At 43.1% G+C, this 72,089-nt stretch overlaps 1 long non-coding RNA gene across 1 annotated transcript; it reads left to right on the forward strand.

The window, feature by feature from the left end:
* The first annotated feature begins 6,825 nt into the window (after positions 1-6,825).
* Positions 6,826-15,447, forward strand: LOC125129026 (uncharacterized). Its single transcript, XR_007135398.1, has 5 exons — positions 6,826-6,906; positions 7,834-7,996; positions 8,592-10,014; positions 11,905-12,089; positions 14,761-15,447. It is a non-coding gene; the product is annotated as an uncharacterized LOC125129026 (long non-coding RNA).
* Positions 15,448-72,089: the final 56,642 nt, after the last annotated feature.

Raw genomic sequence — 72,089 nt, forward strand, 5'->3', positions numbered from 1 at the left:
TAAAAAAAAATGTAAAAACATCTTAGAACAAGAGCCATAAAACAAAACAAAAACAGGTTGATGGCCCATGGCTGGAGTTTGCAGCCTCTGCACTATACTGTATTATCCCCTCTAATACTGGGACTATTTAGGACCAAGATGATAATACTCGGGCATCATCTTAATCAGGTATCCAAGTCTCATATAAAGCTCTGCAATAACCCAAATAGACTCTCTTCAGCGGTACCATAGTTTAACTTTTTTTTTTTCTCTGTATAAAGGTGGCCTGTATCTAATCCAGCAATTTTATTTCTCCCAAGACACTATTTCTTGTTCCATTTTGCTTAGCTATATAGCTGGTAAAGAAATGGAGCACGAAAGTGAGCACAGAATTTGCATGAGCGTATTTGTCATAGACTGTAGCCTCTAAAGTGGGTTTTTAGCCTGACAGCGTAATAGGAAAAAGGGTACTTCCCTTCCTCTTGTTTGCTCTCTGAATGTCAAAAGAGACTGCGGAGACCTCAGTGAGGCACAGATATTTTCCCTGGGGTCACACCAAGGGTGTCATTATGATGTATGACTCCAGTATCTGAACTCTGCCCAGAGAAGCGCTGTTCTCAGGAAGATAAAGTTCAAACTTGGTAACACTGCTTTCTATTTTTCTTAACTTTCTTTCTCCCCTATATTAGTTCAATGACCTAAAATCATTATTGCATTTCCTTTCCTCTTTTGCAGGGCTTCTATCTATGCTCTTTACATATCCCCAATATCCTAGAACCACGGAGATTCATGGATGGCGCTTCCTAGATCCCCCAGCTACTCGTGTTTCCTCAACACTACTCTCCCCTAACTGGTGGTGCAAGGACACATCAGCTCATTGGGAAAAAGCGGCAACACACATTTCTCCTTCACCACTCAGGACAGGTGTATTTGCAGATATTTCCAATCAATCATGATGTGACTGCTACCAGAAATTCTCCCAGAGGTCAACTGGCCTTCTTGAAATTAATACTCTTTAAAAAGCCAGTGTAATTATCATGATCAAGCACCTTTGTTGAGTGGCCTCTGAATTCAGAGGGTGATCAAGGGCCTTCAACTCCTGGGCTGAAGTGACAGGCCAGCCCCTGTCCACTTAGATCCTGGGTCTCTCTACAGCTTTTACATTTAGTCTTACCTTGGCATTGGGAATGAGTTGTTCTTTCTCTCCTCCCTCTCCTGTTGTTGGCTGGCAGATGGGGCAAGGTCTGGAAGTGATAAATACTGAACAACGTTTTTTTCCAACAATCAGTCACTATTTTCTTTAAGAAAACCATTTTTCTTTCTTTCTTTTTGCTTCCAGAAGGTTTCTTGTGTACAGATTCCTGAATGCCAATTCAACTGAGATTTATTCTTTGTCCTGAAACTTTGGTGACTTAAGTAAACTATGAGAAAAATTTGTAATTTTTCTTCCTCAGGACCCAGAACAGTGCTTAGAACAAGGTAAATAATCAGAGAATGTGTGTCTTAAGTTACACTAAAGAGGTGGCTTATTGATTTGACTTGTTTATAGGTTTGAAAGGGAAAAGAAAGAGGAGGGAAGGCTAATTTAAAGCCAATAATAATAATAATAATAATAATAATAATAATGATGATGATGATGATGACGATGATGAACTCCCTGCAGGCAGGGGACACATGTTTTCTGACCCTATACATGACATCTATGAGCTTGGCTTGGTGCGGTGGTGATGGGAGTGAAGTAGGAAGAGACACCTCGAGAAGTACAGTGGGGAAAGAATGGAGCAAGATTACAGAAGGATCGAAGCGAACCAGGTTATTGACCTAAAGACCAGCAATCAAACCGAGAGTCAAAAGACTGATGTTCTAGGTCTGCTTCCTTCTCTTCTGTGATGCTGCTGGGTCAGCCACTTAATCCTCGTGGCCTCAGCTCCCCCATATGCAAATAGATATAACGATACTCTGCAGAGTTACTGCAAGAATTATTATTACTATTGTTATTTTAGTTTTGCTGTGTGTGTGTGTGTGTGTGTGTGTGTGTGTGCTTTTTAGGGCTGCACTCGTGGCATATGGAAATTCTCAGGCAAGGGGTCAAATTGGAGCTGCAGCTGCCAGCCTACCCCACAGCCACAGCAACACAGAAACCAGCCGCATCTGTGGCCTACACCACAGCTCATGGCAATGCTGGATCCTTAACCCACTGAGAGAGGCCAGGGATCCAACCCACATCCTCGAGGGTACCAGTCAGGTTTGTTATCTCTGAGCCACGAAGGGAACTCCACTATTGTTCTTCTGAATAATTAACTAACTCCCCTTAGTGCACAACTCAAGGACTAACACCAAAGGAAATTGCTTGCAAAAAGGCAAACTGAGAGGTTAAGTTCATTTTGATAGGAGAGGAGAAGGGCCATTCTTAGAATTCTGAATCCACCAAGTGTGTGCAAGGCTTGTCCCAGGAGGCCCTGAGGGCTGGTAACATGTACAAAAGAACACTGTCTTCTCAGAGTCTGCTTGTAATCTTGCCTAGGCTCATGTGTCATTTTAAAGGGTTAACAGGAAACTAGATATCATCTTGTCAGCCTTCCTGATCTCTTCCAGCTGGAAGTAATCCTGCTGGGCTGCGAACCCCCAGCCCTCCATCTGTTCTTTTCTTGCAGCACCTTCTCATTGCATAGCCTGGATGTTAATGCACATGGCTTATCTCCTCCCTAGAAGGTAAGCCCCTTGGAAGCAGGACCCAGGGCTTTGTTCTGGATGATAAATCTGCAGAGTCCAGCCCACACATCGACTGTCACATTTCTACATGTAATAGTAGGAATTCATTCAATGCTGGCCGAGTAGATGGGTGGATGCATAGACCAATAGAGGGAGAGATGTACCATCAGTCTTGTTCAGTCCTGAATCCTGAGGCCTCACAAACAGCCTTGGTAGGTGACAGACAATCAACTCACATCTACTCATGGGACGGACAGAAAGATGCCCAGTCAGTCTTGTTCTCACTGATTCTCTAGGGCCCAGGACAGGGCCTGCCACTTAGCAGACACTTAAGAAATAGATCCTGACTGGCTTATTGTGTTTCCGAACTGCCAGAAACCAACTCGCATAGAAAGAAATGATCACAAGGTGGTTTTACTTAATGCATTCTTCTCCTAAAGAGAATGACCCTAGGATCAGTATGCGTCACTGGCTCTTACCTGAGCTTCCAGTCTGTGGTCTAGAGCAGGGGTTGAGAGCCCACAGGCCAAGTCCAGTCCACTGCCACCTGCCTTTGTAAATAAGGATTTATTGGAACACAGTCATGCCTATGTATTTGCATACTGTCTACAACTGTTTTCATACAATGAGAGTTGTGAAGGAGACTGCATGCCCTGCAAGGCAGAAAATGTTTACTCTCTTGCTCCTATAGAAAAAGTTTGCCCACCTCCGTTATAGAAAGCTGGTATCACAACCCAGACAGCCGTCCTTTCATGAGCTGCCGTTTGCCCCAATCTCATCATGAGTGGCCAGTATTTTCGAGCCTTTACTGTGAAAGGAAGGGCCCTAGTGTGTCGCTTTCTTGGGAGCAGTGGTGGTTTCCACGTGCTGCTCCCCTTTTTCTTCCCAAGGGCATCTCAGTTCTCCTCACCTCAGTCAGGTGTTCATCTCTGAAAACCATCATGTCTTTCCTATGTAGATTTTCCCAGGAGGAAAAAGAAAAAAAGAACTTTAGCCCAAACCAAGTATAATTTGCAGAGAATCCAGAGAAAGGGCATATGAGGTTATGAAATGTGACTTGGGATAAAACTGGCCTCTTAGGTAACATAGACGGAGAAGACATGGTCCCTGAATTTAAGGTCATAGTTTCTGGGGAACCAGGCATGACAACCACAACTGTCATCCAGGCCAGATTGACAGCACAGCTTCTGGAGCTTAGGATTCAGGACCCCTCGCACATGTGGACCCTTTCCGGGGCACCTACTAACAGGTTCACATGACCCATATGTTCTTGTAAAACTTGCAAGAGGAAGATATCTTAAGCCAAGTAAGTTGTGTCCCATTTTGTAGTTCTAAATTTCTGTTCTTTTCTCCTTAAAGAGGAGCCTCTAAAATTGCATAAAGCTTCATGTCCCATATCTCCTGGCTCTTCCCCCAATTCTATCACAATGGGACATTGCTCTAAGGGGGTATACCCAAAGTCTGAGACAAAAAGCCCCCAAGGGTAACTGGAGGAATTTGAGAAAGGTGACATGTGGCCTAAGGTTGGCAGGATTTCTCGAGGCAAAGAGTGACACTGATGGAGGAAAGGAGTGAGGCGGGGAAGGAGCTTTCTTTGCTCCAGGCAGGAGGAACAGCATTTGGGGTGAGAGTGCCTGACATGTTTGGGGGCAGAAAGGTTCAGGACATGGCATGGGAATGGCGAAAGAAAAAATGCTTCAAGATAAAATCGATAGAAAGGTAAGTTTAAATTTTTTTTTTTTTTTTAGCAGAAAATGAAAATGGGGAAGAAGTAGTGTCTACATCAGGGGTCTGTATTTTGCTTTTCTGGTGATAGGGAGCTGCTGAAGAATACTGAGTGGGGGGTGGCATGATTGCACCTTATCCTTAGAAAGATCCTTTCAGCAATCCTGGGAAATCCCCAGTGACCTTGGCAACAGAAGACCCACTTAGAAGAAAGATGACATATTGCTGCCTTCACGACTACAGCAGGTGGAAGGGCCAGGCAGCGGGACTCCCAGATCTTCTCTAAGTTTTCAGCTTAGCTATCTGGGCACAAGAGGGGAAGAAAAGACAGATGCCTCTTCTCTTTGCTTTCCTTCCTCTGACCTCATCATTGGCAGTTCTTTCCAAGAAAGCCTTCCAATGCTGTAGCTTCTCTCAAATTATGAAGCCAGCTTTCCTAGGGCTCCCCTGCCGTTTAGCCACAAGGAATGAAGAGCCTCACGACCAAGAGCACCGCCACAGCATCACCCTGTGGCCAGAAGGGTGGGTGGGGCCCGTGAAAAAGCCAGACAGCCACGGCAATGCAGATACAATGTGTACTCAAAAACCTCAAAGAGAAAAAGGCTTTTTAAGTCATATTTTTGAGCCTAGAGAAGTTCAGGATGTGATTCTTCCATTAACACGAGTCCTTGTTTCCAGTTCTGTCCCCTCAAAATCATTGGGAAAGGTCACTTTGTCCTTGTCCCTCTCCCCACTGGCCCTTCAGAGCACCTGCTCCACATCTCCCTATAATGGTCCCACATCTCTGCCCTCACTAGCCCAGCTTCATAAAACTTCGATGAGAATATTACATAAAACAGCTTACCTTTCATCTCATCCTCTGGGTCCCTATCACCTCTCTGACCTAGCCGATTCTCCTCCTTCAGGAATACATTTCATCCTGCTCCTTTACCTGGCTCAGGTGTGGCTCTTTCAGGAAAGCTTGGACTCTGGTGGCTTCCTCCGTGTTCCCATCAATGCCCCGCTCAGTCCTCTTCTCTGAGGTCTCTTTACTTCCGCTGCCTCTAGTTTCTGGGAAGGGCCTGTCTTCTTCCAAGGCTATTTCCCCTGCCTAGAACACCTGCCCTCCTGACTTTGCTTCCCTAGCCACTCTTACCCCTTAAGCCTCATCTGCAATACCATGACCTCAGAAAAGCCCTTCTTGAACCTCCAACCTATACTGTAAACCCCCAACCCATGTCCCATGTCCCCAGTCTATGTTCCTTATAGTCCTTTTCCAAGGCACTTATCTCAATGCAATTTAGGGATGCAATTCAGTGTGAGCATTAACGTCTTCTTATCCGTCAGGCTAATGGTTTTAAAAGAGCAAGAAAGACATCTGTCCTGTTGACCACGGTATCTGACTAAAGTGGTCACGCTAGGAAATCAATATCTGTCAATGAGCAGAGTTGACTTCACTCTTTAACTTAAAATAATCACGTTGGGGGTGGATCCGTTTTCTAAGACAGAAACCAACCTCTTCACCAGTTCGCAGCACAGAAGATGCACGTGTGTATTAATTAGGCTTTCCTCTGGGAATAGGACGTTATCCTATTCAAGACAAAAGAGCAGCACCAAAGAAGAGGGAGTTTATCTGGGTGAAAGTTAAAGTATCGGTTTGTTTAATCAAGAGAAAGTCATTTGTCCCCACTTCTCCCCCAAACAACAAAAAGGAACCCAGGGTATTTATTGTGACCCAGCTTAGAGCCCAAATCCCAGCCCTGGAACCGTGCCATTCCCTAATAGACAAAATTAGGTTAAAAGAGCAGGGGTGGTCACATGGTTTCAGATAATGGTCCTATATCTAGGACTTTTGTTCCAAATATAATCAGATTCCAAAGACCTATGAGAGTTTATTTATTTATGAAAATGAGGACCCAGCGCCTTCTGAAGCCAGTGTGTTAGCGCAGTGGCCCGTGTGCAGAGCAGTGTTACTCTGAAAAAATAACAACGAGGCTTCTTTGACCCGGGAAAGTCACAGCCTGAGAGGCTTATTTTTGAAGCAGCATTTATTTTCTGCTGCTTTAAAACATGCTCCCCTCAGGAATAACCTTCTGGCTGCCCCAGAAATGCTGATCCGCTGATTGTGTAATGTCGGCCCTCCTGTGCACCAATGGGGAGCTCAGCCCCCACAGCAGGGGGGCAGCCAGCCCCCCTTCTCATTCCCCATCTTGTTCTTTTCTGAGAAATGAAAATTCTTCCTGAGAAGAGAGGAATGAAAGAGATATAGAACACGCGCTCGAGTCGACAGGTCTATTTCCAAAATGGAGCAGGGAGGAAATCTAGCAAAAACATTTACACTTTTTTAAATAATTTTTTTTTCCCAGCCCCCACTTCAAGCCCCTTCCTGCTCAAGTTCATGTTTGCTGAGGCCTCTTTTAGTCAGCCCTACTTCCTGGGCTGCTTTCAGAAACAGAGAGAGGGGAGCTTAACAAATGTTTCCATGTTTGCTTTTGAATGAAGCAAGGACAGGTAAGAAGGGACCATTCACAGGAGCACTGAGGAGCCAAAATAGCAGGTGGTGGCTGGGCGGGAAGAAATGAAACCCCAGAACATTCTGTCTTCGGGATCCTGTTATCTCCCCTTCTGATCAGAAGGTGACTCCTGATTGATTTTGAGGAAAGTTCCAAAACCCCAGGCTATTTGCATCCTTCCGTTTTCTCACAGTGATCGCTCGAGTGTGTCTGGTCATATGGCTTCTGACTTACTCAGATTCCTAGTTCCTCTTTCTCAGGTGGAGACCTTCCTAAGCTCTCGAAATAATTTCTCCTTCTGGGGAGTCCTTGGAATCAACCCGCTCGTCCCATGCAAGCATCTTACATGTGTTCGCCCAGGGTGGGGATCGGGCCATTCCCTTCATCCTAACTACATGTGTATATGTAGCAGCGCAGCACAGGCCAAGTCCAAAGATGCATGTCCAAGGCCTCTGCAACTTGGGCATGTACCTTACCTCTCTGGGACACAGTTTTCCTGTCTGCAAAATGGGATAGCCGTCTCTCACTTGCTACTTTATCAGGCAGATGTGGGGACCCAGCGAGATGATGGGTGGGGTGGTATTCTGTAAACTCCACATCTCTCTAATGCAGACCAAGTGCGTGTGTGATGAGACGAAGGCGCTCATCTCGACCCTGGCTGTGCGGCAGAATGATGTGGGAGGCCGTGAAAAATGCTGATGCTCTGGCATTATTTTCACAGACGGGGGAGGGGATGTTAGGGGCCATTTCTTAGAATGCCCCCCCTTTTTTGCTTATGCTATAAACATTTGTGAAAAGCTTCACTTTGGGTTCCAGTATATGTTTTCATGTCTCCGTTTCCCCTCTGGTACCTACACATTATGAACTCAAGTATTGGTGTCACTGATTCCTTATCACCTTTCCTTATGTCTTTGCATCCTTTCAGATGACATGCCGTGAAGAATGACAGTTACACAGCAAAATATCAGCCCAGAACATGAAATCCTTCCTTAATGAAGTTATTAGCTCATTGATAATTAAGGATCTTCTTCCATGTCATCGGGATTGGGAACCATAATGAAGTGCTTTGGATATACAAGGTTGTGTGGGTATGTATGTATTTCCTTTTTAAAAAATATGTGGTCAGGTTTGGGAACTGCTAGGAAAAAAAAAAAAGTTGTGGAGGTTGAGAGAAAGGAGAACCCACGGATCGGGATATGTAGAAAGGAAAAACCTTGAAGGCAAACACCGGAATCCAAGTGGCTGAAGGGACCTTTTCCAAGGAGAAATGGCATGAGGGTGGGGTGAAGAAAAGTGACAGGAGGGAGCTGGTAAGGTCATTTAATCACCAAGCACAGGGATTCTGGAAGGCAGCACCTCCTCTAGGAAGCCTGAGGGCTCTAAGTGTCTCTCCTTGGGGACTTCACAATACCTTGCGGTCTCTATGTCATTGTGCTGCCACATCGTATTATAACTGTCTGGGTGTGTGTGTGACCTGGTGCACCATGAGTTTTTCGAGGACACAACTGATACCTATCCTCTCTGAATCCCGGGCACAGAGCAAGGCGACTGGTACAGACTTGATGCATGATGGTTGACTAAATGACAGGTATTAGGCTTTTGCTAAGGATGTATTTTAGGTTTGACTCTGCCGCTATTGAATGGGATGCCTAAAACCAGCTTTTTTGCCTCTTTGGGTTTCAGGATGCTCCTGTTGTATGATTTGATGGATCTCAGAATTCAGGTATTTGTGTAGCACTGGGTCTAGAGAGAGGCTGACATTCAGTGAAGTACCAGGTTCAAATAATTAGAAGACTTTAATTCAGGTCAGTGCTTTTCAAACTTTAGTGTGTATACTAAAATACCTGGGGATTTTGTGAAAATGCACATACTACTTCACTAGCCATGGGGCAGGAGGTGCTGCGATGCTGCATTGTTAATAAGCTCCCTGGTGATGTCAATGAGCTCAGCCAGTGGACCACACTGGAATCGTACGTACTCCCAGGTGAGGAGGATGCTGCTGGCCCACGAACCACACTTGGGAGTAACAGGTCCTTGGGCTATATCTGCATGATTCTGAAATGACCTTCTGAAAAATTTCACTCCACAGCCTTAAACAAGGGATTAAAGACAATTCTTTGTGGGCTAAAAAAATAAGATGCCGAGCATCAAACATGGTCTCTAATCCCATCTCTATTCCTTCCTAACCATGTTACCTCAAAATTTTTCATCTTAGCGTTCCGATCTATAAAGTGGAATAATAACCTTTATCTCAATTAGGAAGGCTCACGGGGCACGAGAATTCAATAGGCGATGCTGGCACTGCGATAGCACGCAGGTAGTGCTTAACACGGGCTAACTCGCCTTCTACTGACACAGCAGCTCCGGAAGTCAAGACGTCTCAGGAATTGTAGGTTTCTTTTCCTCTTCACACAGAGGAAGAAGTTAAGCTGTATAGGAAATACAGTACCTTTCACTTCCTTTCTTCAGGGCCATGAAACCCCCAGGTGTGTCTGGGTACAGACTCAGTGGGAAGAAAAGAGTAAAAGCGAGAAGCTCTCGGAGGGCGCTGACTCACACTCCTCAGGGAAAAGCAGTCGAACTGTGAAGCTTTGCAGGGAAGATGCTAAGGCCAGTTTGGGGGAAACGTGAAGTGAAAAAGACAAGAGAAAGACACAGGAACTTCCCCTACTATTTACCACCTTACAATGCAAGCCTTCTCTCTTCATTCTCTGCTTTCAGTACTGAGCGTCGAGTCCTGCTAGTCTAATATTTAGACACATTTTGCTTTGATAATTAGGATGAAGGGAATAGGACAACTTCATATTTGGGGCTCCTGGAAGATCAGATGTGAATACAGATATTAGATCTGGATCCGTGTGTACCGTGGGTCCCATGGAGCAACCTCCATAGTCATTTCTCAGGCTCCTAAATCAGGAGCTTCAAAGGTAACTCCTGGGGTGATTTTTAGTGACTTTCCATCAGTGTGGGTGTAGTTGGCATTGTCAATTTTCCACTGGCTTCTTTGTATAGTCTTCTGGTTTCCAGGTATCCACTGGACTTGAGCTGACCCTAGACTGATCACATGGCATCTTTGGGGGACCTGAATCAACAGCTTCCAGCTCAGGTGTGTGCATGCTCCATATTTAGCTCTTCTATAGGCTACCCTGGCTAATCCTAATCAGGAGTTAGGAAAACAATCTGATTAGGGATATAATCCTGTGACCATCTGCTTGATTTTTCACTCCCAGCAGGAATTTGCATTTTAAAAGAGGAGCTTCCTAACATAAATGAGCCTTTCATTTTGTGAGTTACTACAATGACTGCTCGCTGTACAAAGTCAGGGAATTGGAAAGCATACAAATGCACAAGCCTAAATTTTGCCTTCTGAAGATCTACATTAGACCTTGGGCATCTCTAGTTTAGAAAGGTTTCCAGGTGATGCAGACGCCCAGTCAGAGTTGTAAATTCCTGTCTATTGGTGAGTAATTGCGGGATATTAGAAGTTACTCCTTTGTCCATGCCTGACTGAAATATCCATTCAGTTATCCATGGCTGTGTAATAAAAAACCCAAGACTTAATGAATTATGCAAAAATGACTGAATAGTTCTCAGGATTCTATACACCGCCTGGGCTCAGCTGAGTGGTTCTTCTGCTCCACAGAGTATCAGCTGGGTCGCTCATTTGGCTGTACTCAGCTGATGTCTGGACCAGGCTGGGAGATCTGAGAGGTCCTCCCTCAGGTCTGGAGGGTCTATTCTCTTCCACGCAGCCTCTGCACGTGAATGGTTTTTCTTAAAGCATGGTGGTTTCAGGACAATGACAGGTCTTACACTGTTACTAGCTTCAAGAAGGAAAGCAGGGAGTTCCCGTCGTGGCTCAGTGGTTAACGAATCTGACTAGGAACGATGAGGTTGCGGGTTCAATCCCTGGCCTTTCTCAGTGGGTTAAGGATCCGGCGTTGCCGTGAGCTGTGGTGTCAGTTGCAGACGTGGCTCGGATGCTGCGTTGCCGTGGCTCTGGCGTAGGCTGGTGGCTATAGCTCCGATTAGACCCCTAGCCTGGGAACCTCCATATGCCATGGAAGCAGCCCTCCCCCCACCCCAAAAAAAAAGGAGAAGCAGAAGCTTCCGTGATTAGAAGTGGTACAGCATCACATCCACTATATGCCTCCCCGGGGCTTAGGTGGATACAACACAGATGGCACGTTTTGATGGACAGAATGACAAGTGCATACTGGGAGGGAAGGAATAGGTGGTATCATCTTTGGATACTGCTGACCACAGCATCTTCCTGCCTAAAGAACAGGAATCTGAAACATAGCACCTACCTCCGAAGACACTAAAAAAAATGCACAAAATGTCTATTTGGACCAGAATGAGCATTTGAGACTGTCAGTGGCTGTCTTAAAGGGTTCAGAGAACTGATGTGATTCCCTCCTCTGCTATATTTCTGGAAAAGCAGTTCATCGACCAACTCTAACTAGAGGAAACTTGGGCTGACACTGAACATTCACTTTGTGCTCTCCCAAAGCCTAAGGGAGCTTTGTGGAAGGGAGGCGTGATCAAATGGAAAGAACATGGCTCTGAGCCTAACAAAGGGTTTAGACTCCTCCGCCTGCCAGGTGAGACTTTGGGTGGGTTACTTTCCTGAGCCTCCGCCTTGTCCTCAGAATAGTGCCCATGGGACCTTTTCTCAGGCCTTTTGTGACAACTACACGGTGATGATATATGCAGGTGTCAACTGAAGTGTTTAACAAATGTTATATCTATTGCACTCAGCAACATTTCTCATTCTTTAAAGACCTCACTTTGCGAAAATACTGAAAATCACAGGGAAAAGAAAACATTCTGTCAGATACTTAGGAGAGAAGGAGAGGCAAGAGAGCAAGGAGCTAGGTAGATATTTAATGAGTAAGGGCATATAATTTACAAGGTAGAGGTTCATTTGTTGGGTGAGTCACCCGAAAGAATGTGTCTGATATTGATAAGCATCTTGTGTACTTTCATTTTCCAGAACAGTGATTCCACCTCCCTTGGAACAGTCATATCTGCTGAGAAGTTTAAGGAAGGAACCTTGAGAAAGCATCAGAGGTGGCTTTGGAGGTGGAATCTGAAGAAACTAGAGGAGAGAAGAAAGGAAGAATGGATTACAAAAGATGAGCAAGATGCCTGGAATTTCACACGTGCATCATCTCTTTGGTAATGAAGGGGAAATCCCAGGATGCATCACTGCCCCAGACAGGCCAGTACATCCCTGACCTATTGAAACGAGATAGTGGAAAACAAGGACCGAATTATTTCCCAAAACACCCTTTGATTCAGTGTAGAACCCCAGTTTTCCACACTTCTGTCTAGACTGATGCAATTATACTCTGCTTCCTAATGCACAGCTCTGCAGGTAATAGGAAAGAAGAATACCCATGATCTGGTCTCTAAGGGTCCCTAAATAGAAATCAGGAGGACTTTTTCCCTATCTAATACGTAATTCTTGGGATGAAAAAGATAACTTACAGGGCAAGAAGGAAGAGGGCTAGGATGAATTAATGTGCATCCTGTATGGCGGCTGCTAAGCTGGGTACTTCACCACGTTTCTCTCATTATGTATATTTATACCTGCACTGAGAAATAAAATATTGCCTGCCATATCAGTAAACAAAAGATGTCACAGTCATCAAAGAGTGCAGCCACCTCCAAGGGTCAGCAGGTGAGCCCTGAGAGAGCTCAGGAAGGAAAGAATACCTCCTATCTAGCAGCCAGCAGACTGCAGCTACTCCCAAGGTGAGGCCTGAAGAAATTCAGGAGAAACTAGGGATCCTGGCCCCAGAGAGCTGAGGTGCATATCGAAGGAGTGATTTCAGTGAGCCCAGACCCAGCATCTCTCCATACCTGGAAAAGCGCTAAATTTTTTGACTTGAGACATCTCGTTTTCTGTTATTGGTAACGCTCTTTTGTTCCTACTACCTGCCCTTGGTTTCAAAACTCCTATCTAGCTTCCCCTTCGCCTCCTCAGAGCAGCTTTCTCAGGATTACTTGAAATGCTGCCACTGAGCTGAAGTCCTCATTTTTCCCTGAATAAAACTTAGCCCTCAACTTTTAGGTTGTGCATATATATTTTTTTAGTCGACGGCACTATTAGCCATATTTTATGAGGCATAAACTGAGGTTTAGAGAGAAGGTCAGTCAGGTAAAGATGAATTTAGGAGTTCCCGTCGTGGCTCAGGGGTTAACAAAACTGACTAGGAACCAAGAGGTTGCGGGTTCAATCCCTAGCCTTGCTCAGTGGGTTAAGGATCTGGCGTTGCCATGAGCTGTGGTCCTGCATTCGCAGACGCAGCTCGGGTCCTGCATTGCTGCGCCTCTGGCGTAGGCCGGCGGCTACAGCTCCAATGAGACCCCTAGCCTGGGAACCTCCATATTCCGTGGGTGCAACCCTAGAAAAGACAAAAAAAAAAAAGATGAGTTCAAAGTCCAAAGTGTTCATTCAATCAGAACCTTTGTTACGTAAAAGTAAGATAAAAAAATCCAAGATGTGTCATAAGTCTTTTTGCCTCAAAGAGAAAAACCTAGTAGAAATATAACCTGAGAAAGTTGACTCTTTCAGAATGTGTGGCAGAAAATTTTGACAAAATTTTAGAAAGACAAAGGTAATCTGAAGGATTCAATTAGGTTTGATTTAATATATGCAAGGAGCCTACCAATAAATAATACTAACCACTCTCTTCACCCAATTGTCAACTGCAAAACCCCAGTACATATTTGGTCACAATAAAAAATGCTACTTTAAAAATTCCCAGAGGAGTTCCCGTCGTGGCGCAGTGGTTAACGAATCTGACTAGGAATGATGAGGTTGCCGGTTCCGTCCCTGCCCTTGCTCAGTGGGTTAACGATCCGGCACTGCCGTGAGCTGTGGCGTAGGTTGCAGACGCGGCTCGGATCCCGCATTGCTGTGGCTCTGGCGTAGGCCGGTGGCTACAGCTCCGATTCAACCCCTAGCCTGGGAACCTCCATATGCCGCGGGAGCGGCCCAAGAAATAGCAACAACAACAACAGCAACAACAACAACAACAACAACAAAAAAGACAAAAGACAAAAAAGACAAAAAAAAAATTCCCAGAAAGAGGGATTTTTAAAATTACAATTTTCTTTTTTTATGTTGCAATTTTCTTTCCATAATTTAGGAAACCTAGGAATCAAAGACCGAATTCATAGAATTTGCCCAACAAACAGAAAAATAAAGCAAATAGTTTTATAAAGCTCAACCACTGGAAAAGTATAGGATACTCTTTGACATAAACCAAGGAGCAAAGAAGTAAAATAAAAATTAAATCTTATCTAGGAACCCGTGAAAAGATGATTACTTGTTATCAAACCTATGGGATATCAACCTATAATTAGAGGGGAATGTATAGCCTAACACGTTTTCGTTATTTCATTGAAAAGGAATGAATACTTTCAATTAAGACTCCGGGAAAAAAAGACACGTAAACCATAAGGGAATATGTGGGAACAGACAAATGCAAGAGGTGAAATTCATGACATAGAAAACAGTACAGTAGAAAAGAGAGAGAAGCAGATTCTGGTTCTAGGAAAAGACCAAGGCAGGAGATTAATCACGGTGAACTTGATGAAGGGGAAAAAAGGGGTTCACTTCATTTGCTCTGGGGCACAGAGTGGAAAATCTATAATTAAAGTCTTGCCTGTTTGCATCCAGAGCCCTGTCTAAATACAATATTCACAATGAAAAGGATCAAGACAAGTAGGATGTTAATAAACTGACTTGAAGATGGTGATCAAGGTTGTTCAACATTTCCAAGGTACACGGGCTGTAAGAAGTTCAGATGACCCACATCCTTCTTCTTTTCCCTCGCAGGGTCACAGAGAAAGCCATGCTTGATTAACACTGGGGATTTGCGTGTGGCCTATGGCTGGTGTCCAATGACTTCTCCCATTTTCAGAACACTTCTGTAATGTTTCCGTCAGTGGTGAATATATGACATCCAAGGAAAGGTGAGGCCCTGACACTAAGAGGAATACAATGACCAGTCCAAGAGGACAACCCAGAACTGGACTTCTGGGGCCTGACTGAACCGGATTGAGGTATCGGACACGCTTTTACAGAGGCTATTTAGGAGGTAGATTTTATGAGCCTCATTTTGCCAATGATAACACTAGGGCACAGAGAGGTTCAGCAACCCGCCCAAGGCCACACAGCCAGGAAGGAGCAGGATCTGACCCCAGGCTGCCTGACTCCGGAGCCCATGCTTGCAAACATTCCACTGAACCAGGTCGTAATCCCTGCTGAATGATTTCAGCTCTCCTGCTGTCTTCCCCCACCTCACTGTCTCGCGATGGACGTTCACATTTCCCGGCTGGCCCAGAAGCTGCGATAGGGTGTTATGAGCTGTTAGGTTAAGAGGGGTGAAGCCCTGTGAAAAGAAAACATACTTGCTCCCCTTCCTCAGCTGCACTGGTCTTTCCTCCAGCTGATCTTTCTCCTGTTATATAAATGGAATGTTATACAAATGTTTCCACCATGAGTTTCCTTTCAAAAGATGAATAAAAGAATGAGGCGTTTTGTTTTCCTTTGTTCCCTGGTAGCACCTATGTTAAGAATTTGTGCTTAAAACATGACTCACTAATTCTTGGAGCAAAGCACAAGGAAGTGAAGGGATCTGATGTTTCTCTGAGATGTAGGCTGGAGCTTGTGTGGGAAAGAAGCAACTGGAACGGCTTAGGCACAGTTTCATTCAAGAAAACAATGCTCCTGCTCTTACCTCTTCCCCAACAGCTCCTAACATGACTGTTGTGTTCACGTAGCCCCGTTTGCTTTCTTGTATCATTGTCAAATATTTCAGGCAAGTGATATCTAGTTCCCTTGCGTGTGGGCGTGTGCCGAACTGTTTGAGTTTATAATTATTAACTGAATCATTGGTTTGTTGTTTGATAGGCAGTTTGGTTTGGGAACAGTTATTTACAGAACAAAAGCAGGAGGGAGGTGGTTTAAATATGGTGCATGGTAAATAAGCTTGAGAAGTACCTAATTTTTGTGGACTTAAGTATAATAAGCTTTCAACTAAGCCTGAAGCATTTTAATTCCCTGAGCCTATGCATGCTATGGGCAGGCTTTATCCCGTTGGAGGAGTGAGATCTGAATCTTAGCACACAGAAAGACATTCTCAGAACCTGCTTTCTAGAAAGTGAGCCATGTGGGCCACCTCCACTTCCTCAGCCCCTCCAGCCCCAGTCATTTGATTGCCTGGAATGTTGGTTTGATAATTCGCTGGCTCCAGGTTGCTGCCTGAATGTCCGTGAGTCAGCTTGCTGGCTACTGGGGGAGCCAAAGCAGGCTGCCTGGGTGCACAGAATGTTTTCTTTGGAAGGAACCCTCTTCCTTGAATTCCTTTTCTTTGCAGGAGACAATGAGGAGTGGGAAGTCACTTTGGGTGTGACTGTTTGTCTCTCTTCTTTCCCATTCATTGCTCAATACCTTCAAAAACATCGGTCCTCGGGCAAAGAAGCATTTGGAGAATCAGCTAGAAGGACATCCCAGAGGCCATCCTTTCTGTTCGTTGACAAAATTTCTCCCAATAGCCTCTGCTTCTCTATCCATAGATCCCGAAGTGTGTCAGGGAACATCCACTGTTTCCTCCAGACAACTGTGGCACAGACTGAAAATCAGGGTTGTCATCAAGTTTTCCCTTGTTATCAAAATTATACCCCTCTTTGATACTTTAGCATCCCTCCCTCTGAACCAGGCTCAACAGTCACCTGGATTATCACGATTGCTGTGTGTGCTGCTACAACCACCATTACGGAACCCTCTCCCCTCCACCATCACTGGCACTACCCCTGGCATCACCACAATTTTCCACACCATCAGCACCATCACCCTCCAGAACTCAACCACCAAAAACTACCACTTTAGCTGCACCAGCGCCACATTCACCATGACCACGAATAATGGTGCCATCACCACTACCTTCATTTAATTCAGTGGTTATTTACTGAGCAGTTATACACCGATGGTAGCCCGACACTCTAGTAGGCCCCAGAGATATCAAAAATAATATGCCATGATTCTTGCCCTGGAAGACAACCGTCTGTTAGCGGAACTTAGAGAATTGTACGAATGGCAGTTATGCAAACTACAAGGAAATATATGCTGTAGGAGAGATATAAATAAGATGCTGGAGGATCAGCTTAAATGTCACATTTTCTGGTAAGCTGGAAGCTGAGGATGGTTTCAGCTCCAAGTAACGTAAGAGTCAAGCTAGAATAATGAGGATATAATTATTGCACGTGGCAAGATGTCTAATGCTGGCTCAGTGGCTCAAGAATAGCAAGGCTCTAGGCCACCACTGATGTAATTCTCCTTCCTTTTCATTCATGGCTACAAAACAGTGATCTCCTATGGCCAATTGAGGTCAAAGTCAGCTAACAGGGGTGGCAGAGTGGAGTGAGACCTCCCTTGTTGAGCCTATCAGCTGTGACAAGGTAGAGAAAACATCTCTCATAAGACCAGCAAAGGCCCTTTCATGTGTCTTTGGCTAGAACTGAGTCACACAGCCACCCTTCACCGCAGGGAGAGAGGCCCGGACGGATGGCCTGGCATTTGCAGCCTGTCTAGTGAAGGCAGAAAGGGAAAAGGAAGAAAAGGGAAAAGGAAATTGTTGGTTGTTATGAAGGCCAATCACTTGCCAGTTACAGAAAAGAACCCTATCGTTCTGCCCAAGGAAGCTTTCTATGATCCTCTGGAAGGTTCTGGGGTTCTTACAACAGCCTGCACCACCGGCTGACAATTTCTTTGCTAAATCACACCCAAATAATGACAAAAATTCTAATAAGCAAAAATGTGCTTAAATATTTGTTGAACGCCTGTCTACTCATTAGAGTTGAAGATTGAGGAGAGCAGGGTCAATGTCTATCTTGCCCATCATTGTAATTCAGCACCTGGCACAGGGCTTGGCAGGCAGCCGACAACTGACATCACTAAATGAACACACGTAAGAGTGAATGAACAAACATGGTCCCTGAGATCTGCTGACATTGATGAAGAAGGGAGGATTTCAACAGCGGTAACTCTTGAGATGGATGTGTACGTATGTGTGCCAGAACGGGCCCGTGTATGTATAGAGAGGAATGTGTGTGTGTATCAGATTCTGGTATCTTATTTCTACGATAGTATTCAAAGCATATTTTTTTTGTTTTGTTTTGTACTCAGTCTTTATGCTAAAAAAGACCTTTGCACGTATTGTATTTTATTTCCATAGTATTTCACTTATCATAATGGGGACTGAAAAAGTTAAAGTGCTTCAAGGTTAATTTTCTGAATAAGGGTTTGAAAAACTGCAGAGAATCACGCAGTATTATTTGCAAGCAAGCAGTAAGCATTTCCACTTTGAATAACCATCCTCTTCCTCTTCCATCTTTTTCTTCTTTTGATTAATTATTGATAATAGTAAGGGAAACAGATAAGAGAGCCTTGGGCCTCTTTCAGATATGGCAAAACTGTTGCGTATTTTAAAATGTAAATCTCCACAATCAGTTGCAAACTATAAGCAGCAGCAGCCAGAGTTTGGTTAAAGAGAAAAGCTTAGAAAAATAGATAAGAACCTATCTTGCTTTTTTAGGACTGTCTGAGAGAGAGAGAGGTCATTTTTATTCTGCAATGTAGTTAAAATGTTTATGATGAAGAATGAGCAATAATGATTCTCTCTACATTTTCTGAAACAAGCTGTTAGATGTGGAGTCATTTGAAGGCTTCTCTGTTCCGGGCACAATCGTGCACACTTTCAATCCCACAACCCTCTTTCCTCCTATTACCATTATGCCGAAGAATATTCTACTGCCATGCCTTACCAGCTCTACACATTCATCTACCCTAAGATACATAAAGGCATCACATGCTTGAAATATTCCTTAAATCTCTCTAGCACCATTTAGTTTCAGTGAAAACTTCTTGTCCATAAACTTTTAAAACTCTGATTAATGAGGGACGAGGGATTTTTGTCAGGGGATTTCTCTGGGGAACTTGGCCCTATAGTTATGCTTAAATTACCTCCAAAACTTAACGGCTTAAAAAGTAGCCCTTTTACAATGTCTATTTTGTGCACCTGAAATTTTGGAGGGCTTGTCTGCTCACTTCTGCTCCAAGAAGCATCCACTGAGAAAGAGGTTGCTCAATGCTATTCCATTTGTGGATGGGTCTGATGACTTAGAACAAAAAGCTGCAACAGCTGGAGGCTGGCCGGGCATTTATTTCTACTTGTATCTATTCCACGAGGCTGGCCTGGGCTTCCTGACAACATGCTAGCTGGGATTTGGGAGAGAGGACTCTAAGAAAAAGCATTAAAAAGCATACATTCTAGAATCGCAGGCTGAGGCTACAAGGCTCCTTAGCATCTTGCCTTGGAAATTCCAGGAATTTCTTTCTCAGAAATGTACTTCTGCTGAGTTCTATTGGTCAGTCTGGTTATCAAGGCTATCTCATGTTCAAAGCAGACTTCCCCTCTTAATGGGAGAGGTAGCGAAGGATTTGTAGCTGTCATCAACCTATCAGAGAAGGAATGTCAAGAGCAAAGTCAGGAAATGAGAAAAAAAAAGAGGGGCTATTTCTTCCCCCAGAGAAGTGAGTCCTACCTTGGAATAGAGTATAAGATGCATGGGAGTTAAAACTGGAAAGGCAGAATAGAAGCCTAGAAGGCAAAGATGAGCACTTTGTACTTAACAGAGTAGGAAATGGAGAACTGATGAAAAGATGTGGAAACAGGAGTGTCCTGGTCAGAAAAGATGTGGGTGTTGATGAGGGGAGGTGCTGAGGAGGGGGAGAAGGAATGGACTGGAGGTGGGAGACACTGGAATGAGCTCACCCAAGGGGAGGCAACTGGAGAAGTCTGAGGGACATGCTGCTCAGGTCTGAACCTGGTGTTACTGGAGTATGTGGGCCTCTTCCTCCCTACCCATGTGTGGTCCCTCCCCCTCTCCTCACTGGTAACCACTACTTTGTTCTCTATAGCTGTGTGTCTGCTTCTTGTTATATTTATTAGGTCGTTGTATTTTTTAGATGCCACCTACAAGTGCTACCATACAGTATTTGTCTTTGTCTATTTCACTTAGCATAGTACCCTCCAGGTTCATCCATGTTGCTTCAAATGGCGAAGTTTCATTCTTTTTTTATGGCTGACTAGTGTTCCATTGTCTATGTGTATATATACTATATCTTCTTTATCCATCCATCTGTTGATAGACACTTGGGTTATCTCTGTATCTTGACAATTATAAACTTCTTGTTTCTATAAACATCGAGGTGCATTATCTTCTCAAACCAGCATTTTTTTTTTCAGATATACACCCAGGAGTGGAATTATTAGGTCATATAATAGTTCTATTTTTAGTCTGTTAAGAAACCTCCACACTGTTTTCTGCAGTGGCTGCACCAATTTACATTCACACCAACAATGTACAAGAGTTCCCTTTTCTCCACATCCTCATTTGTTACTTGTGTTCTTTGTTTTAACCAGTTGATTGTTTCCAAACTCAAGGTGGGAAACTCAGCTTGCACATGTACCACAGACTAGAATAGTGACTGAAGACATAATTATGTATAGTCTTTGAAAAAACAGAGTAGTATTGGGTTCCTGGGATAATGACAATTCTCTTTTCATAAAAGAAATCTTCACAGAGAAAACAAAAGAACTTAAACAAGAACCCTTTGGTGAAAATGGCCATAAAGCCTTGAAGGCATATTCAAATTCATCATTCATTTATCTGTCTGTCTGCTCCATTTGTCCATACATCCATCCATCTACCTACCCATTTTTTAGCTCCTTTCTTAACAGAAAATCTAGGAATAAGCCTGACCAATGAGAATTTCCTGGGACAAAGGAAGAAGGAGAAAGTTCTCATATTTGTAGAGTTCTGGTAATTAGAGAACAATAGATTCACTTTGGAGAATATTGATGAGAAAATCCAAAGGCTTTTCTAAAATGCATTCTAAAATGCAGAGGTAAACCTAAAGAAAATGTTGGGACCAAGACAATAAACCCGAAAAGCCAGAGGATTTTTAAAAAAGGACTCTCAGATCTTAGAGGGGTGATATAGGTTAATTCATTCATTCACACGATTATCATTCATTATGTGCTATTAAGTACCAGCAGCATATTATGGATTGAGGGTTCAACCCTGGTGGCTCTGGAGGTTAAGAATCTGGCTGTGCACTGGGAACTAACTATGTCTGGTCACTTATGATGGAGCATGAAAATGTGAGAAAATAGAATGTGTATATGTATGTGTAACTGGGCCACCATGCTGTGCAGTACAAAAAAAATTGTACTGGGGAAATAACAATCAAAAAACAAAAAAAAGAATCTGGTTGTGGCAAGGATTCCATCCCTGGCCCAGGAACTTCTACATGCCTCAGGTGTGGCCTCCCCAAAAACAATGAATAAAAGACACTAATGTACTGCCTTAATGGAGCTGATATTCAAGCTGATATCAACAGATAACACACATATGTATATACATATATATGTGTGTATTACATATATATATATGTATAAATTTATAAGATTATTTAGAGTGCTGAGAGTTCTGCAGATAATAAAGCAGAGTGATTGATTAAACATGACTGAGCAGGCAATACTAATGGATAACCAAGGAAGACCCTCTGAGGATATTGCTTTTAAGTTGGGATCCCAATGCCAAGTAGAAACAAGGAATTTAAAGAATTGGTAGATAAACATACCAGGCAGCAGCCATAGCAAGTGCAAAGGTCCTGGGCAAATATCTTACACAGGCTGGTGCTCACAAGTAGGCTCATGTGATGGAAGGGTTGTACAAATTCACTTAAAAGGCCAATGGCAGAGGAAGCCAGTTCAATTAGTCATTTATTTGTCCATCCACCATCCATCTATCCAACCTTCATTCACATTGGGTACCCTCCACATTCCAGGAATTGTGCAAGGAATGGGGGCTGCAAAGGTGAACATATCAACAATTTCTGTCAAGTACATCATTGATTCCCATAATTGCTCAGATGAACTGGCATATGACTGAACATTCACTCTGTTGATAGAGAACCTGAAACGGAGTTTAATGGCTTAACCTGACATCACCCAAGGGGCTAGTGGCAAGGCTTAAGCATTTTAAGCATGCCTTTCTTAATCAAGGAAAGTATGATGTATGACCTATTTTTTTTTTCAAACTCTCTTCCTCAGCGGGCTAGCAATTAGAGTGTATCTATTGCTAATGCTTGCTGTTTTAGGTTTCTTTAATTAGAGTATTTTAAATTAGTGTTGTTTTAATTCTACTTATCTCCTGAGACATTCTAGAGGCTGAATAACAAATGAAATGATGCGTATGAAAGCACTTTCAAACTTATAAGCCTTGATACCAATGTGAGTCATGTATAGTTTTATATTTGAGGATATGGCTTCATGCATTAGCACTGCTTCGTCCTCAAAGATCTCTTCAGGGAAAACTCGGTATAAAATAGACCTCTGGATGGATGCGCTATAGACATTTTATATTTTCTTTAAAACAAGGAGACTGTGAGTTCTGAAACTGACCCACAGTGGATGCTTAATAAATATTTGTTGAATGAATAGCTGTGATGGAATATACAAGAGACCCATGTGGTAGGTTTCATTCGGGGTGGCTACCAACTGTGGAAGAAGGGCTGATTTTATTTTATTATTTTTTGTCTTTTTGCTTTTTTAGGGCCACACCCACGGCATATGGAGGTTCCCAGGCTAGGGGTCCAGTTGGAGCTGTAGCTGCCAGCCTATGCCAGAGCCACAGCAATGTGGGATCTGAGCCGCATCTGTGACCTACACCACAGCTCATGGCAATGCCAGATCTGGTTCACTTAGTATCTGTGGAAGCACTACAAGGGCAAGGCCACAGTGTATCTGTCTTTTGAACTTCCACTTTTCAGTGCCTGATACAGTGACTGGTACCCAGAAGGGCTCAAAAATATTCATTGAATTTTGAATAAAAATAATTGGGATTGGTATATGCACACTGAGGTATATGGAATGATTGGCCAAAGGGGACACGCACAGAAAATCCTACCCAGTATTCTGTGATAATCTATGTGGGACAAGAATCAGAGAGAATGGATACGTGTATATGTACGATGGGGTCACTTTGTTGTGCAGCAGAAATTATTGCAGCCTTGTAAATTAACTGTACTTCAACAAAGCTGAAAAAAAATTTTACATAAGACTCACAGACATAGAAAATAAACTTACAGTTACCAAAGTGAAAAGTGGGGGAAGGGATGGATTAGGAGTTTGGGTTAACATACACAGACTACTATATATAAATAGATAAACAACAAAGTCCTACTGCCCTACAGTATAGCACAGGGAATTGTATTCAATATCTTGTAATAAACTATAATGGAAAAGAATCTGGAGAAGGATGTATATACACGTGTATGTGTGTGTGTGTGTATATACATATATGTGCACATATATAACTGAATCACTTTGCTGTACACCTGAAACTAACACAACATTGTAAATAAACTATACTTCAATATAAATAAATAAATTGAAATAAATATCCATATAGGAATCAAAAAAATGGATTTATTCCAGCTTGATTCAAAATTCATATTACGGTAATGAATTCGGTGTCCTGAGATGTTCAAGACAGACTTCAGAGTTCTGATCTATGAGGTCCTGTCCAGTGAGCCCTTTACCTTGGTGTGGGGCCATGACGACCCCTCCCTTCCCCTGGAGATGCCACTAAGGGCACCATGCAATCCAAAGAGACCAATGAGAAGAATCTGCAAGCTAGTACTCGTACCATTTAAATCTCTGTGTCTGCTGCTTGCCTATCTGCTAGACTAATGGCTTTCAAATACTTCTGACTTTTATCTTCATAAAATACATTCTGTACATCATGATCCAGGATATACCTGTACATGTCAATATATATGAATGAAACAAGTGTCATTAATCCGTTGAATTATGTAAGATGAATTATTTGTTAAAGTTTTATTCTATATCATTAAAAATGCACTTGTGATGACCTCAAATTGTTTTCATGAGCTACTGGAGGCCAAGACTCATTGTTTGAAATACATTGTATTAGACTCTGAATTTTTAAGAGGTAGGAATTTCCCGTCTCTGCCAGTGCACCTGTATAGCCCCCTGTGCAGGGAAGGTGTCTAATAAACCATATTAGCTTCAGGCTCTGAGGCCAGCACATATGCTTTGGAGGCAGATGATTGAGTTTGACTTCCAGCTTTGTCACTGATCTATATGACCAGAGGCAGGTGCCTTCAAGGCCATGAGACTCAGTCTCTTCACTTGTAATAAGAATGATGACAACAACAATAACAATACCAGGGTGTGTATAATGGGATAATGACCAGAACTTGACACCAGTGTTGTGGGGAGCAAATGGGGTCAAGGTATAAAGTCCTTGCCACGTACAAGGAACTTAATCATTGCTGCGCCCTTTCTTTTGTCTGTGGATCCTCTGAACCAGAACTCCCAACGAGGAGTTCCAAGTGTGTGGCTAGCTCCTTTGGGCATTTGGCACTTAGAGATGAGGGAGTCCAGGACTCCAAACAGTACTGTGAGAGTCCAATACCAGCTACATTCTCAATGATCCATCTTCTAGGCTTCCTCCTGGACCATTTGCAAGCCTTTGGTCTGCTTTGTGGCAGTTGGGTCCAGCTGGACCTTGTCCACATTCCAGCCTTTCTGGGAAGGACAGTGGCAGTGTTGTTGAGGTCTGGGGACTGCAGGATACAGGGCTCATGTCCTCAGGCTACCTACGGCATTTCCTTCCCAGGACATTTTGATGTTCTCCTCATGAGTCTCACCGACACATAAGACCAGAAAGGAGAGAGGGCTGGGCAAAGTGCCACTATAAGCAGAAGCCACTGGGCATGGACGAACTGTGTGAATCAGTCTGTTCTGATCAGGTTTTCTGTAAAGGAAGATGCGTTCACGCTTGCCTGAAATGAGGTTCTCAAACTTCTCAGCTGCACCGACCCACCTCACTCACACTGACTCAAGAGTGTCTCAGTTTTAGCATCTAAGAAGTCTACCTTGCTTAGGAAAGAACTTGACAATAACATCCATTCTAACAGCAATACCTTTTCCATGTGTCTAACATATAAGTTCACATATTAATTCCCATTTGTTGAAAATAGACCATATTCCATTTGTTTGATGTAGGCTATTTCAAATCTTTACAGGAATACCTTGTACAGTGAATTATCAGGCCCACCATGCAAATTAAAAACTTGATATTGAGGAGTTAAATAATTTCCTTCAAATCATCCAGCTCATGTTGGTGGATTTTAATCAGAGCCTAAGTCTGATTCTGAAGGCAGGTTCCTTGAGACCCCACATCATCTGCTCATAAACCACATTCTCATGAAGGATCATAGTTCACTTTACATTTATTGCTGTGCCCAGTTTTGCTGTAATCACTTCACATGTATTGCTGGTTACAGTTAATCCTCACAACAACTCTATGAAAAAGGCATCTTATTATCCTATTTTCTAGATGAGGACTCTGAGGAATAGCTACACTCACTAAGATCATGTGCTGCTGTTAAGTGGTACATCTGGGATTTGAATCCAGGCAGTCTGTGCTCTTCACCACTAACTTATGCTGCTTCATGTTTATTTATTTTGGATCTCCCACAACCTACGGAAGAGTGCCAACATCACCACTTGGCAAGTATAGCACTAAGGGAATTTATTTGCCCAATATCATAGGGCCGTTAAGTGGAAGAGGGACTCAGTTCTGGGTCTTCTGGTTGACGGTTCAGTACATGTTCCATTAAATCAGGATATTCCTATCCATGTCATCAGGGTAGGCACAGAGCTGCTCACCTACCATGTGCTATACACCAGAGTGTGCTGAGTAGGTGCATGGTAGCGTCTGTGAGCTTCAGGGCTTGAGTGGGTCATGGGGCTTGGGTGCGGGTTCCTTTCCTGCTGGTGTACTTTTCTAGTTCCTCTCGTCTATTGCAGCCTGGCTCCAGCATATCCCTTGTCCTTCCTCCTGCCTCCTTGTTGCCCATCATTGTTCACTGGGGACTTCCTGCATTCAGGGTATCTCTCCAGTGTAGTCACGACCTGATTCTGACTTTTCTGGTTCATTGGAGATCTTATCTCTAATTCTTGTTGGTCATAGTTGAATAGGAAACCTTAACCAGTATTTTTCAAAGTTCCCACCTTCTACTTTATACACAGAAAATTGTGAAGCACATGCATGAATGTTTGGCTATATCCTCTCTTCTGAAGTTCTCTAATCTGTTTATGAGCGATTTTGGTTCCCCTACAAAGTTGTCCTTGGTAGCAGGTATGGTTTTTGTCTACTTCTTAAAAATTCTCCAACAAGAATAGCATAAGGCTGGATTCATGATAGTAGGAATAGAGGCAAAAAGAGAGGTAGGAGGTGAATTATGTGGCCCCTGTGAGCTAGGCATTTTCATATATACCATCTCACTTAATTCTGACATCTCCTTTTGATAAACAATGATGATTATCCCCATGTTTAGAGAGCAGAAAACTACAAGTTCAGAGGGATCAAACATTTAGCCTGAAGTGCTTTCATCATGAAATCTCTCTTTCTAGGAGTTCAACATGCACGCATGCATGTTGTACAGATGCAGGTATGCGTCATATAATTACTTTTTCCTTAAGTTTATACTGGTATGTTTTTTAACCTCATGAGTCTACCTCAAGCTTAGACACTTGGTTTTTGTAACTATATGGTACATACGTATTCACAGAATGAACATATTTCCCACATCGCCAATAGTCAAAATTTCAGATAATTTTATTCTTTTCAAATACACATACCTGCATGTGATCATTCATATTGCACTGTTAAGACATTAATGTAAAGAAACTCATACATTAATAAAAGCCCATGTTGAACTGTTTATCTTAGTACTGGACCTGGAAAACAAGGTCCACTTATCCAAATGCTATGAGTCTCTCACACGTTTATACGTAAGTCTTCGATATTTGCCAAACGGTCCATTTCAATGCCATCAAATGACATTCATCATGTGCATGGAATCACTGAGAAGTGACAAGATATGACATATGATTTGTATTTCCAAAGTAAGCAGGGGGTTGCTTAAATAACCCTGTTTAGCTTATATATAGTTTATTCACCACGTCTTCCTCCAAATTGTTTGTAATATACAAGAGAAAATCTGATATGTAAAATCTTGGCCCCATGCACACATTCTCTTTCCCCCAGTCTGTATCCCATGTCAATCCTGCCCAGTCTTTATTTTTTAATTTTTTTTAATTTTCCCACTGTACAGCAGGGGATCAAGTTATCCTTACACATATACAATTACATTTTTTCCCCCACCCTTTGTTCTATTGCAATATGAGTATCTAGAGAAAGTTCTCAATGCTACTCAGCAGGATCTCCTTGTAAATCAATTCTAAGTTGTGCCTGATAAGCCCAAGCTTGTGATCCCTCCCACTCCCTCCCCCTCCCATCAGGCAGCCAAAAGTCTTTTCTCCAAGTCCATGATTTTCTTTTCTGAGGAGATGTTCATTTGTGCTGGATATTAGATTCCAGTTATAAGTGATATCATACGGTATTTGTCTTTGTCTTTCTGGCTCATTTCACTCAGTATGAGATTCTCTAGTTCCATCCATGTTACTGCAAATGGCATTATGTCATTCTTTTTTATGGCTGAGTAGTATTCCATTGTGTATATATACCACATCTTCCTAGGACTTCCCTCCACAAATAGTTCCCCAGTTTGGTCTTTGATAACCTCATTGCTGACTCAGATTTCTAGATACATACATTATATACTGAAAATGAACCTCTTGTTCCATGATCTCTAAGCCTTATATTAAAATGAATAAGTAAATAATTGTTGCTTAGAATGAAATATTTTACATGAAAAATTGAATTCTCATTGATTTTCTACTTCTGACCATCGAAGTTGAAAAAGACATCCATCGTATGCTTCGGAATACTGTGAAAATTCTATTCACAAAAGCAAATACTTATTGAGCATCTGTTATGGGACAGGCACTATTTTCTAAGTAGTGCAGTTAAAATTTATGTATTGAAGCAACAAAGGTCACCTGCCTTCTATATATATTGTATCATTTTAGGTGCAGTGAGATATTAGAAAATTGGAAAAATAACCCTTAATTACAAGGAAAGTTTCAGTTAGTGACTCAGGAGAGAGAAGGTTTAAAATAGTCTATGTAGGGATCATGATCACCACCACTTAGAATTGGTCCTGGAAAATTCTTTGGTACGGGAATCTTTTTTTTTTTTTGTCTTTTTGTTGTCTTTTTGTTGTTGTTGTTGTTGCTATTTCTTGGGCCGCTCCCGCGGCATATGGAGGTTCCCATGCTAGGGGTTGAATCGGAGCTGTAGCCACCGGCCTACGCCAGAGCCACAGCAACTCGGAATCCGAGCCGCGTCTGCAACCTACACCACAGCTCACGGCAACGCCGGATCGTTAACCCACTGAGCAAGGGCAGGGACCGAACCCGCAACCTCATGGTTCCTAGTCGGATTCGTTAACCACTGCGCCACGACGGGAACTCCGGTACCGGAATCTTAAACTGACCCTTCATAAGCAGATGACTGGAGAGGAGGCACAGAAATGAGATGAATATCGCTGGTATGAAAGAGAATGGCCATTTGAAACCCAAGGCCATTGGGAGTTGCTGAGAGATGGGTTTATACGGAATTTGGGACACTGAGATCTTCTTAGACCAGGATGGGAAAGTGGATAAAGTCCAGTCTATGAAAACAAACCAGTTGAAATCCTGGCTCTGCTACTCAATACCTAATAACCAAGAATCAAGAAACGATTTAACCTCTCTAAAACTCAAATGCCTAATTTATACGTTGGAGAGTATAACATCATCTACACCATGGCATTACTATAAAGATGAAAATGAGATGATCCCTTACAAATTGATATGTCAACTTAGCTGTTTACAATTAGATTCATTTGGTAAATACAACTGTTTACTTCAATTAAAAGTAAATGAGGGTTGTTGATCTGCTCTTCAAGAATCTTACTTCTGGAAGGAATATTTTGATCAAACCATGTGTCAGGCTGAATTCTGTCACTTGTATAAGTATTTATTGTCAAATAGGTCCCAAATCCCAGACATTCTGTTCCTGGAGAGATTACCTTCAAATAAGAATTAACCACACCATAGTGTGTTTTCCTAATGTCTGTTTCCCCAACTAGAATGTCAGTTCCATGGAGGCACATGTTTTTGTGAACTTTACTGCTGTATTCACAGTACCTAGAGGAATGCAAGGCACATAATAGTGCTCAGTACACATTAGGTAGCATGAATGAACAAATCAGTGAATAAGTGAATTCATCACCCTCAGGGTACAGAAGAAAGGTAACACAATACATTGATATGCATGTATACACTGATATATGTTAAAGTAAATTGCAGGTAAGATAGCATGTAAAGCATCTGGCACATTTGGCTAATTTTCTTTGTCCTTCTAATGCTAACTCATTGAGCATCTCATTCTTCACTACAACTCCTAGCAGGAAGCTACAAAGTGGATGCCAGCTGTATTCAATTAGATTGAACAATCATTCTTACGCATTTGTCTTCATCATCAGAAATTGCAGATAATAACTGTCATTCTATTTACTTTTTGGTCTGATGTCATATTTGAAACACAATGAATGAGACAAAATGTTTGAAGTACTATAACCTAAGTCTATATTTGTAAAATGAGAGCCATGAAATATCTACATCAACATCTTCTGGATTGTTTTGAAAATGTTGAGTCCTGGGAGCCATCTCAAGATTTACCAGTTCATAGTCTGGCAAATATACCTGGAAATGTGCATTTTAATGAAATCCCCATATGGCTATTTTTCACTCTTTTTCAAGGTTTTATTTTTATGTTCATTTTTTTTTAACCCCTAGGTGTTTCATGAGCACCTTAAATTTTAAACATTGCACTACAAGACGAGAGACGGTAGTAATGATAGCAATGATGATGATGACAAGTTGAACCACAACAATGACTAGACCAGAAGTTCTATGGGAAAAAGAAGGGACACTGACGTTTTGCTCATCACGGTAGGCCTGGCACCTAGCATAAGGACTGCCTCAGAATCAGTGATCAATACATGGCTGTTGAATGGGTTACGCTGATGGTGGTAATGCTGTCTTTCAACTTCTCTTTATGTCACTTAACGCAGAAGAGGTGGCAGGTACTCCCTGAGACAAAAGATGCAGGTCAGGCATGAGACGTTCTGCGGCTTGCCAAAAGGAAGAGGATTTCCTTCTTGCGCATTCTTCCCCTCCCATTTAAACAATGTCCACAAGCTGGGAGAAGGTATATAAACATATAGATTGTATTTGCACACCCAGCTCTGGGTTGATAATGGCCACATTTCCTGCCTTAGGAAAACTGCCAGCCTCTCTGTCGTCAAAGTTCTCTTTGTCCCCATAAGGCAATTCATTAACCTTTCCTTGAGCTGAGGAGAGTGCCCAGGTACCTCGCCCTGGATGTTGACCTTTGGCTATCTCCTTCCAATCTTTTCCCACAGCAGTTAAGAAGGAGTTCCTTAAGTGAGAAGTTCCTTGAAAATTGCGCATAAAGCTAATTGCTTGAAGAGGTAGTTGATTGCCTCAAGGTAAGTTTGATTTTTTTTTTTTCATTACCCCATCAAGAAATCAAGTGACCCAAGAAATTGTTGTGGTTTACAAAAAAGAGAAAAAAAAAGTAAGGGAACAGCTATGAATGTGTTGATTACTACAAAGACATTTCATCTTCCCTCTCAACACCCCCCAACCCCAACACACAGATAGATGCATATGCTGCTTTCTGTCAACTTCCAGTGTAGAGCAGCTGGAGTGTTCCTTAGGCTTGGCTTTAGGTAAAGGTTCTAACTCATTACCCAAATGAGAGGCCTTTGAAGCCACCTCCTCTCTTATGTTAAGTCTTACCCAGCAGACAGCATTAGACCAGAGGGCAGAGAGGTGATTGGGGACAAAAGGGATAAATTCTGGACCCTGGAGATGGAATGGACCTCTTGATTGCTAACACCACCTGCCAAACCCACTGTTTTCCCATTAATTCAGACGGGGAGCCATTTCCTACGTCTCTATCTAAACAAACATGGAAGATAGGTTTCAAATGGGAGGAGAAAGTGTACAGAACATCCCCTGACTGTAGCCCTCCTTGTTTTATAGCTACAACTTGCCAGGTATTCCTATAACGAGTTGTTGGAAGGGCCCTGGCCTGGTATCTTAGAGAGTTGGGTAAGCCAGACTCAATTCTCAGTCTCATGGTTTGTCGAAGTCTGATGTCCTTCCCTGATTTTTACTAATTCCCATGGCCTCACCCTCCCATGGTCACTCTCCACCTGAAACTAGTTTCCGTTTTGCTCTGAGTTAAAGTGGTTCTAGGAATTTCCTTTACACATTTCTATAAAATATACATCCATACTAAGAATATATAAATTCAGAACTCTTTCTTGAAGATCTGGAAATTCCAGGCAAGTCCACATTACTGAACTTGCTACCTTTTGCCACTTACTGGCCTCCTCTTTTCTGCATCACCCAATCCTTGCTGCTCCTTCCTCTCAAAACTGGGGCTGATGGCATCGAATCTTCTCCTTCTATACCAGGAAGGAGGAACTCTGCTGTCCATGGCTCCTGCCACCACACAATGCTGTGAACATCCAGAGCAGAAAAACTCTTGTGTGAGTTCTTTCATCCACCTCCTTGGAATGTTTCCTTGGCTAGCAACAATACTGTTTATTTCTTTGTTATGATGTATTTCCTAACCTTTGCAGCAATGCTGAAAGTGAGATGAAGAAAGAGTCAGATGGAGCTCTGGTTGAGGTTCAGCAGTAATGAACCTGACTAGGATCCATGAGGTTTGGTCCCTGGCCTTGCTCAGTGGGTTAAGGATCCAGCATTGCAATGGCTGTCGTTGAGCTGTGCTGTAGGTCACACCCCTGGCTTGGATCCTGCATTGCTGTGGCTGTGGCGTAGGCCAGCAGCTGCAGCTCTGATTTGACGCCTAGCCTGGGAACTTCCATATGCTGCACTTGTAGCCCTAAGAAGCAAAAAAAGAAAAAGAAATAAAAGAAACAGAATCAGAGAAGTCAAATAAATGGAGATATTTGTCCTGATGCATGCTACTGATAAGTAACAGAACAAGGATTTGAATCCAAGTTTCCTTGATTGTGAAGCCCATGTTGTTTCTATCTGCATATCCAGGCACAAGGTTGAGGAGACCTGGAGGATGATGAGGAAAGCTTTACCAGAAGTAAACATTATGGTTCCCAATCTTGGCGGGGCCTAACACCACAGACCACTAGATAAAGCAGTGCAAGGTGAGCTTCATGAAGAGGAGACATATATCTGAGAGAGCTCTGTCTCTCTCCCTTTTTAGATTAACTTCTCATTGCTGTTATAACAAATTACCACCAACTTAGCTGCTTAAAAGAACAGAATTTAATTGTCTTAAAGTTCTTGGGGTCAGACTTCCAAAATGGGATTCACTGGACTAAAATCAAGGTGTTAGCAACACTGTATTCCTTCTGGAAGCTCTGCAGGAGAATCTGTTTCCTTGTCCTTTTCAGCTTTTTGTGGCTGCCTGCATTCCTTGGTTCCAGGAATCTTCCATCTTCAAAGCCAGTAATTGTATTTCTCCAACCTCTGATTTTGTCGCCCTACGTCCTTGTCTGATCCTATTTCTCCTGCCTCTCTCTTATAAGGGTTGTCTATTGTGATTACAGTGGACACATGTGACTAACTCAAGATAATCTCCTCATCTCAAAATCCTTAACTAAATCAAATCTACAAGGTGTCTTTGCCATGTAAGGTGACATATAAACCAGTGCAGTCGATGGTGATGTCAGCATATCTACAGGATATGGCCAAAGTTAGGTCGAGTGCCTAGGGAAAGTTTCTTTGCATTTCTATTAAGCAGGAGCCTAAAGGATAATGTTCTAGAGGAAGGGTTTTCTGGGGAGTGTAGTGAGGATATTAAAGCATTTTGGGGGGACATCAACCTATGTAGAGGAAGCAGGTACCCAAGAAGGAACAGAGCCATTCTCTGGTGCCAGATGACTCCCCGATCGCTGAATTGTGCTTCACTTACAGGGGCTAATGAGAAGCAAAATGATGACTCCATCATACTCTTACTGTCTAGCTTCACAGGCTCTCATGAGCCCAGCAGATGAGGTACAACTTTTGGTCATTAGCAGGGTATTCATTTTCTATTGCCATGTAGCAAAGTACTGTAAATATAGCGGTTTAAAACAACATCAATTTATTCTACCAGTTCTGCAGGTTAGGTGTTCAGGTGGAGCTCAGCTGGGTTCTCTGCTCAGTATATACAAGGATGGAATCTGGGCTGCAGCTGGGGCTATAATCTTCTCTAGAGAAAGAGGTTCCATTCAAGCTCACACGGCCGTTGGCAGAATTCAGTTGGTATAGGACCGAGGCTCCCGGTAATGTTTCTGGCTGTGGTCCAGAGATGATTCCCAGTTCCCAGAGGCCACTGCAGTCCCTTGCTATGTGGATCCTGCCACGGGTCTTCTCACACGTTAACTCTGACTTAGGAAAGACCCAGTTCCTTCCTGAGGGCTCACCTGATTAGGTCAGGCCCACACAGATACCCTTCTTTTTGTTAACTCAAAGTTCACTGATTAGAAACCTAATCATAAAAGTGAATACCCCATCACATATAAGATGCTGCCGGTACTTGTAAGGGAAGGAGATTGTAAAGGGTCTGCATGCGAGGAGGGAGGAATCTTGGGAGAATCTTAGAATCCTGTCTCCTACACCCAGTGAATATCCAGGGTGACTTGAAAGACTAGCTTCACACTTATATGGATGATGAGACCAAATTTTTCTTTCTTTCTTTTTTTGTCTTTTGTCTTTTTAGGGCCGCACCTGCAGCATATGGAGGTTGCCAGGCTAGAGGTCAAATCGGAGCTATAGCTGCCTGCTGATGTCACAGCCACAGCAACAGCAACACCAGATCTGAGCCGCATCTGCAACCTCTACCACAGCTCACGGCAACGCCAGATCCTTAACCCACTGAATGAGGCTAGGGATTGAACCTGCACCCTCATGGGTCCTAGTCGGGTTCATTAACTACTGAGCCATGATGGGAACTCTGAGACCAGATTTTTCTATATCAGTTTTTCTCAAGGCAAAGCCCTTCGTGGTACAGACTGCTGCTTATGTCAGTTTCACTCAGCATTTATGCTGAAAGACTAATGCTAAGTGCTTCCCATATGGGCAGTAATCATCGAAGAGCCTTAAAAATATATATCCATATAATCTTTACAACAACCCTGTTAAAGTACTGAACATATCTCCATCATACAGATGCAAAAACTAAGAAAGTCATCTGAGGAAAGATGAGTAATTTGCCAAGTTCACACACTTCTTAGTAAGAGGCAGGAGCAGGTTAGAATTCAGGCGATTATCCCTGTAGCATATTGATGTGGCCTATTAAATCTTCCTCTGGTCTCAGAAAAAGTACACAATCTCCAATTTTACTGAAACCCACCTAAACTGGTGTTTCTAATAACTCCTTGATTCTGGAAACTAGTTTTTGATGCTTTCACTGATGATAACCCAAACAAGATAAAGTTTGAGCAGCAAAATTCCTCTTTCTGTATATGGGGGAAAGTTAATTTCATTGCAGTTTCTTGAACAAATCATTATATTATCATATAGCAACTCTCAGCCTGTTAAGTATTTCTCAAGCACTTCAGAAATTTTGCTGCTAACAGCAATTGAAGATTTTAGGAACTCTCCTTTACTCAAAAATATTAAATGAGCGAGCAAAAAACGAAAAACAATATGAAAGGGTTCACATGAGTCACCAAAAATAAACTCTTTTTGACCGGAATGTACGAGGTATTACGAGTACTACTCCCATTCTGTCAAACAGAAGGATTAAAAGCTTCTTCTACTGAGCTGAGTTCCAAGCTCTTTAACATACATATTTCTAAAAGACGCTTCTTCAGCTTCAGAAAGGGGTCATGTAATGATTCATCTTCAGATAAGAGACAGAAGGAAATGATGTTCTTTCAAATTTTGGTTTAGTATCTGTTTATCTAACCACTATTTTTTTTTTTTTCTCACTGGAAAGAGAAAAGAGGCAGTGTGGTTTGTGGAATTAGCCCCTCTAAGCAGATCATTTTATGTAAACTAAGAGAACAATGACTCTCATATTAGTTACATATTCATGGCCAGGATCACACTTTCTCTTCTCTCTGACTCTCTGATTCTTTGAGAATCTTCTGACCTTTATAGGTCATGATGTTTTACTAGTCTACCAAGGCACAATGATCTAAATCTTGGTTTGCATGTTGAATTTCCTTTAGTTTGTCATAAAGATATCCTCCGCAAAGTGCTGTCCTTCAAGAGGAAGTTGAGGTGACATGATGTGAAGCTGTGCTCAACAGTAAGAGGTAAGAAGAATGGTATCATATAAAGCCAGCTCCCGAAGGAAAAGTGCATTTTTCCTAGAACATGCCAGAAATTTCACTGGCACGTATATAAAATACATCATTAGGGTAGCAAACAGGTCTACACAAACCTGTTTTTCTGAAGGATGATCAATTATCCTTAGGACAGTAATTGTCAATGCTGTTTATGAACATTGTGAGACACATATGACATGGCCTACTGTGCTATAATTAGTGATAGCTTATTTAGTGTTATTTTGTGTCCTGTATTATTGTGATTTCCCTCACTAAAATCTTTCCTAATTTTAAAATAGTAACTACTGACCCTAATTTTCTAAAACTTGCTTAAAACAAAACAATACAAAGCAAAACAGAAAATCTGTACTCAGGTTCTATTTCCTTCAAGAGTGTTGTCAACATTTTAATATTCTTCTTTGGACTGTGGTTTGTCTGTCTGCAAAATAAAAGAATTTTGAACTAGATAAGAATCTATCTACAGAGCTTTTTAGAACTTGAGGGAGTACGTTATGAATGGGGTTCCAAGTTTCCTAACCTCAGTTCAACCAGAGGAGTCTGGCTTTATCTTTTTTATATTGCTGGGGTTTGAACTCTTTCATAATGTTTTTATGTGCAAGTAACAGAGAATTCTACTCCAACTGACTTAAGTATAAAGGATAATGCCTCTATTTACTTAACTAAGACATCTAGGATTAATTAGCTTCAGGTACAGCTTGATCCAGCAGGTTAACTATATTTACCTTAGAGGTTCATTTCTTTGTATTTCTAAGAGATATCCCTCCTCTGACAGCTTTGGCCTCAGGCTAGAACTGCTAATGCAAGAAGCAGTAGAGGTGAGTTGGGGTCAATTCCATACAATATACCTGAAGCAAGGGCATTTTCTCCAGGAAAATTTGGGTGTATTTAATCAAGGAGGCAAAGGGAGAATAATAATACCTACCTCAGGGCCCATTTAAGATGTTCTCTGAAAAAAGGATATCTATGATTAAAAACAAGTTTGAAATCTCTGGAGAAGACCATTTGTAAGACTTCTCTAGATCTGCTTTTGTCTCATTTAACTCAGTGTCAAACTACCCGGAATGTTCTAGATCCACAGCTGATCTCATGAAAGCTCAGAATGGGTTAATTGCTTAAAGCAGAAAGCACTGAATATTATGATAATGTCTCATATGTTCCCGGCAAAAGTCCTGGTAGCTGCATCCTACAATTTGCATTAACCCAGAGGCAAATGTGTGATTATTTAAATGAGAATTTTCTTTTTAAAAGAAGAATGATTCCCAGAGGGTTAAAACTCACAGCCAATTGCCATTTGGTTAGTGAAGCAGTTATTTCCTTCCGTCAAAATATATTACAGGTATCACTGAAGGAGGAGAAAATCTTTTACTTACTATGAAAAGATCTGGAAGACCTGAACATTCTGTCCATCCAAGCCTGGCTCTTGAAATAAGCTCCCTCCTTGCCTGCTGGGAGATCAGGCAAGTCCAAGCATATCACCATGACATCAAGCAGGGTTTAAGAGCTAATTTCATACTTGGGAGCTTGGAGACCCATCTCCAGGGGCAAACACTGTGAAGCCAGACATCTGAACCACAGAGAAGGCAATCAATATCGATATACCAGGTATAAGGTAAATGCCTGCTCTGTAGGAGAGTGTAGTGCAGAGAGCCAGGTCAGGGAGTCCAGTGAGCTTCCTTTAAGAGGTATGCAAATTTACTGCCTTCTATCAAGACCCAAATGGTATCCCCTTTGTCATGTCTTTCATCACATTAAAAGGGATAAACCCTTTCATTCATCCCAAGCCCCATCTCAGAAGTCACCTTCTCTCAACAGGCCACCTTCCATCAAAAGAGATTATGGTTTCTTTCTAAAGATTCCTAAAGTTAATTCCTAAGTACAGTACTTACTGCTAATGGCTCCTTTGGGCTTCTGCTTCCCTCATTGGGATAAAATTCTAACCCTCAGTTTTCTAATCTAGAAAATGGGGGGGATAGTAATCCTCATCAGAGTGACTGTAAAGACAAATGAGCAAAAGCTTTAGAAGGACTTCACTAAAATGTCTGGCTTTCAGTAAATATTCACTACCTTCAGGCTGTAAATGTAAATGCTGCAAGGTTAAAACTGATGATCAAGAGTTTGTACCTAGAACAAGAGTGAAGTGTGGACTCAGCTTTTGAAGCAGCCATGGACCTAACGTTACTGAAGAAACAGATTCCTTAGTAGTTTGATAAACCATCTGCTTAGCAGTGTCACTGATCAATGACCGCTGGGGTTAACACCACCTTGCAGACAGATTCCAGCCTTGCCAGGGCCCGCTCAGTGCCTGCTGAGGATCTGCATTGCTCCTGGAGGGTATTTCCTTTGAAGTACGGCATCCCGCAGAGAGAAAACATCGTATCTTCTTTGAGCACGTCTGAAGCAGGGTTTGGATGGCCAAGCCATAGAGGATCCCTGTGATAGGGCAACTGATAAGGTCTCCTTGACATTTATGATTATAGGGCCCAGGATAAGTTGATTCTCTTTCTTTTAAAAATGCCTTTTATTTTTCTGCACCCTAAATGAGTTCCTTCATCCTAGTTCCTCAGGTTTCCCACCTATACAGGTGGAAAATAAATTCTAGTCTCTATTTTATTTCCCCATGAAGAGACGATAACACACAAGGTAACAGAAGATTTGTGTTATCAAATCCTTGGGTGTACTACAGAAAATAAATCTAAGATTTTACTCTAGGATATAAATGATTCAGATGCCTAAGCTGTCCATATATTCCCAATGTATAAATATATCTGTGCTTTTTTCCAGAAAATATCAAGTTCTTTTTTTTTTTTTTGTCCTTTTGCCATTTCTTGGGCCGCTCCTGCGGCATATGGAGGTTCCCAGGTTAGGGGTCAAATTGGACCTGCAGCTGCCAGCCTACACCAGAGCCATAGCAATGTGGGATTGGAGCCTTATCTGCAACCTACACCACAGGTCAAGTCAACGCCGGATCCTTAACCCACCGAGCAAGGCCAGGGATCGAACCTGCAACCTCATGATTCCCAGTCGGATTCGTTAACCACTGAGCCACGACGGGAACTCCGAAAATACCAAATTTGTGGAAATACATCGAATCATTTCAACGACCCGATCCACCCCTCCCCCCCCTTTTAACTTGGAACCACAGTTTGATAGAGTCAAAGATGAAAATGAAGAACAAAATTCTATTTCTTTCCTTTTCCCCTCTTTTTACAACCAAGATGGAAGCTGATGATTGAAAGGAAATTTATGTAAAACTCTGAACACTGACATTCAGCTGTGCTGGATTCCCTCCAGCTACAGAACTTTCAACATTATCTGTTCCCTGAAGATGCAAGTTTCCACTTGTCCACTGGGCGGACTTAACTTTTACCTGTTTCAACACCTTTGCGTCTCTAACCATGGTACCCAAGCAGAAACAAAGGCTAATGACTGTGCTTGTTTCTTGGCAGTTTAATGGATGGGATTTAAAGTTAATATACTGTCTCCTTTCCTGCCTGGTGCAGGAAGCCAGAATGCTAAACTGACGATGCTTTGTTCCTTGGGAGTGAGTGTTTGGGTTCTGCTTAAACAGGAAGAAAGGGTTAGAACAGGGAAGTACAGAGGTCAGAGTTTAAATTACTGCTCTGTGTGTCCTGGCTGTTTGACTACATATGGCTGTGTCTTGGTTATCTCATCTGTAGGGAGGGGATGACAATACCCACCTCAGGAGTAGGGGGTGTCTGTGAGATTCAAATAAGATCATTATTCAAAAGTCTTTTTATACAGTAGGCACTCAATAATTGTTAGCGTCTTTCTTTGTTTACTTCCTCATTCCAAGTTTATCCTGTTGATGGAAGACGGCATGATCAGACACAATTAAGTGAATAGGAGCCTGGCTGTAATATAATTTCACAGGTACAGAGCCAACCCTGGGAAAATTTGGTGAGCCACTGACACTGGTCTTCAGGTTGCCCACTCCCATTCTTATGCTCTCTGCTTCCCTGTTCACGTCTGCTCTGCTTTCTCCCCAGAGCACCTGGATTCCTCATGTGCCTTTCTCCTTCCTCCTATTAATCTCTGTCTCCAGAAAATATCTACTAAACTCCTTCCAAACTAAGGGGTAAAAGACTGGAAAGGCTCAATATATATTTGGGGATAGAGATTTAATCCAAACTAATGAACCTCTTACTGGGGGATATTGAGCAACAACCAACTCAATGGTTGATTTCCACAACTGAGATTCTTATTTATCTGGCAAATATGTCCAGAGCACCTTCTCAGTGCCAGATTGTGGAGGTTTGGAACACATGGCTGGGTGAGACATGGTCATTGTCCTCAAGGGTTTCCCAACCTTGTGGGACACAGCTATGTGATTATAAATAACATAAGTAGAAGAGCAAACATTCATAGAACATTTACTAGATGCCAGGTCCTTGTTTATATGATATATATATATATATATATATATATATATATATATATATATTCATTTATTCTTTGCAACAATCCTATTTGTTCACTGCTATTATCAGCTACAGTGTCAAGTAAGGAAACTGAGGCTCAGAGGGGTTAAATACCTTACTCAAGTCACACAACCAGTCGCTGTGGTCTAGAGCCAGAGCTTTTGTTGTTTACCACTTACTGCTTCCCTATGCGCATGACAGTATGATGACCATGTCTGAGATTCTGTTGTTAGAACTATCGGTGATGCAGACCAAGACTATGGAGGATTTACTTGAGAAAGAAAAATTAAACATCCATCAGTATTAGAATGCTTAAGGTAATTATAATATATCTATATGGTGGAATATTTGTAACCATTAAAAAGATAGGATGTAATTCTAAACTTCAAGAGGAAAAAAAAGGCCCCAAATAGTTTCTATAGCATTATTGTAAATTTTTTAAAAGGGTGCTTGTATACACGTAAACATTTCTCTATGTCGGATAGTGCATAAGGTTTACTTAGTGCCAACACGGGTACACCAGCGTCACAGAAGAGTTATTATTTAGGAGGAATTTCCACTTTAGGAGACAGACATTTCTAGAATGGATTTTCAGGCCATGTGAGAGGGCCATGAATGGGGCAGTTATGCCCAAGGGACCTGGGCTGTGCTGGGGCAGTGGGAAGGGATCTGGGAAAGAGCCACAGAGAATTAACAGCCTCTTTGCCTCTAGCCCATCTCCCAAGGACAGACTGATTTGCTCTGTCCACTCCTGCCTCTCTAGTGAGGGATGGTGGAAAGTCAAAGCTCACGTCTCTCCTTCCAAACTTCCAGAGGCCTCACAGCAAGTCCATCTTTGACTTCTAGTCCCATGTTCCCAACCCAGAAACCTAGTCCCTTCTGATCCTCTCCCAGTGTCCCCTGTAAAGTACCTTTTAATCCAGGGGTTCCTCTGGTCTCTGGGATGGTTAGGGAGTCAACACACAAACCCTGGTTTCTGAGCCCACACTTTCCTTAGCTGGGATTCTCTCCAGCATTGCAGTTGGGTGTTGGGCCCTCACATGAATGGCCCGCATCCTCCAAGACACCTTGGAACCAGCCCTTCCCAAGGAGTGCAGAAGAATCACCACCTCTGCTGTCTGCAGGCTGACGGCAGACCAGACAGGGTCCCTACATTAGCCTCTCCCTTTACAACAATTGCATGGTATAGAATTTATTATCCTCATTTTAAAGGGGAAGACTGCCTAGCTCGGAGCAGGTGCTACTGAGGAGGGTCTGCTAAGGGCTCACAGATGGTCATGCCTGCAGTGCTGAAAATAGTTCTTGGCACATAGACTCCCTTAGTAGTTATACGTTTTGACTTTCCCAGGAAGTAAGCAGCAGGTCTGAGACCAAAACCCTGTGTGTATGATCCTGAAGCCTTCTCCCTTTCTGCTGTGCCAAGTTTTTCCCCGGCCTAAGCGCTCCCTTACCACGGCATTCTTTTCATGGATGGTCTTCCTTCCTGCCTGCTATTGCTTTGGGGGCAGGGACAGGTGCATTGACCCTGAGCGCCCCTCTAACTATCAGTCCTTCGTGATGCTTCTAGATCAAAGCGGGAGGGAGCACGCCCCGGTGGAGTGTGGGAGCTCTATGGCCATCTGCAGGAACGCTGCTTCACACGGTGTACCTGCGAGTGCGCTCTTTCATCTTTCGCTGACTTCCTTAGAAGCCTATCAAACAACTCCAGGCCTTTCCCTTCTCCTTTTTATCACTCTCTGGAAAACAGTTGGGACTTGTGCAACTGCGGGGTTCTTTTCTGTGGGAACAAGAATCTCATTTCAGTAAGTGTGGGTGGGTAGATTATAAATTACGGGCTTGGAGCTCCGCTGTAGAACTAGGGAGGGACTGGGTTAAATAGTTGTGTGATTAACAAGCTGTTGCCTTTTTATGGTCGAGAAAGAAAAGGTTGCTTCAAGGATTATTAGCTCAGATTGGGAATGATTCACCCGCCCCAGAGTATTCAATAGTTGGGGTAATAGGAATGGAAGGGGAAAAGAATTTTCCCCTCTGCCTCCTATAAAAGAATAGTATGTAACAGACTCAAAGAAGTTTAATTCTTTTTTTTTTAAGTCTTCCTTTTCCCTGTGGGAAAGGTCTCTAAACCATGGACTGTGCCAGGTAACAGATGCTGCCTGAGATCCTCTCTGGGTACAGTATTAGCCGTGTTAGATGGAGTAGAAACTTGGAGATCAGCAGTCAAGAGAAGTGATCACCTCTCTGGGCTCCTGTAAGGAGCAAGTTGAATTAGATGTCCAAGGGCTCCTCCAGGCTCATTCATTCATTGGGTGCTTCCCAAGCACCTCTTAGGATAAAATGGTATCAGGTGGCAGGGTCTTTCAGGACCCCTCTTGTTTCCTGCCTGAATTCAGGAGCAATGGAGAGGAGAACACTGCAGTTATTAGGCAGATGGAGACTAGAACGTCACCACGACTGTAGAGAAACACCACTGAGGGTAGAAGTCTAAAGGGAGCAGCAGGAATGGCTGTTCCAAAACCAAAGCCCAGAATGAAACCACTTGACACATCCATTCTCATGCCCTCCGGCCCATCACAGGGAATCCCACTCCTGAACGTTTTGGGGGATCATCTACAGCCAAAGCCGCAACCCAGAGGACCAGGGTGGAAGATGTGCTCTCTTCTGTCAGATACACCCCCAGAGAATGACAGCAGGAGAGGGATAGTGCCAACAAATCCAGCTCCATCTCTCAAAGGACCTAGGACCTGAGTTACCCCTCCTCCCAAGGAGAGAGGGCGCAGAGAGAGCCCTTAGGATTTAGTGTAAATTCCTCCTCGTGGAAACTAGAAAAGTTAGGAATAATTGTGTGGTTGAGCCAGGAAACCCTCTTCATACATCTGTCATCACCTACATTTCCGAGTGTCCCCCGCTAACAGCTGGGGCCATGTGACTTTGGCCAATGGACATAAGTGGATATAATACACGTAACTTGTGAATCGAATCAGTTAAAACCTTCCTTTGTCCCTCTCATCCTCTGCCTTGGTGACCCTGGGGGCTGTAGGTTCTATACAGCATGCCTGTAAGATGAAGGAAAGATGCCCAAACTGAAGTCGCCTTTGTGTGAATGAGAAATAATCTTTCTTTTTCTAAGCCCCTGCAATGCAGCGATTTATCTGTTACACAGCAGAACCTGTTCTATCCTGACTGAAATAATGCTCCTTCCCAAACAATCAGGGGCTGGATATACTGTGAAAACAAAACAGACATGATCTATGTTCTCAGAGAGCATTTAGTCTAGCCCAGAAGAGAAAACAATCAGGATCAAAAATTAATAATTCCAGCCTGTGGTGAAGGCTGTGCAGGAAATATAGAATAAACAGCAGGGTATAAGTTTAAGTTTGGGGGTCAGAGGAGACATCCCTGATTAGGTGACCTTTTAGCAAATCTGAAATGGAATATTTCAACACAACGTGATAGTTCTTTTCCATAGTAATCTCTTGCCATTGGAATTCCAGTACATGCCCTTCATGGGGAGGGGGGGAGAGAAGCATGCTTCCTCTTTTTGGATGATGAACTTGCTGGTACATAGAATCCAAGTGTTGCCTCAGCCATTGCCATTGACTGAGACAATGCTATCTTCTTTTTCCTCTTGTGGTTTCTATTCTAAAAAAAGGCTTTGATTTGTATTTGACGGACATGAACTTGTAACATTAGGTGTGCGTTTCTGTACCACATCACACCCCTTCACAACAATACTCAGTTATCCTCCCCTCCCCCTCCCCTTGTGTGGTGCGTCTTTCCTGCTTGAAAATTATTGATCCAGAGTGTGACTTTGAAATCCTAGGATTCTAAACCCAGTGACCAGGATGGTTGGAGAACCATCAGGCACACCTTTCCTTCAGATCAATATGCACATGAATTTTAATGGCAAAGACCTGTTCTTTTCTTCAACTGATGGTCCAAACAGAATCTAGAGATGACCTTGGTGGATAACTGCTTTGATTGGGATGGCTAGGGTCCCTTCTTCCTTATTTTGGTAACAACTTGCTGATTTTCCCCTGGGACACCACCCTTCTCCAATCTCCATCCATATGCTCTGGGTGAATATATGACTCAGGCCTTGATCATCAACATATGGCATTGTCCTGGCTCCACTGACTGGCCCACATATGGGCATATGATCGGATTCAATCCACTGGAATTCAGGCCCTAGACCTGTATGGGAATCTTGTGGGTAAGAGAAGCATCACCCTCTCTGCTGATAGAAACCCAGGAGAACACAGAGCTGTTGCCACTAGCTTCTGTTTTGCCTTAGAAACAGCAGCACTAAAGACAGTGAGTCTGCTTCGGGCCATAAATGAATGCAACACTCATGCCAGCTTCTTCCTGGTCCCCAAGCCAATCTGAGTTGGGTTTTATTGTGGCCTGCAATGAAAGTTAATTCAGCTGATATAGAGACTACAATTCAAATGAGGAAAAGAAAGACGTCAATGGACCAAGTGTCAACTATTTCTCTGACCTGAAAATCTCTTCACTGTTTTCTCCAAAATTCTGTGTTCTCCAGAGTGGTTCTGATAATTGCCGAGGAAGGAACTTACATTCCCAAAGCCTGGCCTTCCATAGTAGAGAACTTATTCAGTGAGAATAAAAAATAGCTTTGATCTAATTATTAGATGTTTTTCACAGGATGAAGTGTAGAGAGAGAGAGAGAGAGAGAGAGAGAGAGAAAAAAAACTATCATTGCCCAAAAAAGGCACATGAAAGGCATTTAAAAGCCAGAAAATAAGAACAAAGTGAAACAGAAAAAAAAAAACCATAAAGCAAATAGCAACAATAACAAAAATCTTATTGAAATTGCTTTGCTCGGTGGAAGCTTAAAATAAATGTTAAAAGCTTCACTCAAAGTAGACAACTTAGTCAGCTCAACATGGCTGTTTAATTCTCTCCTGTGTCTGTCTCCCCCTGGGTCATGCGTTGTTCTTAGGGAATAGCTTTATTTTTTATTTTATGTTATTGTATGTTTTGGCTGCACCTGTGGCATATGGAAGTTCTCCGGCCAGGGACTGAACCTGTGCCCCAGCAGTGACCTTAGCAGCTGCAGTGACAACACTGGATCCTTAGCATGCTGTACCGCAAGGGAATTTCATTAGGATGTAGTGTTAATTCTAGATGGCCCAAAGGGGAGGAAACAGTTCAAAATTGATAAGTAGGTCAGATTTGCCTTGGGTGGTCCTCAAGTTTTGACTGACAGCCATTTCTTCACTTCCCCACTCAAGAAGGAAGGAAAGAATCATCAAATGCATCACTGGAAACCTGTCACTATGACTTTATGAGTCGAATTACATCACTTCAATTTTATAAAAGAGAAAACCGAGGTTCAGAGAGGGTGAAAATTACAATTAATCTTTGCCCAGTGCTTCATATGTCACAGGTATTTTTCTAAGTACCGGATAGGAATTTACATGTTTAATTCTCACAGCTCCCCCATGGGGAAGCCCCAGTGTCCTCAATTCTTGGAGGAAGAAACAGAAAATCAAGGAGGTGGAATAATTTGCCCACATAACTTGTGTCACAGCCAGGAGTCAAACATCACTCCAGAGACCCTGCCCTGAGCCATCAGGCTGTTATGCCCCTATAAAGGCCAGATGATCTGTGCAGGTGGACTTGTTCAAAGTTCCAAAGCAAATCAGTAATTGTAGTAGTCATGTTTCTTTACTACAGACTACATACTTAAACCTAGCTCTTTTAAGAAGAAGGGGATCCATTAAATCTCTCATCTATTATGTTGATAGCTTCCACAATGGATGAAGAGGCTAAAGTAAAAGACTCCAGGCTGAGGTTCCAGGAAAGATTTCCAGAGTCCTACACCAGAGAGAGCCCATCCTCTCATGGTCAGGAGCTTGCACCCCAGCTGAGGACTCCAGAATCAGCCTGCACCTGCATCAGTCTGTGCCCACAGAATGGGCTCCTTACATCCTGCCTTCTTCTCCATGAATTTACCGCATTGCCCCAAATATGTTCTCCAGGGCCCCTCTCATTAACAGAGCCTGTGCTGCATGTTGGTCCTGCAACAACAAGGAAAATGAATTCGATGTTGTCAAGGACAGACCCAGGATGTGAAGAGGCTGTTCCTGAGGGTTGAACACGTGTCCAGCTCCCGGGCCAGTTCTTCGCCATATTACTCCACGCTTCCCTGGAATGTCCTTGTCCCAGAGGTACCAGGGCTCACTAGTGTTAGGATCCCTGGGTCTGTGATACCTCGTATGCTCTGTTTGGAATCCCTCCAGAAAAAGCTGCTTCTGGATCTGTGCTCATTACCAGAAGACCACGTCCATCTCAAATGCCAGATGCCAGCTTTTCAGGAAGAATGGATACTTGAGAGGAAAACCAGAGGGTGTATCTACTACTCTCTGGAGAGTCTAGGGCTGACTTGAGACTCAATAACGTGTTTCCTCTGTGCATGAGCCTCTCTATTGCTTTCAGACGAGAGCTCTTTCCTAGAGTCTTTCCTGTTCCTGGGGCTGGGTATTATAGGTGCTCAAAGAAGTATCTGCTGAAGAGGAGGCAGAACATAGGGGCGTCAGGTGGGGGACAGCTCTCTTGAGTCTAGGTTGCCACCCAAGGAGGGACATGTCTGGTCAGATGTGGGAGACAGTCTGTGGAGAGAGAAGGAGCAAAAGAGCCATCCAGAGAGAACTCAGAAGCCCGCGTCACACTCCAAAAGAAACCATCATCCTCCCACTAGCAGTCACTCCACAGCCCACCACCAGTGGCTCCATGCTCCCTAGGAAATGGCACGCCTCCCTGCCATGACCAACGCACCGTCCACCGTAACCAAAACCATCCCTCCCTACAGTACCCCCTACTCCACAGCCAATCCAGTTCTCAGCCCAACAAGCATGTCATAGTCCACAACAAAACCACAGGCTCGCCCTCCCCAAGCCACTTCACATCCAACGGAAGCCCCGGTCCTCCTTCCTACGACCAAACTGCAGTCCAAGCGAAGCACCTAATCTCTGCTGCAACCACTTCACACCCCACAGTAAAAGTCTTGCCCCTACAGCCACTTCACGCTTTCCAGGAATCCCCAATCATCCCTTCCCATACCACTTCCTCTTCCAAGAAAAGCCCCAGTCCTTCTTCCAAGAACCACTTTGCACCCCTCCATGATGTCCACCCTGCCCCACAAGCCCTTGACGTTCCCCAGAGAACCCAATTCTCACTCCACCAACCCACCGAATGCTCCACAGAAATTACCAATCCTCCTGCTCCCGCAGCTGCTTCCCACTGCACACCAGGCACGCTCCCCCCTTCAGTTGCATTCCACCCCAATGAGCCTGAATCCCCCCAAAGCCCTTCTCACCCCAGCGTTCCCACACCCCCACCCCATAACAATGTCATGCCCCCAGTCAAGCTCGCCCCACTTCCGCTACCACCTCACACCCCATGGAAAGTGCCAAGGCTTTCTCCTTCCCCACACTTCTACACACCTCCTCCCACAAGAAGCCCAATCCTCTCTCCAGAAAACCAGTGCATGACTGACACTGTCCTGAAGGCCCCCCGACAGCCCCCTGATGAACTGTGAACCCTGATCGTCTCACTTTGCACCTTCACATTCCCAAACTGCCTATTGTCCCTTCCCACAGCCACTTCGCACTCCACAGTGAACCCCAATCCCCCCATGAACACCTGACTCACCCCCCACCTAGGAAACCCCAGAGCTCACCCAAAACAACCCCGTCACACTCCACAGTGCAAAGCAACCCTCTCCACCACAAACCCTTCAGAGCCACATGCTCACCCCCCTGCCCCCCGCCCTTTGACATTGTACAGGAGTCCCCAGTCTTGGCTCTTTGCCCCTTCACTGTGCGGAATGGACCCCCAGCCTCCCCCACCACGCTCACTCCACACTCCATAGGGCAAACCCAGTCCTCTGTCCTCAGTCCTTCCTCTCCGTGAGAAACTCACACCCCACCCACACTGACAACACCTCCCCAGGCTACAGGAACCCTCAACCCTGCCGCCCCACAATCAGGTCACATGAAGCAATAAAACCTGGTCCTTTTCCCCCGCAGCACGTTCACGTTCCTCGGATCCACAGAACGCGCCTTGACTTCATCCTACAGCCAGTCGCCGCACACGCCTCAGCCTCCCTGCACACAACCACTTCACATCCCCAGTGAGCCCCCGTCCACCATCCACCCCCCAGCTCTAAGGTCTGCCATAAAATAATAACTATTAAAAATAATAATAATTGAAAAAAATGTTTAAAATAATGTGTGGAGGAAAAAAAGCCAATTCTGTTTTCCCAGAACATTTTTACATTTTAATTCGCTTCCAATCCTCCCTTTCTACAATTTGTAGTTCACACTCCCCAGTAAACCCCACCCACTCTCCCTCATAGTCCCTTCCCAACCCACAATAAACCCCAATCTATCTTCCCTAAACCACTCTACACTCCATTAGTCTTAAGGCAAAAATCACTCTCCACAGGAACACCCATCTTCTAGGCCGACAGCCCCGTTCCCATGCCACGAGCAACCCCAATCCTCCTGCCCCAACAACCACCTCACCCTCCAGGGTGACCCCTCATCCTCTCCCCTATGACCACTTCACACCCCCATGAACAGCAACCCATAACCCTCCATTCCAGCAAACACCCCAGCCTTCTCATTCACAGTCAAGTGCAAGGCCACCAGCCCCGTGTCCCCCTGCACTCCACAGGAAATTCTTCATGGTCCCTGAAACCTCTGAAGTTAACTCCAAGTTTTCCACCCCACCCCACACCCAGCCTCTGTCCTATTTTCTGTACCCCATGCCCTTCGCACAGCAGGGTGAGCCTTGGTTCTCTCCCTCTCACTCACCTCCCGCTCCGTATCCAACTCCATCCTTCCCCTTTCAACCCCGTCACACGCTACCCTGAGCCCCTTTCCCCTCAATCTCCATTCCTTCTCCAAAGGACCTGAGTGGGAATTCAAATACTATTCATCATATTAAGTCTGTAATCCTGAGGGCCTCTTTTAAGCATTTATAGTGAAAGCTGTGTCACATTTTCTGCGCTGCCATGCTATTTATACCGGGAATATCGGTAGCAATGTACACACTTAAAAAATAATGCCCAAGTGAGGTTCTCCAGCTATAACAAATTTCATTTGTAAACACGGCAATGTTCCATGCTATATTCAAAGAAGAATATAAATCCAGAAGTGGCCACGCCACCCTGATCACAGCTCCTCTGATGTCATGCCTGCTTGTGATCAAGTGGAGAATGAGGACATCGGCAGATGGAAGTAGGGGTTTGGAGAGGATGTTGAGATTTATGTGAAATTTATGAATGAAATTTATATGTTTCTATATAGTGCTGTACTACTACTTGTGTAATATGATACAGATGTTATTGAGCAAATCCAGAGGAACCCTTCTGTCCTCAATTTTTAATCCTTAATCCTTATCCAGCAGCTTCAGCATGCCAGGTATGTTATGTGATATGCGTTACCTTCCTGAATCTTTTCCAGCCAACCTGTCAGGTAGGTCCCATTAGAGGCTTATAAAGGATAAGGAAGGTATATGACCCAAGTCCTAGAGATTAAGTGGAGGGTTTTAATGTTTGTTTGTTTGTTTTTTCCTCGAATCCATGCCCACTTAATTCCACCTGGTTCTGATGTGTTCATTTGCAGGTAAGCAAAGAAGATGAAGGGCGAGTTGCCTCTCTAGCCCTGGGTGGAATGAACCTGACTGCCTGGGTCTGGGTACTTGCCCATCAAGGAAGCCAATGACTCTGCCTTTCTTATTCACTAAGACCTGTCTTAGAAGGGATGCAGTGGACATTTTTTGGATAAATAATCCCTCTCTTTGGCTTTGGGATGATCTTTCCCCTACATACACACCTTCTTCTCAAATCTCAGTGTGACTCCATGATCAATAATCTGGGAAAGAGCTGGGAGAGATGGAGAGATGCTTCTAGACAAAGCATGATAAGAGCATGTAAGTATCTTGAAAATTCTGAAGTGCTATTAAGAAATGCAATGCATGGTGGGAGTTCCCGTCTTGGCTCAGCAGAAACGAATCTGACTGGGAACCATGAGGTTTCGGGTTCGATCCCTGGCCTCACTCAGTGGGTTAAGGATCCGGCACTGCCGTGAGCTATGGTGTAGGTCAAAGACACAGCTTGGATCCTGCACTGCTGTGGCTGTGGTGTAGGCGGGCAGCTGTCGCTCTGATTCAACCCCTAGCCTGGGAACCTCCACATGCCACTAGTGAGGCCCTAAAAAGCAAAACAAAACAAAACCACAAGAACAAGCAATGTAATGTAATGCATGGTGACATTCTTTTAAACCAAATAAAACATTTGTGAAAAAGTGAGAGCTGATTATCTCTCCAGAAGAATTTGTCCATCACCTAATTTACTGAGCACCTACTTTGTGTTAATACATTTCGGATGCCATTTTATTCAATCTACTACCCTTAAATGTAGATGAGCAGTCTGTCCTACACTGGTACTCTGCAAGAAGGGGATTAGTAAGTTTTTCAAATATTAAGTGACAGAATCCTACTGCCAACAAAGTCTGGAAGAAAAAGGAAATAATGCACTCATAATTGCCTATAAAAGGAATACTAGACTCAAACATGGCCAAGTTCAGAACTTGGTTCTGAACCAAATCAAGCTTTCCGAGCTTGGTTTCTTCTCCAACACCTCGAGTGAGAGTGGATTTTATAACGGCCATTGCTAAAGTTAAGTAGGTTTCATTTCCTCTGTCAAACAGTATAACCCATCTCAAAAGATTTTTTTAATGATACAATAACTTTAATCTTTAGATTGTTTTTAATTTTTAAATTAAGATGAATTTTAAAATGTGAAATATTATTCTCTAGTGATGTTTGCATGAGCCATTCACAGTAGGAGGAGCCCTGCAACATTTCTAAGTATTGCATGACAAGACACATTTAGGAAAGTATTGAATTCGAGCCCTCGGTAACTTCCGGCAATGCGCAGGATTTATTTTCATAAATAACCCAATTTTACTTATCCTTGAAGAACTCTCATAATCAGTGAGAATAAAGTAATGCAAAAATTCAGGTCTATGGAGTTGAAAGTCATTTGCACACAAGAACCGAAGAGTCAACTTGAATTTCTTAACAAATACATGCTTCTCATCCAGATATTCACCAAAGGACCAGCAAGGGAACAATGAGCAGGAAAGGGGAGGGGATGAGCAGTTCTCAATATTTTAAAAAGCCTAAAAGATAGTCCATAGTAATTTGTGTTAAACTTTATAAATGGCGAGTTCCTGTTGTGGCTCAGCAGAAACAACTCTGATTAGCATCTAAGAGGACACAGGTTTGATCCCTGGCCTCGCTCAGTGGGTTAAGGATCCGGCACTGTGGTGAGTTGTGGTGTAGGTCACAGAAATGGCTCAGATCCTGCATTGCTGTGGCTGTGGTGTAGGATGGCAGCTACAGCTCTGATTGGACCCCTAGCCTGGGAACCGCCATATGCCACAGGTGCAGTCCTAAAAAGACAAACAAGCAAAAAAAAAAAAAAAAACCCTTTATAAACAGATTAAAGTATTAAATAAACCATGCTCCAAGTTGGAATTACAGTCTGATCCCTGTTGATTAATAATTTTGATTAGTAATTTTCCATCTTCAATCAACAAAACATTGGGAAATGAGTTAAGTACTAACTGAAAACTACCATCTTTTATTTTGGGATGAATCCTTTTAAAACATTGGATCCATGAGGCAAAAGCAACAAAAGAGAGATTCCTTGTGGTAAGAAGACCCATAGGTACCAGCCGTCTAGTCCAACCCCATGTTTTTACAAGTGAGCCTAAAACAGTGATGACTTCTCCAAAGCTCAGGGCTGGGTGGATCCGAGTTCTCTCTCGCCCTGTCCACTGGGTGAGGGGAGACACTCTGTCTCCACTCTTACATGTCCCCAACTGCCTATGTATTGAATACATTGAATTAACATCTCCTGATTTAGTCTATTGTCCCAGATAATATTTGTTTCAACTTAGCAATTGCTGATACTTCTATTTTCGTCTTTCCTTTTCTTTCCCTGCAGTTTAACTAACCCTGAAAACTGTGTTAGAATTAGTCATTTGCTGACTGTGCCAGCCAGCAGCTTCATAATCGGAGCCTTGTCACAGAGCATGGCTGCCACAGTGACTGGGATGGAAATGGAAATAAATGAGGTGTTATTTTCCCCATCCTGCAACACCAGAGAACAGCCTAGAGCTTACAAATGTGAACTTGGAGAAAGAGCTTTCTAGTCCAGCAAAGGCTTTACAGAGCCTGTCTGGGAGCTGGGTAGATCCAGTTAGATGGGTTGCGTGGTGTGAATATTGGAGCAGCACAGAGGCAACTCCCCGTAGGGGTGGAAGGGAACACCAGGGAAGGATGGGAGTGAAGGAGCAAGAAGATGAGGTTCTAAGGGATGATTGAAGGGAAGGGCGATGTCTGGAAGTGATATGCCCCGGGCGTTTGTTTGTACTTTACTGGAAAGCCAGGAAAATATACAGAAACTTCCTGGCAAAATACCTTGACTTGTGGCAACTTCACCTGCCATACTTGGGTGATAATCTATGCCTAAGTTTGCCCACACCCTACTCATCTCAACCCTGGAGGCATTTGTTCCCCTGGCCATAGGAGAGCTCAAGTTTGTGGATGGAAGCAAGAAAGCTTTGGATGTGGCACTCACAGAGAGAAGAGGACTTTTCATAGGCTGCCTCGTAACTCCTCAGGCAGAACTCACATGTTTCATTTCTGGCCAGGTCATTTTCATCAGGAAGTCTCCCAGGAATTCCAGAAGCAGCACACTTAATCTAACTAAGACCAGGTCAGTAAGCAGGGATTCAGGGTAGCTTGTGTCCCCACCATTGTGCCAGGCATTCTCCTGCTAATTCATAAAGACATTCACTCATGCAGTAAACTGAGATCCTGCTGTACATCAGGGACTGCATAGATCCTTGTAGATAAAAGAGAGCAAAGCCCCAGACCCTATACTCAAGGGGCTCCAAGTCTGGAGGAGGAACATGGATACATAAACAGAATTTTATATCACTGTGTGTAACAGCTCAGCCCTTGAGCTCCTCACCCAGCCTCAGTGGATACAGAGGGAAGGCTTCCAGAGGAGGTGACACTCCTGAACTTAGTTGTGGAGATGTAAAAGGTTGCCCAGGTTAAGGTGAGAGGAAGCCTGAGAAAGAAAGGCATGTGAGCCATTGTACTTGGATGCGAAATCACTTGCTACATCCAAGGTTTGTTTGGTACTGCTGGCAGGGAGAGAAGAAGAGAGGGCTCAGGCATTTCAGCTTCTTATGCCAGATAGAGGGGCTCTTTGTAGAGCTATATATTGTATGAAAGTGGCAGAGAGCAGAGACATAAATAGGTGATGGCTTTAGGAAGATACTTATTCTCCAGTGCACCATGGCTCTGAGAGAAATAAAAATGTAATGGGGATCATGGCATGACTCATCATGTTACCTGAAAACTGGGTTTACCTCTTGGCTAGTATCAAACCAAAAGACACAACCAAGCCAAAGATGGGGAGAAGGAAGGGTTTACCATTACTTGCAACAAGTAAGGGTAACAAAGGGATCTTTCCCAAAGCAGTGTCTCCACAACAACAAAGTTGGGGAGGTCTTAGGCTATGGCTACATGCATATTCATGAAGGGGCTTGGGTAGCAGGCAAAGCTCAAGATTTAATTAAGCCATGACAATCACAAAAAATCAACATCATCCTTTAGATTCCAGCTGATCTGGTGGTTGAAAGCCTGGGGAATTTAAATTCTGCAAATCAGCTCAAGACAGTGTTTAGACTAGTCTTTACCATTGAAATGGAAATGGGAGTCTTCACAACTGATTGGTTATCTTTGCTATTGCTACCTTTCTTGCCTGATAAGTTTGCCTTTTTTTCTCTTATGAGCATTCTTATTGAGATCTATTCAAGGACAAGCACTGTGGCCAGGCTTAGATCACAAAAACGGCTTAGGCCAAAATGGCTTCCCTTACGTTAAGAAAGCCATACCCAGTTCTCTTTCACTGGGGACCCCCACAACCCTCTCTTCTTAGAGTGTTTTCACATGAGGAAGAAGTGAGGTGAGCATCTGGGCAGAAAGGAGTCAACTCAGTGCTCCAGCAGGCGGGGGGTGGGGGAGTGGTCTGGTAGCATGATGCAGATAATAAGATCTCCAGTTACTGAGATGCTACTCAATGCAAAAATTATCCACTTAATTATCACAGCAGCTGAGCAAGGCTGATATTACTGTACCCATTTTACAGATGAATAAATGGTAGTTTACAGACGTCAGTAACTTGCTCAAGGTTGCAAAGAAAGGAAAGAAATCAGGAGTCCTATCTAGAGTTATCTGAGTCTGAAACTTGTGTTTTGGATGACTCGATGTCTGTCACAGAGAGATAAGTGGTTATGACAGTTGTGGGGCATGAAACAGCTCTGCATGGGCAGGCTGGTCTTGCTGGAACACACAAAAGATGCAAATGTGGGGGTGAATAGGTTGTGAACTTCAGTGGCAAGTTCAGGAGTTTAGCAAGATTCTGGTAGAAAAATGAAGGTCTGGTTTGGTCTGGGTGTAGGGCAGTGTGAAATGGTTAGAGCACAGTTCTGGAGATGGATTAGACAGGTTCAAATCCCAGCTTTGCTACTTGTCAGACCTGTGATGCTGAAAAGAGGAAACGTCAAAGAGGAGAAAAATTGAAGCAATAGGGACAGAACGCAACGCATACCATGTTCTCCTGCTCCAGTCCCTTGGAAGGAAGAGAATTAGTGTCCAGAAATGTGCCCCAACGGGTACAAAACTTGCCCTTTGGACAAACAGAGGGAACAGAGAGCAAAGTACTCTGATGAACTAGGCTGATAAGCCCTCTGCTAGAATAAGAAGAAGAGAACAAGGAAAACACCGCCACCGCAGTAATCTTATAACCAGGAGCAAAACGAAAAACAAAAAACAAAAACCAACAACAACAAAAAAACCGACTTGGGTGTCTCAATTTGTGTTTTCCATGAAGTACCACCCAGATGTTTTGAATCAAAATTCAGGTTCTGAGGCTATGAAACAGCTGCTGAGGGGCTGAGATTGCACTGGCCCTAGAATGCAAAGGCAGGAATTTGCAACATAGCTTCTACTACCAGAGAGCGATGATGATGTTCCTTAAGCTATTTTACACCTCTGAGAGTAAGGTTTCTTGGTAAAATGGGGCAACAATCTCCTTTCTTGGTAAAATGGGGCAACAATCTCCAACTTACCAAAAGTGCAAAAGTGACAAAAAATAGAGCATGGGAAGGCACGTTGTGACTTGCAGTGAGATTAGAGAATGATAATTATCATTATTACAATAACATTAGTCTTGCATCTGTTGGGTTCTTTTTGTGTATCTAGTCATGAACTACACACAGGGAACAGAGAAATAAATAACTGACGTAGCCGTGAGCTCTGTTATTTAAGTATAGAGCTGGAAAAAGCAGATTTCTTGGAGTGCAGAGCAGTGATTCTCAAAATCTGGTTGAGCGCTAGTAGCATCAACATCAACATCACCTGGGAACTTGCAAATTTGGGGGCCACACCCTTGAACGACTGAATTAGAAACTAAGCGTTGGAACCAGCATCCGTTTTAACAAATTTGATACCCACTGACCCAGAGAAAAGAGAAATGTGATCGTGTGGCGAAAGTGATAACCAAGTGACTGTCCTATGTGATCACAAACCTTCCCAAGGAAGATGGAATTTTGGTCTTTGCAGATGAGCTCAAATTAAATGACCTAAAAAACTGGAAGCTACTGGCGCATAATCAAGGTGGAACAAAAATGGTTTGTTATGATGTCATCTTTTCTTACTCTTGTGGGTTGAATGGTGTCCTCCGAAAATTCATGTCTACCCAGAACCTGAGAATTTAGAGATAGCATCTTTCTTATATATAAATAGGGTCTTTGCAGATGTGAACAAATTAAGATGAGGTCATACTGGAATAGAGTGGCCTCTAAATCCCATTACTGGTGTTCTTCTATGGAGAGAGATTCAGAGACATGGAGAGACACAGAGACTCAGAAAGAAATGTCATATGAAGCAGAGAACAGAATGACACCTCTACAAGCCAAGGAACACCAGGGAACACTGGCAACTACAGGTCAGGAAAGAGGCTGGGAGGGGATATCCTCTAGGGCCCTTGGAAGAAGCCACATTTACCTACACCTGAACTGTGAAAAAATAAACTTTCTTTTCTATAAGCCACCCAGTTGGTGGGACTTTGTATGGCAGCCCTAAGAAGCTCAGAGACACCACCTCCCCTACCTTTTAAAGCAAACCTTTCTCAACACTCTAATATTCTGAAACTCATCCGATTTCCACCAATAGCTCAGATTCTTGATAGTTCTGCTCTTCTAAGCAAAGATCCACACCCACCCCCTTAGGTCATACTTTCAATGATTATGGCCCAAATTAATATTTTCAGCCCTGACCCCTTCTCCGAGGTGTTAGATATTGGGACTCAGATATTTAAACATCCCTTGGGGAGATGGAAGAGGATAGTGGGAAAGTCAGGGCCATTGGGATGGATTTACAGCTAGTGTGACTTGGACAAGATATTTAATCACTTGAGGCCTGAGTTTCTTGCTCTGTGAAATGGGGAGGAGTTTCTACCATCCTTGTCATAATGCTGTGGGAGTCAACGAGTTAATGACTGTTAAGGGCTTAGGAGAGTATCTGACATATACAGAACATATAAGAAATATTAGGTGTCAGTATTTTTTAATGACTATTTTAACTCCATCTGAATACCTCACACGAACTCACCCCCAGCCCATCACCACGTCCAGTGGTTTACACGTCACGGAAATGTATTTTAAATCCATCCACTTCTCTTTATCCCTGTAACTTCCCACTATGTTCTCTTGCTTCTCATTTGGACTATAACACTGACATCCTACCTGGTTTCCCTGTCTCACTCTTGCCATACCTGACTCCATTTTCCATAGTGAAGATGAATCTTAAAGAGAAAAAAATGCAAATATGATCACGTCCCCTTATAGATTCTTGGTTGAATGAATGAAGTAAGTTTTCCCTGTTACTTTGAAGGCTCCATGAGAGAAGACATTGACTTCTGCCTCATGGCTGTGTTACCATCTAGCATTGGTTTAGCAGGCACCCAGGAGAGATTTGGTCCATGAATTGATGAAAGAATAGAGAAAAGAACATCAGCAAGAATGAAAAGGGGCTCAGGCTTCATTGTTCCTAGTAACACCATGTCTTCCCTGGTTTCCATAAACATCTGGCAGGAGAAAGAAGAGAGTGTCCTGGAATTCTGGGTGCTCCAGGACAGGCCCTGCACCTTACTTCCCCTACAATCATAGCCTCATCACCAGTGTCTTGGAGGCCATCTTCATCTCCACTCCACCAGATACTATAAGAAGCGTCTAAGACCCCTAGGTCTTATAAGAATGACCTAAGAGCCCAAGGTCATTCTTTCTCCCCCAAAGATTCCTCTCAAATTTGTGCACAACTCTCAATGTCATCTTACATGGCCCCCTCCTCAACCTCTTCCCAATTCTCTGAAAACCTACTTTGAAGTTTTTGTTCATCAGTCTATACCACCCATTACCCCTCTTTGTTACAGGCAACTGCAGACCTGTGATTCATGACCCGCACCCCCTGCCCCACCCTTATTCTTTAAAATTTTTTAACTCCTTACTCAGTCTCATGATCTTAATTATTATTCATATCATGAACTGGTGATTTCAATAACAGTGAAGATGATCCTTGCAGTAATCTGGTCTCTTATCTCTTTTACCTCCTCTCTATCCTCCCCAGCTCTTGGCATTAAAATAACCATAGCCTCTCTGTAACCTCAGTGCCAAGCATTACACTCTCTTACCACCACACACTGTCCTTCCAACCACATTCTAGGACAGCAGCTCCAAAAAGCTTTATCTGCGCGGTGACCTACAATCCTTTGATCTTGTTTCCTATTTAACTGGGAAAATAGAGGATGCAGAACACAGCACACACTGCTTCTTCTTTGTGTGTAACTGCACTATGCACTCACCTTTCTCCTAGTTAGTATGAATGACATGCATACTAACTGTGTTTATGTCCAGGGCCTGTCTCTTCACTTTTGCACCAGAACCCATTCCCTCTTGCCAAAGCAAGGACATTGCCCCAACAAGCATCCCTTTATCTCCTCTGCACAAATATTTTTATTAGTGATGAAGCTGATGTGTAGTTCCTTCCATGCTCAAAACTCCTTCTCTGGATGCTACATTTCCTTCCTGCTATTGCCACATTTCCCTGATCCCCCTTTGAAGCAAAACTCTACAAAGAGATATGTATTCTTGTCTTTACCTCTACATCAATTCTCTCTTGGATTCACTCCCTTCAGGCTTACACTCTTACCACTTCATGAAAATGTCTCTTGTTAATGCCTTCAAAGACCTGCATGTTGCCCATCTCATTTCTAATCTTACTTAACCTACTGGTAGCATTTGACCAAGTGACCACTCCCTCTGCAGTGAAAAGATTTTCTCATTTCTTCCAGGATTCCATTCTCGTGTTTTCCACTGGTTCCATCTCAATCTCCTCTGCTCTTTGCTTCTCAACTTCCTGACCACCAAACACCCGATATTTGGATCTGCTTATTTTATTTGATGTCTCTGATCTCCCCTTTGCAAGTAAACTCTATAAGGGCAAGGATTTTTGCTTGTTTTGGTCTCAGCTGTATTCCCAGTAGTTTGAAAAATGTATGGCATATGCTACAAATGAATGAATTAATGGATGGATCTGTATGCCTTGGACCATATATATACATATATATATATATATATATATATAATATATATACATATATATATAATATACATATATATATATATAGAGAGAGAGAGAGAGAGACAGACAGATAGACAGACAGACAGAGATGGAGAGACAGAGAGAGAGAGACAGAGAGAGAGAGATATCTTATTCCAAATATGAGATACTATCTCCACCACTCTTGCACTGGCTCTGTGTTAACTGCTTCGAGCTCCCCCTTTCTAATGGGACAGTAAGCAATATGAGAAATTAGTAGTTCCATGTTTCTTTCTCCATATTCTTCTGACTCTCATTTCCATTGTTCCTTCTGCTTCGGGGATGAGAAAGGGTTTGTGTCATTTCTTTTCCCCTGAGAACAGTCGATTTTAGTTTTCTTTTCTTTTTTCTTTCCACTTCTATTTTTCTTTTCTCTCTCCTCTCCCTGAGACTAGATTGGAGCTGGATGAACCATCCTTCTGTTACTAAAATTTAGATGATACAGAGAGGAAGGGAAAGTGAAGGACTCTCATTAAGCCTTTTGGAAACCTTTACTCAAGCCCTGTCATTGTCACTTCTCTGCTTCCCGGATTCTTTGTTTAATCCTTGGTATACAAAATCTCTTCATAAGTTTAACAGGAATTAAACCTTCAAAAGTTTTTTTTTCATTATGAAAATTTCAGTTGTGTATATATGTTGAGTGAATAACATGAACCCCCATGTTCCCAGCAGTTCTAGCTCCTGCATCCTTGTCGTTTTTCCCTCTGCCCTTATAAAATCAATGACTTTCTTTCTTTTCTTCTTGGGAGAGCAGAACCAATCTGAATACAGGGACTTCACTGCTTTGACTTCTGGATACTGCTTTAAAGAATATAGTGAGACAAGGGCGTGAAAGCAAACGTGTTTGATGTGTGGACAGCTGGTTTTGACGGCAGAGAGAAAATAAAACAAAAAGTGACTTCCACTGAGGTGGGCTTTGAAGGCTCCCCATCAAGCAAGTTCTAGAGCACAGTGATGATGCTGACCAGATACCAGGACACTCTCACAAGCAGGAAAGAGATGGTCCCTCTAGTGCTCAGGAGGAGCTTAGGGACAAAAGAAAGGAAGCATAAGGGGCATGACTCCACTGCTCAAGTTCCAACTCCACCCTTGGTGTGAAGTGTCAAGTTGGAGGATAAGGAAAACCAGTATAATTTAAGAGGACTTGACAACATCAGAACTTGGTTAGCTGCATCCTTGGGCAAAACCTCAGGAGTCTGCAAGCCCCCCGGAGGAGCATAGTCAGCATCAATGCAGCACAGGGGCGGGGGTGGGGAGAGGGAGGCAAAGAGGAGGCTGAGGCCAGCTCCCACACCCCCACCCACACAGAGACCCATGGGTAGTCATTATTTCCACCAACCCCAGAGGACAGGAAGATCCTGAGCCTGGGGGAGGAGCTGAGAGGAGAGCCCTGGGGAATGTAGACTTCAAGACGGGAGGCCACAGCAGCATCTGATGTTGGCAGAGGATGCCAGCATGATGGCTGGGAAACAAATGAGGGCCTCTGCTCCGCCAAGGAAGCCTGCAGAAGAAGAGAGTCTGAGAAGCAGACAGGCCCCTGGCACCACTAGGCTCTATAGCCTTTCTCTACACAAGTGTCCTCTTGGGACACAGAAGAACCCCCTAAAAGAGCCCAAGGTTACCTGGAAGAGATTGCTCTAAATCACATAGGTGCTCACCTAGGAGTCTGCATGCTCTTCAAGGACCATTGCTGGTCTTCACCCATGTGTGTCCCAGGCAGCTAATACAAAGCCTTGCACTGAAGAGTATCTGAGTAGAGCACCACTCAATGATAAATGAACAGAGTTCCCATTGTGGCTCAGCAGTAACGAACCCAACTAGAATCCATGAGGATGCGGGTTCAATCCCTGGCCTCACTCAGTGGGTTAAGGATCAGGCATTATGGTGAGTTATCATGTACATCACAGATGCAGCTTGGATCTGGCATTGCTGTAGCTGTGGTGTGTGTTGGCAGCTACAACTCTGATTTGACCCCTAGCCTGGGAACTTCCACACGCTGCAGATGCAGTCATAAAAAAGCATTAAAAAAAAAAAAGATAAATGAACAGACTAGAAAACTGCATGCGTGTTTACAGCCTTTAAACTGACTAGAAAGACAGGCCTGAACTCACAAAAGCCATGAAGAGAAGAAGAAGAGAAAATGAAGAGAAAAAAAAGAAATGGGGGAAAGGCAGCTGTCTGCCCTTTGGTTCCAAAACAATTTGCACACATATAAGGATGAGAACCCTCTTTCAGATCATTTACTGTGGGTGAGAAACCAAATTCAATTTAATGCAACAAGATTTAAAACAGATTTATAGAAATAAACAATATTAAAACAAAAAAAGAGAAGGTGCAGGTTTACTTTCTATTGATGAAAGACTCTTTCAGTTCTATAATGGTCTGCCATTTCCAAAAGTTCCACACATGTGATTTCATATAATCCTGTAATAACACCCCCCCTCGCCACTTTGCCCCTCCTTCCCTCCCTCTCCCCACTGGTAACCACTTGTTTGTTTTCTTTATCTGAGAGTCTCAAGAAGGTGCAATTCGAAAAAGGAAGAGGAGATAAAGGAGAAAGAGCAAAACAAAACCCAATTGGGGGCTGTATTAATAAAAGCAGAGTGCATAGATTAAGGGAACTAAGGGGCCCACTAGACCCCAAACTTGTGATACAGCATTGAGAGCATGGGGGTGGCTCTGGGCAGCCCATCTGGGAGGAACATCAATAACCTGTGTGCATACACAGACAAATCTGTTCTAGCCTCCCAGGGGATGAGACCAGCTGGAGGAGAGCTCAGCTGACTCAACCAAAAGCCTCCCGGGGTAGCCAACTGCCAACTGACAAACACGCTAGTGAGTCAAAAACAGATCAGCAGAGACATCTACCCAACTCGTGGCGGGCCACAGATGCACGAGTGAGCCCAGCATAGGCCAGGAAAACAGCCCAGCTCGCCTTAAGGCTTGTGAGAGATATAAATGCTTATTGCTTTAAGCATTGCCTTTTGAAGGTATTCCTAACATACCACTAGACACGGGGAGACCTGCAGCTCACTGTTGTGGGAACTGAGAATATTGACACCATGCACACATTTTCTTGGGAAGAGTCAATGTAATCATTTGCATTCGGTAGATTTCCTCATGCCCAGCACACAGTTAACACTCAACACATTCTATCCACGATGAGTATTTTTATGAGTGGCTTGGAGAAAAGCACAAGTGGAGAAATAAAAGACATCACATCACTTGGGAATAAATTCCATATGACATGCGTTCTTTCACACCTCAAAAAAATGAAGTCATTCTTTTCTTTATCTTTTTTTTGATTGATATGTTTATTCTGAGGGAAATTACTTCCTTTACATTTCTGTGTACTGGGCATAGGTCCAAAAGAACTTAAGGTGATGACACCCTCTCACCTACTTCTTTGTGGCAGCTGCTTATGTCCTTTGTTTTAGAAGTTCTCTCGTGAAGACTCTTTCTCTGCCTGGATGAAGGTGGGTGTCAGAATTTAAAACTAGTCAGGACCAAGGAAATGACATATTTGAGTAACTTTGAGCACTTCCTAAGCCGAGGAATAGCAGAGCCAACAAAGAAGGTCATTTTACAAGAATGTGTCATGACCAAAGAAGAAGCTGAATAGACTACTTTCCAACAACCTCTAGGGGGGGGAACAAAAAAACTTCCCCAGAGAACTTTATCTATTATCTCGTTTATACATCTCAGGATCCAAAGCATGAACTTAAGGTCTTTTTCTGGAAGGGTGAAGTCAAATAAGTAATGCTTTGACTTCGCATTAGACACAACAGCAAGGTCTAAGCGTGTCATCCATTTCCGTCCTGAGTCTCCCCGCATGTCTTCTTACATTCATGGATGAATTTCACTGCCACATGAAACAGTCTATCTCATTATTTTGGACTTGTGAGACAAGGATTTTTTTTTTAGGGCCGCACCCACAGCATATGGAAATTCCCAGGCTAGGGGTCTCATTGGAGCTGCAGTAGCCAGCCTACACCACAGCCACAGCAACGCCAGATCCTTAGCCCATGGAGCAAGGCCGGGACCGAACCCAAATCCTCATGGATTCTAGGCAGGTTCCCAACCAGGTGAGCCACAACAGGAACTCCCTGAGATAAGGATTTAAGTGCAATTAGTTTACTTGGGAGGTTATCCCAGTATATTCCGTAGGGACGTGGATAATCGATATGGGGGACTGACAGGGAAATAAATTTAGGGCATATTCTTAATCAAATTATTGCTTTAGATCACTGGAGCTTAATTCTGCAGAGGATCTAGGAGCCTCAGAATTCTCTAACTTGAGGGGTAAGCTTGCTAAGGTATTTGTTCACCACAATGCACAATTACTAGTGGTATCCACTAGGAGAGGAGTTAATTCCCCAGCAAGTGATGAGCATTGCAGAACAATCGCTCTGACCTTTAGCAGAAGGCACAGCACTAGCCATTGGCTGGGCTGGTGAGCACAGACATTGTAAGAGCCAAGGAGATCTGAGCAGGGCTCCAACAAGTGCCCTAAGAGATGCGAAGGTCACTCTTCACTGCGATGCCATCTGACGCTTTTGTCTCCCCAGGACTTCTCACTCTCCTTCTGCCCCTCCCCTCATCTCAGCCCATGCAGCTGGTCCTTCCTCCTGGCTGAGTGCCCAGCTCCAGAGTTCACGCATTACCCAGTTCTGGCTAATAATTACAGAGCATCTCAGAGTGAGTGGTTCAGAGGTGCGGACCTGAGGGAAGCCAGATAATTCAGACCCAGTCCTGGGATTTTCCTAGAGGAATTAGGAAAGGATAGATAGTCTCTCTGCTGGAGTGGCTAGCCTGATAGGTTGGGAACCTTGATGTTCTGGTGACCATCTTTGTTTAACCTTGAGAATGAAACCAACAGGAGAAAACATATTCCTGCCCACATTATGTGAGCATCTGTACCAGCTATGTCTACCTGTTTTGGGACTTTGGGTCCTGAATTGGGACTTGCCCAATACACTTATTTTAAGTCTCTATATATCTGCTTTGTAGTCAATTCTCATCTGTCCTACGACTACTCAATAGGGATAAATAGATCAATTCCCCTCTCTCTTCCAAATTCTACCCCATCGGAGAGAAATAGAGTTATGTTATGCAGGTGGATGTGCATGTGCATTGATTAAAAGGAAGGGTTTTGGATTATGACAGACCTGGATCTGAAACTTGACCCAGAGATTTGCTAGTTGTATGGCAAATACAGGGTAAGATATTTTAGCATTGTAAGCTTTATTTTTAATCAGCCATAAAATGGAAGAGGGTGAGGGTGCCTACACTGAAAAGCTCTTGAGAGAGAAAGCGTGGAACCTGCTTAGTCATGGGATTTCCAAATAGTAAACGTCCAATGAACCAGGTGGCATCTGAAGAAAAAAATTGCACAATTGAAAATAATAGTTTTATAAGGTTAACAACGTAATGACATAGGTATGTGTCTAAAACTGTAAGAACTCCATAAAGGTAGCCACAATGATCGCATCTCACCCTAAGACTTATCTTCTTTAAGGTGAAACTCTCCCATTTCTGGGTGTCCACTGATCAAGTTTTCCCAATATAATCTCACCAAAGTTATGACAATGACAGAAGAGTGGTGGTGGTGTGCCATGCAAAAGAGACGCTTGAGAGAGTTACAACATCTGGGCCAAGCCATTGCTCTGATGACATTTAGGGGCTGATCATTCACCCCAAAGTGGTGAGTGGGGTTCTTTTCTAATTCACAATCTTTGGCAGTTCCGGAGCCAGGGACCATCCTCTGAGATACCTGCATCCTCTCTGAACCACACATCCCATCCTTAAACCACCACGTTTGCTTGCCACGTCTTACTCTGATCAGTACCTTGTAATCAGAGCCTCCTCTCATCTTCTCTGTGGCTGGGTTTCCTGAAAAACTGACTCTGAGATGGTGATGTGCCTTCAAGAAGTTTCCTGGGGAGTGACTTCTGGAACATTTTTAAGAGACCGAGAGGAGCAGGATTGGGCAGAGGGAGAAACTGAACCGCAGTGCAGCTGCAACAGAACCCTCAGCAGATCCCAGAGGCTCAGGGGCTAGGATGACCCTGCAGATTTTTCCCAAATTGAAGAGAATGTCTTGCCTTTACATCTCCCTATCGGCCAGCTAGTTTTTGGATCAGGTTGAACCCAGGAGACAGCCTAAACAAATTGTCAAAAGGGCAAAGGATCTGCCTTCGAACAGGGCAATTTCCACCAGCAACCAACATTCCCAGTGGCTAGAGACACGAGTATCTTGATTCTCGGTGATAGATACCCCATAGCATCCTCTTGCACTCAGCTTAATCTGAACCAAAAATATAAATTTTAAAACACAAAACCAGTGTCCTTCCTAAGAAATAAAGGCAGCAGCATGATAATGCAGAACTGGCTTGAGATTCGAAGTCAGACAGATCTGAGATTCTATTCCGAATAACCTGTTCTTGGTGTGATCTTGGGACAGTCCCTCTACATCTCATAGCTTCTCTGAGAGGCAGCTTTTTACTTATAAAGTGATTGATATAGGTAATAATATCAGCTTCATGGCATATTTGGGATGATTTGATAAGTCATTTGAAGTACCAAGCAAAGTGCCTAGCTTATTGAAACTCACAGTTTTCTTCCACCTTAAAGACACTGAATGATATGTCTCCGTGTCATTCTTTAGCCAAAGTTTGTAGAGAAGAATATACCAGAAGGCTTGAAGCATTCACAATGGGTTGAATGCAAAGGAGTAAAGGCAAGAAATGTAAAGATAAATATTGAGATGGAGGCCAGCGCAGAGTCAATGGGAGTACAGACCAGGAGCTTCCAGAACAGTCTGAGGAATCAGGGAGAGCTTTCTGGACAAAGGAAAATCTGACCCATGTTGAGAGTAATAAAGAGGAGTGAAGGTGGTGATGGGGCAATGAGGATGAGAATTCAGGGAGGCAGCTCTCAAGTCCAAAAGCATGGGGGCAACCAGGACCACGAACACCTGCAGGTGTCACGGTACATTTGGAGCATCATCTGCGAAGGGATGGGCAACAGGAAGGCGAAGCCTTCATTTCAGCATGTTTGGTAATGGCAGCTCTTAATTCATCACTTGTTTCAAATTCACTACGAAACATTCAAAAAAAGAGGTAGCTGAAGGAGTTCATGGCCTCCTTTCAACAAAGTCTCCCTGGGGCTTGAAAACCAGTTGGCGTGGGGCCTACTTGTTCTACCTTGTTAATGGCCCTGGATTTCAGGTTTAATGATCCAGCTGATTTAGACCAATTTTGATATGCGGCCCACGTTTCCTTTGGATGATTGGAGGAGTTACCCTCCCAAACTACCTGGTTCATGGCACCAAGCTCCAGTGCTGTAAGTTCATGGCAAGCTCAGGACATTCACAAAGCCCTTAGCAGGAGTAGTTGTGTAAAGTGAGCTAAGTCGACCCTCAAAGGCTATTCTCTGAGGCCAGACTGCGTCCTCCACTCACTCAGCTCTGGTTGATTGGCTGGGGAGCAAAGAGCCCCCTGGCGTGTCTCTAACGTGACTTCCACTGTACATTTTATTTTATTCTCTGTGAAAGAGTACTTTATACTCTGAACTTTATGGAAGGTGAAAAAAAAAATCTTTTTTTCAAATGAAAATTTTTCAAGTTTGGACTCAGCCCAAGTGGAATTAAAAAAAAAAAAAATTGGCAAGTGAAAGTAAAATATTCCAGGAGGCTCTTGGAAACAGAGTGTTAACCGAAAAAATAATGAAGACTTCAGAGAGCCTGGTTCCTAGACTTCAGGGAGGGGGGTGGGTTTGCTTTCACAGATGCTTTGTTCTGGTTCACTTCCACTCTTCCGCAACCATCATGATTACACCTTGTGCTTATTCAGAACTTTGTGCTTTCAAGCTCTTTTTCCACTATTAACTCATGTTTTTATCATATTATCACTATGCGGTAAGCAAGGCCAAGATATGACGAAATTGAGGCACAGACAGTGAAGTGACTTGCCTCATATTGATTATGGCTAATTTCTAGTGGGAAGAGTAGCGTCTCTGGATACAAGACACAGCTGGGATTCGCGGATGGTGCTGCTGTGGACTAGCTGAGTATCTAAGACTTGGTTGCTTACAAACCCCAAGCCTTACCTTACTCATCTGTAAAATGGGGGTATTAATATTACACACAGAGGTATAAGGTTCTTGAGAGGGTGGTTAGATTCTTGGTAAATTATAGTGTCACGTAAATGCCAGATGATATTTAATGCAATTAACATCTAGTTAGGGATGTAAATGGGAATTTAACCCATGTCTTCCGAGTTCTGGGTCAGCAATTCTCTTTCCAATGGATCATCATTATCAGCCTTAAATCACCATTAGCAGCTTATCTGGAAAATATCAGATTTACGACTTCTTCCAAGTTCTAAGTAAATTGCAGGATTCATTTCAGATTTCTCTATTAACCTCCCATCACTTTTGCCCCCTGTCAAGTGGTGTTGAAAAAGATTCATGCGGAATGTGCTGTTTTTTGTTTTTTTTCCCCTCACACTAACTCACTCTGCCTCCTGAAGAATGGCCTCTTATGTAATCTGGAGCAACATTTCTCAGAGCTCATGTCTCACTATTAGTTAGAAAATACAGTCTCTAGAAAGACACTGTCCAAGTGCTCAAGGACTCTGTGTTCTTAGAGACATCAAAAGCAAGGCACACCTACTGCTTTAAACGTCTGCCAAATCATGTCTGCTTTAAAAAGTATAGCAAAACGAAACCAACCAAACACCACAAACCAAAAATCAAAACAGTGACCAACCACAGAAGAATCTGAAGTTCCCCAGATGTCCCCTGTCAAGGAACAGAGCACATAAACACAATGAACTTCCTATAAATAGATGCTAGCTCTTTCGCAGCTTATGCCTAATACACTGATTTTAAAGAAGCCGTAGTAATATGTTTGCCTCCATTTCCTACCTTCTCAAGTAGACTGTGAAAACTGGGATGGGCATCTTACTCATTCTTGTACCTCCACACCACTCGGGTACGACTGGGGAATAACACTTCTTAAGTTCCTCTCAGTGCAAGGTGCTGTACCAGATTCTTTACTTGACAACCTCATTCATTCTTTGAAATAACTCTAAGGGGTAGGTTTCAGCATTATCCCCATTGACAGATAGGGAAATAGGGGGGTAAAGTACTTTGCTCAAGGTCACATATTTAGTAAATGGTAAAGCTCTTATCTGAATCTGATTCCTCTTAGACCTCTTTGCCTTTCATATAGAATAGTGGCTGATAAATGGGATGTGCTTATGGACACAGGTTAACTTGTCCTATCAGCATACTTAAAATAGTGCTTATATAAGATGTAGCATCCTGGATAGAAACAGACTTTATGGTAGACTTCTTTAAGGGCTAATTCCTACTTGGATACTAGTTCTTGGATCTTGATTATAATTTGCCACTTATTATTTACCCATTCGGACAGAGGCAAAAGGCATGCATTATAGTCATAAATCATAACTGTTATAAGGGCTTCCTATAAATTAATTTGTTGAACCCTCAAAACAAGCTTTTGAGGTAGGCATTATTGTTACTTCTATTATAATTTTTTTTTTCTTTTAAGGCTGCACCCTCGGCATACGGAGGTTCCTAGACTAGGGGTCGAATTGGAGCTACAGCTGCCGGCCTACACCACAGCCCCGCAACTGAGGATCCGAGACATGTCTGCTCACAGCAACATCGGATCTCCGACCCACTGAGTGAGGCCAGGGACCTAACCTGTAACCTCATGGTTACTAGTTGGATTCGCTTGCACTGCGCCACAACGGGAACACCATCTATTATAATTCTTTTACAAATTAAGAAAATGAGGCATGGAAAGTTCACCAAAGCAGAACTGAGATTCAACCTACGCAGCTCTGGTTCTCAAGTTGACTGCACTTTAAAATAACCTGGGAATTGTCTATACTGTGGGAAAGCTAGACCTCATGCCCAGAGATTCAGTTTCAATTGATGGGGGTGAGGTCTCAACAGTCATCTCTTTGTAAAAGTTTTCCACGTGACCCTACCGTACAGGCAGGCCCGGAAATCACTGCACTAGAACAGACCACCTCTGAATCCCTCTGGGCAGACACCTTGCTGTCCATGTAAGCCCAAAGTGGTAGATACGTATTAATAAGTTCACCCTTCTCACTGGCTTCTGCAAACCAGATGGTCTAAAGTTTTCATATGAATTACATTTTATAGGCAACTGGTTATTGGTTAAGAGATTAGTTCTCATTCCGCCCTTAGGAATGAGGACTAAATGTGTTTTAGGTGCCAGGTGCCACACCAGGAGCTAGCTATGGCTTATTTCAGCTAGTCCACAGAGCAGCCCTAGGAGGTAGGGGTTATTTCTATAGGTAAGGAATGCCAAATATATATCTCACCATCTTCCTTCCAATCTGGTTGTGTGCTGGGGCTTGCAGGATTGCCCCTCACAGCATGGTCTGGGGAGGTCACCTGGGAGCTGGTTAGAAATAGGCTCTCAGCCCCCGCCCCCCCCAACCCACCCAATGCCCTTCTACCTAATCAAAATCTACTTTCCAGCAAGATCCCTAGTGATTCCAATGCACTGTAAAGTTTGAGAAGCTGTGGTCCAGAGCCATGTCTTGAGCAAATTCTGTGTTTTTGTTGAGCCAGGGATGAACAGTAAGAGATCTTTGATAAACAGGCCATGTCTGCCTGGGCGGAGGATGGATCGGGGCCACGTGAATCAGATGCTCATCATTTCAGCTTCCCATACCTACAAGCAGGACACTAGGGAGAATGTGTAACAGATTCACCGTTTGTTCACTAGTCTTCCTTGCTAGACACTTACTGGTATCCTCAACCAACATGGCGAAGGGGACCACCTCATTTTTGCTTGTTTGTTCTGTTTTTGGGGGTTTTTTTCTGGCTACCCCTGTGGCATGTGGAATTTCCCAGGCCAGGATCCAACCCACACCACAATTGTAACCAAAGCCATGGCAATAAAAATGTTGGATCTTTAACTCCCTGAGCCACAAGGGAGCTCCACGGGACCATCTCATTTTGTCAACTTTTGTGTGTCCAGCACTTCTTTTGATATGTAGTATTTATATTGGCGGCATGCTTCTAGCTCTCAAGGCTTGTGTCATTGATGACAAAACCTCTCTGTCTTTGCTTGTTATGGAAAGGCTGCAGGATGCTGCTGCTGGGGAAGCCAACTGTCTTGGTTTACCTAGAACCGAGGGGTTTCTGGAAACATGGGATTTTCATGCTAAAGCCTGGACAGTCCTGTGTAATGTGAACAGTTGGCTATCTTAGCTTTATTCCTCTGTGTCTCTCATGTATGTTGAGTCTGTGTTTTCTGTTTGTTGCTGTGTTGCTTGTTCTGTTAGGGCCATACTTTGAACTCTCCAGAAGTATGCTATTATTTTCAGGATTTTTTTTTTTTGGCCAAAAATTATTACTTCCAATGTGTAGTCCGTGTTAAAAGTAAATACCCTGCAGCTTAGAAAAATGAATACATACTTCTGTGAGGGACCACAAAATGCCCCCTTCTCTCATCCCACTTCCCTCAACAGCAAGAACACAGGAGGACTTGTTAATGACTTTGTGCCAAATGTTACATGGTTGAGGATTGTTTGTATAAGAACCTTATGATTCCACTTTGTGTGGCCTCTGTATTTTAATTTTTGTAATCAGTAATAATTAAGATTAAGGACCTATTTTTAGGCTGTATGCCCTGGTCACACTGTCTTCAAGTCTAAGTGGTAGGATTTATGACACCATAAATTTATCTTTTTACATTAATTTCCTTTGTTTCTTTACTGTGGCAATTTAGGGTTACCTTTTGACATCTTTCTCTGTAAACTTCCTGATCTTCATAAGAGGAAGTGGCAGATTAGAATTTCAACCACAAAAGTAAAAGAATTACATAACAAAACTTCTAAAGTTTCCTTTTAGAACATTCCTTCTAATGTTTTGTGTTGTACATTTTAGATTATTGCATTTGTATTTCCAAATTAATCCACCTAGCTTGTTGGATACTTAGTTTCATATTGAAAATAAGAGGACAGATTCTAAAAACATGTATATCTAACTCTCCTGTGTCTATGAGAAATTGATACTGGCCAATGGTAGGTGTAATAATTTTTTTTTAATTCTATTGAATTATATGGAATGTGGTTTGGTAATGTTCAAGATGAGAAATAAATATGTTTTCTGTCCATTCTCTTACACTGAGGCATCATTAAGGTAACAATCTAATAGCTTGGGGGGGTGTGTGTCAGAAATACTTCATTATATTAATAACTAATGTTACTGATATTGGCCATTTTTCATACTTATATCTGCTATGGATATGGTAAGAGTAAACGGCAATTTGTATAATCCAACCACATTTTTTTTTAAAGACTCATATTATACAGGGAGTTGACAGAGGGATGAGCTGGACTTCTAGAAACTGTATGTAAGAGTCCCTTCAAGCTGAAAGGTAGGTCAGAGACAATTTGAAGCAACTTCTCTTAGTTTTCAGATTAGAAAACTGGAATGCCTTGACCAGACTCATACAAGATCAGCAGGTGGCAGGACAATACCTGCTGACGCCTAATTCCATGCGTCTTCTGGGCCACCGTTTTGCATTGAGCTTCAGTACCCCCGCCTCTGCTCTGCACAAGGTGCTTATTGATGATCTCTTACCTCAAGGAACAGTAAAGTCTCAAGTAAGCAAAGCTCCAATAGGTCTTTGCCTTACTGTTATTTTTACAATTGAAAGGAAGCTTCTTTATGATTCTTTTTTTTTTTTTTTTCCATGGCTGTGCCCACGGCATGTGGTGGTTCTGGGGACAGGGGTCAAACCCATGCTATGGCAGTGACTGGAGCCACAGCAGTGACAACATCAGATCCTTAACTGCTGAGCCACCAGGGAACTCCATGATTCTGGATTATTGTTCATCCTTTTTCCTCAGTCAGGAATGCTGTGGACAAGGAAGTTTCTCCAAGTACTTGCCATTGATTTACAACAAACTTCCACATATATGTGTATGTGTGTACACACTTTGCTTTCTTTATAACAGGTGATCATGCAATGATATGCTAATACCATATAAGCCCAAATTCCCAACTGTTAGCCATCCAATGTTACCCAATCATCTTTCCTTAATTTTTAATAAGTTTGGGGAACTATCTTACAGCGTTTTGAGCCCATGTTGGTATGTTTAGCACCAGCTCATTGTGGGAAATCTATTTTAGTTTGTAGGTCTCCACCCGTTAGTGAAAAAATATTTCTAATTTGGATTTATCTTCTCAGTTACAAAGGATTCTAACCACTAATTGTATGACACCTATCACATACAACATCAAGGCATGGGGCAGGCGTTTTTGGAATGTGTTGATTTTAACATTTCTAAAAGCCTATGGCTTCCATCATCTGCATTGTTCTTATTTCCCTTGATGCCTTGATTT

Source organism: Phacochoerus africanus, chromosome 6, assembly GCF_016906955.1.
Source record: "Phacochoerus africanus isolate WHEZ1 chromosome 6, ROS_Pafr_v1, whole genome shotgun sequence".
Lineage (NCBI taxonomy): Eukaryota > Metazoa > Chordata > Mammalia > Artiodactyla > Suidae > Phacochoerus > Phacochoerus africanus.